We start from the raw sequence: 72,089 nt of genomic DNA on the forward strand, positions 1-72,089 counted from the left end.
GATCTAATGCTCGAGTGGGCCAAAAATGTGAGAATTGAACGTACACAATTGAAATATTTGTGGGACAATAGAAGTTTTAAATCATGCATGTTTTCAGTTATCCCAGTAGGAATGACGTTTTGAACGGTATGGATGGTATGTAAACGTCACTGACACCCCTAAGGAGGTTTCAACGGCCGGAATTTCCCTAACTACCTTTTCCTTTAGTACGGCCCACTTGAGTCTTGGATCTAGCTCACTTTTACTTTGTTTCCTAAAATGAGCTCAAAGAATGGATGGGTGGGGTGGATTCTTTACAAACATCACGGTGGGCTCCACCTAGGTTTCAAAATAGTAACTTTTAGCGAAAGGCTTTCACAGGAAATCTGCGTCCCGGATTTACCATGTTATTCTCCATCATAGAGGGTTTGTTGTTTGCTTGCGTTTTTCGTTAACCTTCGGAGGACGGTTCTGATTAGCAATAATGATATGCACCATGGATGGCCGTTGTTGAGAATAAAGCTGAATATGCAATTATATCCATCAATTTTTATTTTTATTTTTTTAATAGCGGTAGATAATAATTTTTATTGTCACCGTTCATTTTAAGGATATATTTCGTATGGCCAAGATGGCCTCCCTTCTTTGTGATTTTTAGCTGAGAGTCATCAAAAAGTTATTCAGTTGATTTAACCCACGACCTATTCACCTACTGCCTGGATCCGCTCCTTACCCTCAATGCCTCGATCCATTCCATTGATGGCATTTCTTGGCAGGACTGCAGTGTCACGGACAAGTTAAAACTTAGCTCTTGAAGAGTGTGATGATATTTTATTCTACAACATCCTATTGTGCACAGCTTGTGAAAAAAAAAGAAAGCTCATGAAACACCCAAACTCTATGAACCCTGCTGTGTTGTGCGTGTAACATCCACTTCGTCCATCAGGTCCAAATACTCATTTTCACCGTACATATTGAAACTTAGTCCAATCCAATGATTGAGTTTAAAGCATGTAAAATCACACCTAAAACCTCTCGATTCAAGTGGTGAGGCTTGCCTAAGTTTTGGATCAGTCTAGATTTTGGTGTGTCTGTTAATCAAAGTGAGACATATCGATATACAACATGTTGGGACTCACACACAAGGGTGCAGTTGGCATTTCCCATTGTTCCCTACCGTCTGACCTACCTAAGTTGTGGATTTTGCTAACTTCTAGCCATGGGGCTTAACAATTAAGGTGTACTTGATGGATAGAGGGAATGTGATACATGTTGGGAGACTGCAGAAGAACACAAAGATGAATATAGGAGAGTAATCCAATAGCACCAAGAAAGCACAATGTAAACACTCCAAATTTAACCTGGAAAAACCCTTTCGGGAAAAAACAACGGCACAAAGCGACAGATGAATACTATGAAAGCAAAAATTACAAAGAGAAATGGCTTACCCAATTCGAACAACCTCGAATCTCATCCTTTCTATATACCCTTTGAGCCCCTTGGACGAATTTGAAAATCCCTAGGAATTATTTTTCTAATCCCATTTACACCCATATATATATATATATATAGCCTTGGGAAGAATCCCAAATGACAAAGGAAGCTGGAAGAAGCCTTGGGAAGAATCCCAAACGACAAAGGAAGCTGGGAAAGGAAGAATCCCAAATGACAAAGGAAGCTGGGAAGAAGCCTTGGGAAGAATCCCAAACGACAAAGGAAGCTGGGAAGAATCCCAAACGGAAAAGGAAACATAAAACTTGATTAAAGACATCAAATACAACAATCTCCACCAAGTCTTCAATCATCAAACTTGTAGCTTCTTGTCCTCTTCTCTTATTTCTGCCTTGCAACATATCTCCACCATTACTTCTCGTGCACACTCCATCCTCCTTTTATGCCTTCACTAAGTCCAGAGAAGTCGCATAGAACTTCAACTTATCTGGAAAAATCACCTTAGTGAGCATGTTTGCCGAATGCACGCTAGTGTGAATCTTCTTCAAAGTAACGCCTCCTTCCTCAAGCACCCTTCGGATAAAATGGTGAAGAACATCAACGTGTTTAGTACGTGAATGATAAATAGTATTTTTAGCCAAATTGATAGTGCTCTCGCTGTCACAATTAATTGGTACGGCTTCCTGTTAAAGCCTCAACGATATATCATGCCTCTCATCCAAACACATTCTTTGAATGCTTCCGTCACTGCCATATACTCTGTTTCGGTCGTGGAAAGAGCCATCACGGACTGAAACTTAGACATCCAACTAATTGCTCTACCTGATAATATAAACGTGTAATTTGAAGTTGACTTTCTAGAATCCACATTGCCTGCATAGTCTGAATCCACATACCCTACTACCTTTGCCACTGTCTTCTTAAAAGATAAGATGTAGTCTTTTATACCTCGAATGTATCGAAGTAGCCATTTCACCGCTTTCCAATTTTGTTTGATGGGGTTTGACATGTATCTTCTCATAACACCGACTGCTTATGAAATATCAGATCTCGTACAGACCATAACATACATTAAACTGCCAACAACATTCAAATAAGGCACACAAGACATATCCTATTTTTTCTCATTTGATTTATGACATTGTTCCGAGGAAAACTTAAGTGAGCCACGTGGGGAACGCTCAACGACTTTGCTTGTCTATCCCATACTTGATCAACACATTCTCAATGTATTCTGCTTGTGATAATCAAAGCCTACCCTCTTCCTGTCTTTATGAATATCTATGCCAAGAACCCTCTTTGTAGCCCCCAGATCTTTCATCTCGAATATCCTTGATAACTAAGTCTTCAGTACATCGATATAAGACATATTATGACTAGTGATCAATATGTCATCAATATGCAATACTAGAATGATGAACTTGCTATCATTGAGTGTCTGGTAGTAGACATAGTGATCGTATTCACTCCCAGTAAATTTCTAACTCAACATGAAAGAATCAATTTTTTTTATACCACTTCCTAAGCAACTGTTTAAAGTCGTACAACGATCTCATTAACCTACAAATATTATTTTTTTGCCCCTTGAACTTCGTAGCCCTCTGGTTGCTTCATGTGAATATGCTCTTTCAAATCCTTGTATAAGAATGCAATCTCGACATCCATCTATTCCAGCTCGAGATCGTATTGGGCAACCAGTGCCAACATGAATCTGATATTTATACACTTGCTTTACAGCAGGCGCAAATATCTCTATGAAGTCGATGCATGAAGTCAATGCCTTCTCTCTAAGCGTGACCTTTCACTATCAACCTTATTTTGTATCTATCCATTTCTTCTTGAAGATCCACTTACATCCAATCGCTTTTCGGCCCACTGGAAGCTCCACCACCTCCCATGTGTTGTTCTTATACAAAGAGTCCATCTCATCATTTATTGCCGCCCTTCTACTTTTCTACATCAGGCTCATTAAGAGCCTCCTAAATAGTAGACGGGTCCCCCTTATCTATAATAAGGGCATATGTGATATTAGAGTCGTCGCTGTATCTTATCGGTAGTCTGTGAGCTCACAACAAATTTCTCCTAAGTAGCTGCTCCACGTCTTCATGTACCTTTATCTCCGTATCTATCTCAACCTGAGTATCATGTAACACCCCGTACTTTTCAGTACTCGAGCGTTACTATGAAGATCTAAATTAGTTTATACGTGTGTGGGAACACACATGACTTACATTACACATCATCATCTAGTGGCCCACGATCTATACATATTGATCATCTAGTGCAATCTTCATTCATATATTAAGTCATCTAACCATTAGGAGTGGAATTCACCCATAAATCAAGCTTTCCATTTGATTGATCCTTGAGATGGACCACCACGTAATTACAAAAACTTACTTTAGGATATTAGTTTCTTTTATAGTTAAAATCCAACCGTCCATCTTAAAATTAGAAGCCCAAATTATGAGATACACCGTTTATTGGGTCTACAACTTATTGTGGGATGATTTGACACTCAATTACGTGTCATGGACACTAAATTGTGAAAGCCACGGTTAAAGTCTATCCATATAACTTGTGGACATCAGAGAGTGGATAGGAAATCGATCTGACCGTTAAATTGACAGTTATGGTCAGTTAAATTCCTTCCAGTAATCATAAGACTCTAAGATAGAGATTTGAGTCAAATCCAACCATTGGATTGTTCGGGATTAAGGGCTAATGGTCAGAATGTTAGCTGAATGGTCCTTTCAAGTACTAAAGCGACTCTTTATCGGGGTACCATACTCGGTTTAACAATTCGCCCCTCGATGTTACAATTGGGGCCTTAGATCGCCAAATCCACTAAGGAATTCCATATAGGCAGGGCTAGAAATCATAAGAATCACTAATGATCATATGAAGAATTAATCTGACCATCGGATTGATAGAAAACCAACATTGACCACATTTTGCTCAGTGCGACCCACCTAAGCTTTGGATTTTCCGCATCTCCGGTCGGATGACCCAGATGGGCCCACAAAGAATCATGAACAGAGTGGATTTCGATAAAACATCACGGTGGGCCCCACACAAGTGCACATGTGCACAACCCCTGTATAACCATGGTACACCGAACCCGGTTAAAATGGGTTTGACTAGGATTTCCAAAAGAAGGAAGATACCTTCTTCCTTTTTGACTCCCGCGCTCAGCGCGTTTTGAACGGGCAAGCGACCGTTCATCTGTTCAAGTTGTGGCCCACCTCCACTATCCAGATGGATGATCTGAACTGTCCATCATATGAGGGAGGTTGGTCAGACCAGACCCATGGTGATTTCACATGAGGGAACTCACAAACATGAGCACACTTCCTAGCACAACAGAGGGGTGTGCAATCGTTTTATTTTCGAAAATAGAAAAATCTGTTGTGCTTTCTATTTGTCAGGCTGGCAATCTGTGTAAGCTCCCCTCCCTGCACCTCAACCATTCATACAAGAGAAATCCTAGCCACCCACTTAGCTACATGGTTTAGGGCTTCCAAACAAAACAATGGCCGGTTTTGGTTGTGCCAATGGTTTGCAAATACCCCCATCAACAGAAACCCTAGCATCTAGTCAATCCCGGCCGTCCATTCCTATCTCTTTCTTTCATAAGTAAACCTTAGAAACCGTGTTCGAGCACACCTCCACCTTTCTTGCGACTGTAGGAGAAAACCCATCCGCCAGCCTCCACCTTCGAACCCACCATGAAAACCTCAATGGAGCTTTATTTTCCTTCTCCCTCAAGCTTCATGGGATACATTCAGGTCATCCAGAAGCTCCATCTTGAAGGAACAAGCACCGGGTCAACATTTGCCATTAATGCCCGAGATATCTTCCTCGTTTGGAGATGAGCCACACCACATCGAGTCTGTTGAATCTAGGCTCGTCCGGCCATGCAGGGATTAGAAAAGAGAGAATGAGAATGATGAAGAAAAAGACGGTGGGAGAGGGAGTGAGTGCAAGTGCTACTTGTGCTGCACTCGCTGCCAAGTCGAGCGAGCCCGACTCACTGAGGCCTAAGTCGGGATGAGATTTGGTCTAGCATCCTTGCTAGATGGATCAGAGAAAGGAGAAGAGGTAAAGGGAGAGGAAGTCAGAGAAGGCAGCGAGAGAGAGAGAGAGAGAGAGAGAGAGAGAGAGAGAGAGAGAGGAGAAATCAGAGTGGAAGAGAGGGTTGTCGAGTTTTAATCGGGTTGTTCAACCCAGTGTGGTTGTTGCCACTTCTAGGTCTGGAACAAGCCTGGTTCGAGCCTGACGTGTTGCTGAACATTCAAGCAAGAGAGGTCACAAGAAGTAGAAGGAAGAAAAAAAGAAAGAAATAAAGGGCAGAAGAAGAAGATGAAAGAGAGTTGATGGATGTCGTGTTGAGTTGAGTCAACTCGGATGGCGAGCTGAGTTGAGTCAACTTGGACGCGGGCCCTGCTTGGGTCTATGATTGAGTGGCTCTAGTTTAGCGACCTTGTTGAAATGAGTAAGAAAGAGAAGACAAGTAACATGAAGAAAGAGGGAGAAGAAGGAAGAAATAAAAGTAAGGAGGGTGAGTTGTTACGTGCCACATCAACTCAACTGCACTAAGTTGCGGGTTGGGTTTGGTAAGTCTATGCATCTTGGCTGAGTTTGGGCCCTCTCTGGCATTTAAACGAAAGAAAGGAAGGTAGAAGAATAGAGGAAGGGTGGGAGTCACCGAGTTGACTTGGTTGAATCAGATCATTGTTCTTACCCATCCTCCTGAGTAAACTTGCTCCGCACTGAGTTAGACCACATCAAACCTTCGTTGAGGTATAACTCTTTACCCTCTTGTCTGGGAATTTAGATTTGATTATTTAATTAGAGGTTATAATTATGAAGCTTGTATTTATTAAAGACCTAATCTTAGGTTGGATTATAGGTCAAAATCCATTTGATAACATACGTTGATCCTAACCGTAGATAGTTGTAAAACTTTGATTTAACCGTACGATGTACACTTCATGGTAGGAATTGAATCTAAGGGTATGCACACCTCCTAAGGGCACTAGTAGGTGATTAGATTCATAAGGTGATGAATCTTTCCCCTTGAGCTTTCCTCTTCCTCATTAGTTTAAGTAATAGTTCATTTTATAATTGATATCTCTAATTCATGATAACTTGTGTTAGATATTGAATCTGATTATCAATCATATGCTCAACACTTAGCTTGTATAAATATCCATATGTTGTACTTGTGTATCCTTCATGTTTATGGATCGTTTATGAATTGCTTGTAGAACTTGAACTGCTACATCTATCAGTGAAAAACCCCACTTATATATGTGCATCCAGACTTGGGATGTAACTTGACTAACTGTGATTGTAATGGACCCTCACTTAGTGGCTACTTCAATTAATGGATTAAATGAAACATTGATGTGGGCTTACCATCCATGAATTATTGCGCCTACAGGGCTTTTTCATTGCATATTTGTCCTAGGAGGCTTGATGGATTATTTTGTGTGACATGCAATGGCAAGTCCCACTTGATAGATTGCGATTGGCCATTGGTTGAGGAGGATGCCATTAAACATCCTAATGATGGAGTCTCATGGGTCGGGGATGGTGGAATGGGACATTATGCCCGAGCTGTTGGCCTATGCTGAGTGATGAGCCCCCCATAGTGACCTTTGAGCTTTTCTAAATTGTTTGCTTGCAAATTGGAATAATAATTACTGGTATTAATCATGCATTCATGGCACTTGCATTTTAAATAGACTGACTATTTGAAAGGTCTATTCTCTTACTAGGGATGAGTCGACTGTTTGAAAGGCCCATCCCCATGCTTGAATGAGCTGACCGTTTGAAAGGCCCATTCTTGCTTAAGTGAGCTGACTGTTCGAAAGGCCCATTCTTGCTTAAGTGAGATGACTGTTTGAAAGGCCCACTATCTTACTTGAGTGGGTCGACTGTTTGAAAGACCCATTCCCCTACAATTTGAATGAGCAGACTGTTTGAAAGGCTCATTCTCTTGTTTAATGGACCGACTGTTTGAAAGGTGCATTCTCTTATTAAAAAGGGGGTTAACTGTTTGAAAGACTCATCCTCTTGCTTGAGTGAGTTAACTGTTTGAAAGGCCCACTATCTTACTTGAGCGGGTTGACAGTTTGAAAGACCCATTCCTGTGCAAGTTGAATGAGTCGACTGTTTGAAAGACGCATTCTCTAGCTTGAATGGACCAACTGTTTGAAAGGTCCATTCCCCTATTTGGGATGAGCTGACTATTTGAAAGGCCCATCCCCAGGCATGAATGAGCTGACTGTTTGAAAGGCTCATTCATGTGTAAGTAAGCCGACTGTTTGAAAGGCCCACTACTTTGTAAGTTGAATGAGCTGACTGTTTGAAAGGCCCATTCTCTTGCATGAATGGACTGACTGTTTGAAACGTCCATTCACTTGACTAACTAGATGTGCATCCCTAGTTGATGTACATTTACGCATTCATGCACATAAATAAGATCGCATCATGAAATGTTTTGTATGTCTTGTTGTTTAAAAACTATGCTTAACTAATGCGGTAGTGTGTAATCTGGAGGGGAATTCACACTGAGCTGGCCACTCATTCGTCGAATATATAACCGTACAGGTATTGCAAGTGGTTTAAATGATATTCATGTTTGGGTTGATGAAGAGCATGGTACAATTATCAAGGATGCATGGTTGTAATTACTAAGAGAAGTCGCGCGATGTTGCAGCTTGAGTTTATATGCATTTAATATATTCTTATGTGTTGAATCTTGTAATTCTTATATTTGTTAACATCGAGACATTTGTTTGTATGAGTCATTGTGGGCAGCCACTCTTATAATTTGAATGTATATACAATTTTCTTTATACTTAATTTGTTCACATTCCGCTTAAATGCTCACTTTGAAAAAGAAAAAAAAATGCACGTGGAATTTGGCTGTCTTTAAAGGTTAACATTCACGTTTTGAAAAACGAGTCATATACTCGGGTTTCAAAAACCCAGGGTGTTACATATCACTTGTGTCAATCTGAACGTCCATGACCAACCTTTCCGATTCTTGTTGCTCCTCTTGATCATTCTTGTAGAATAGGGAGCCTTCATCGAATTTGACATCCCTACTAATAACGAATTTCCGTGTGACTTAGTCATACAGCCTGTATCCCTTCACACCATCACCATAGCTAATAAAGATGTACTTTTTGGCTCTATGGTCTAGCTTATCTCTCTCAACTGATAGTACATGAGAGTAAGCTTTACAACAAAAAATACATAAATTTGAATAGTTCACTTTATGGCCACTCCATACTTCCTCTAAAATTTTACATTCAATAGTCGTATAAAGAGACCGATTCACCACATAACAAATCGTGTTAACGGCTTCAGTCCATAGGTGCCCAACCCAGCATTACTAATCATACATCATCCTCTCTCCAAGAGAGTCCGATTCATCCGCTTAGCTATACCGTTTTGCTCAGGTGTGTGGCACACTGTGTTGTGCTTAATGATTCATTCTTACTCATAAAATTGATTAAATTCACCTAAAGTAAACTCATCGCCATTATCTGTCCTTAATACATGTACCTTTCGCCTTGACTGTTTTCCCACCATGGCCTTCCATTACTTGAAATTGGTGAAAACCTCGGATTTATGTTTCATGAAATAAATCTAAACTTTTTGGAAGTAGTCGTCTATGAATGTGACAAACCATGATGACCCTCCAGTGGAAATCACTTGTAATGCCCCGAAAATCAGCACCCGAGTACATATACTCCGGTCCCGAGTTCCCAGGAGTTAACAAAATGTATATATTTGCTCATTTAGATTCAAATTCATTTCATGCATAGATAATTAGAGTTGTGCAATTCAACTTAGCGGAACCAAAGCGAGGTAAAGATAACAAAATATTTAAAAATATAGGGCTAAGAGTCAAAAATACAATTCCAATAGTGATGATCACCCAAAATGGAGATTATACAAGCCACAACAAACATGTGACAAAATTTACACATAAAGCACATAACTAAAATAAAAGTAAGGTCTTCCATCTTCGCCCGACACTCCTAAGGTATCATGACAAAAGTGTAAGCCGACCAAAGTCTACCTACTAGGGGCCTCGGTAGAACCTGCATTAACAATAATGCCTGGTTGGTGTTTTAAAATACCATCCTAGGTGGGAGTGAGTTAACTCAGTGGTTCCATTAGTTCTAAGTTTCATATGTTATCGACTCAATCAGCACAGTTAATGATAAATAAGACATCAAACATTTCTTAAATACTCTTGTTAAATGTATGAATGCGATTATGAAATGATGCATGCACCTCACAATCTAACACTCCCTCACAAGTGACTTCAACACCTATTTCGTAAATGCCAACACTCCCTCATCACGTGACTCCAAAGCCAAATCACCATATCCTATCTAATACAATCGATTAATGTGTTTATTAGCCAAGTAATTATTAAGTTACATTCATCCAGCATATTGGTGAAGCTAGGATACCGACGTTATATTACGAGTCCTTATCCGGATCACATGGCTCGTTATCGCACGTAGCGGTTCCTTACCATTGTCTTTTGATCCAACTTTAGGTATCACCCATTTATCTCACTAATCAATAATTATAAAGGTACAACATGACACTTAAATGCGTGAGGATCAACCCAGCATGAGTCATCACCCAAACACTGAGTATGATCACTCAGTTCCGAGGTGCAGGATTGCTACAAAGGAAATGACTCCTCACCTAATTCCATTCACGCCCAAGTCATTCAAACGGTACTCTAGCACGGAAACATCGGCCGAGTAATTTGATGGGGGTTGTTTGAACAATGATCTATCACCTCCATTAGTATTCACTGGTCACTATGGGGAGGCTCGTCACCCAAGCATAGGCTGACAACTCGGACACGGTGTCCCATACTATCATGCCAGAATCATGAGTCTTAGTGGGATTGTATCGCACTAACAGTTATGAATGGACTCATCTATTGGGAATGGGGTATCTTAGATTCAATTTGATCGTGTTTACATTGTGAACATACACGATCAGTCGGCTAGTGGACTAATTCGATTGATCTGGGAGAACTCTGGCGTAACCAGTTTTGGGCGCAAACATCCTGTGTAGTCCAGCTACTGTCAGTCGTCTATGTTTAACCCGGGTTGATCGAATGAGCTTAGGGTGGCCGGCCTAACTCGGGCCACCCCTTGGTTTGGACAATTTATCGACTGACCCAACATTGTAAGTAACCTAAACATCACTATAAACTTAGGAATTCGTCATGCCGTCAATATAGATTCAACGACACAACCACATATATATTTTATCAAACATGAGAGCATACATAGAACGCTCATGTAATCACCTAGGCATTTTATCAAACATGTGAGTCTCTATGGAATAATACATTTACTAGAGCATTTAATCAAATATTATTAATAAATCAATACATCCAATCAAGCATTCAACTAAACATGTGAGTATCATTAAAATAACGCATTTGATCACTTGGATATTTTACCAAACATGTGAGCATTCATAAACAACCAATGACACATATTGCAATCAAACTCAAAATATAGACATGTTAGCTATTTACGAATCATTCACTATAAGACATCATTAACTAAGACCCTCAAGAGTCCATAAAAAGCAATATAGGAATAATAGTCCACATCTTTAAGAATGAATCTTCGATTTTGAGCTCCTAGGGTTATGGATTTGGGGCAAATCACAAATTCATATATAAACATAAAGAACTATGTGAGATTCATGCAATTCATCCTATAAAAAAAACCTAGGTTGGGAAGTAAGATTTGTTTCTTATCTCTAATTGCGAGTGGGGCGGATTTGACAAAGGAAAACGATCGAGGCTAGGGCTTTGATTGGAGGAAATCGATGAGGGGAAGCACTAAAACCTCCCCACTCATACTCTTACTCTTCTTCTCTTCTTCTCTTCTTCTTTCTCTTTCTCCATTTTTCTCTTTTTGAACTTTGCATGGGAGAAGAGGTTGCCCAAATAAAGGCTTTATATAGTGCCAGAAGTGATGTAAATGACCCTTTATTCATTATATTAACCCTAAAAGGAGGTTGTTTTTAACTAATGGGACCCGATGGAAGGCATATGTGTCAATCTAAGCCATGGAATAGGTGTCCAATACTGCGATCTTTGTTTAGACACAATTATACGATGATTGGGTGTACCGATCAACTGCGAAGGCCTTAACTTAGATTAACGGTCACCGATGATCAACCGGGGCCGTGGCAATATGGATATGTGTGGAGAAATATATTTAGTTAGTATCCTGAATTTGGCCATGAACTGACGGTCTGATTATTACAACTTTGCGAAAGAGTAATGGACTTATTTCACTTAAGTTTCAAATTTTCATATAAGGTATTTGCACAACTCAAACACTCACCTTACGGGTCCAAGTTGAATAATTCAAGATGCGATCTCGACTCGATATCCCACGATGGATGTCAAGCCCACTAAGACGAACATGTTTCTATAACATCGGGTTTAGTGGCCCACTAATGAGCGGTCTAGAACTTGTTTGGATGATCAGGGCATTTCTGGAATGAATTAAGTATCAGGATTTCTTGTGCACAATGATTAGGTTTTTGGATTAGGTAAGTTCATAGTGTGACCTATTCATAACTAGTGAAAATGGTGATTTGATCATAATCACCTTAAACCATTGGTTCTTATACTAAAAGAGTAACTAAATTGATTTGGTTTGTTAATTAAGATATGAACCCTAGTTGTCTTGGCTTTTGATAGGTCTTTATTTAGTTACGGTTGTCTTTATTAGTCAATGGTAGGTCAGCTAGATTTGGGCCCTAGATAAACAAATTATAAGGCTAAACTCAATGTTTAAGTGATTTGGTGAATTCTTTGGCTTTCTACGGTTGATTAATCGGAGTCGTGTGGTTCTTTACTGGTACCACCTGCATGTAGGATTTCCTTGAGCATCAAGGGTTAGTAAGTGACAATGTAGGTTAATTATAATGAAAATTTTCAAGGGTTTTTGAAAATCCAAAATGTTAAAAATTTGAGATGTTACGCCACGGTGACGACCCCCATACATAAGAATGCATATATTCAAGCACACCCTTACATACATGTTTTCCAGATTTAAAAGATAACATATATTGTTTACCATAATACAATACTCGCATATATTTAAATCAAGACTTTTAAAACTAGAAATTAAACAACGTTCGGAAAGTACCTTCATGCCTCGCTCACTCTTGTGGCCTATACGTACATGCCACATACGTGCAGACGTGAAATTTGCTATAGCCATTGCAACTCCACTTATTGAAGTGCTCCCGATCGGTCTGTAAAGATTTCCGTGCCTCTGTGCTCTCGTAACTATAAGCGTTCCTTTTGAAACCTTAAGGACCCCATTAAAACCGATGAACTTGCACCCTATTGCTTCAAGTGCAACGAGAGAAATCAAATTCTTTTTCATGTCAGGAACGTACCTCACCTTAGTCAAGGTATGCTCCATTCCATCAAACATCTTGATACGGACAGTGCCCATAGCTATAACGTTATAAGCATTGTCATTACCTATAAATACCTGTCCACCATCGCACTCTCTGTAACTGGCGAACCAACTCTATTGAAGAGTCATGTGATATGAAGCTACTGTGTCAAGAATCCACTCATCTCTAAGTGTCTGATTATAGACACTGACAATACATCACCTTCGCTTATCTCTTGATCAGACATGATAGTATTGGCCTCCTTGGAAGAAGACTCTGTATTCTCTCTCTTTTTTTTTCTTTTTTTTTTTTGCTTTAGGATTTGTACAATCCTTCTTTATGTGCGCTGACATCCCATAATTTCAACACTTTAACTTTCTCCTGCCCTTGCCCTTGGATTTGGATCTTAAGCTAGAGGATCTTATGTCCCGCTCAAAATTTTTCCTTACCGTAAACAAAGCATCATTAGAGGCCCCCATTCTACCGTTCTTCTTTCTTATTGCTAAAGGTGGGCATAGAGCCGAGTCGAGTCGAGGTGGGCCAAGCTCGGCTCGGCTTGTCCATGATGTACTCGAGTTTGAGTTCGAGCTCGAGCTCAACATTGAAGCTTGACTTGTTTGCCAAAGCTTTCGAGTCGAGCTAGTGGTTTGAGTCGAGTCGAGCTCGAGCTTGTTGGGTGAGAAAGTAATGGATTCTATTCTTGATCCTCCTCCATTGATGAAAAATTCAAAATTTTAGGAGAATCAAAATAAAACCTGATAAAAAAACCAAACAAAGCTTCGAATTGGATGAGGAAACCTGTAAGAACTGATTTGTTCTTGATCTTCTTCCACCACCAAAAATCCAAGTACTAAAAAAGAAACAGATTAGAACACAGATTAGAAATCCAAGTAAAGAGCTCTAGCCAATCAGATCGTTGGATTTCCTTAAAGCTCTTACAAATCTAAGAAGGACTCATCTCGAATTTCTTGGGTTTCTCGCCCAAGAAGTAGATCTCAAGAGATTGGAATCATACTATTATGGAGTTGAAATGAAAATTGGCGGTAGTGGTCTGGGCGGGCGTGCAGCTAGTAGCGGGTAGAGAAAGAGAAGAAAGGGAAAGGGAAAGGGAAAGGGGGTGCGTGCGGACGACGGGTAGAGACTCTAGGGTTTTTTTTTTTAAAAATTTATTTTTTAAAGTTAAAACTTAAAACTTATATATATATTATAATATATATAATATATAATATTTAATATATTTATTAATCGAGCTGAGTTGAGTTGAAATGCCCCCTGGTCGAACTCGGTTCGAACTCAACTCGAGCTTCAAATAATTAGCTTGACTTGGCCCGAATCGGCCATTTAAGCTGAGTCAATTCGAGCTGACTCGAGCCGAGTTGAGCGAATTTTTCGAACTGGCTCGACTCGTGAACAACCATACTCATTGCCATTCTTTGAAAGACTGATATAACGGTATCAACACTAAGGGTCGTGTTATTGGTGCACAAGATGTCTTTAAAAGACTTATACGATGCACGGAGAGAATTCAACAAGATACATGCCTGATTACCTCCACATCTAGCAATTTACAGATTATCTTGTTAAAATTGCTAATGTGGGCTTCAACATCTCCTCCTTCTGCCATCTTGAAGTTGAACAGATGCATCTTCAAGTGTAAGCGATTTTCAAGGGACTCCTTAGCATAGATGTTCTTTAACTTTGCTTACAAACTTGCTGCAGTTTTCTCCCTGAATACATTATAGAGAACCTCATCAGTTAAACACAATTGGATTGAAGATTTCGCTTTCTTATCCAGTTTCTTCCAATAATAATAATCCATAGTTTCGGGTCACTTCTCAAGGACTTCATCCAATCCTTGCTGAATCAACAGGCTAGTCATCTTGATCTTCCATAATTCAAAATTATTTTTCTCGAAGTATTTCTCAACATCAAATTTAGGATTGGCAGCCATTAACACAAACTTTTAGATTCAAGCCTGTGTCCTAACGATAGCTCTGATGCCACTTGTTGGGAGACCGTAGAAGCACACAAAGATGAATCTAGGAGAGTAATCCAATCGCACCAAGAAAGCACAATACAAGTACTCTGAATTTAACATGGAAAAATCTTTTTGAGAAAAAAATCACGGCACAAAGTGATGGATGAACACTATGAAAGCAAAAATTACAAAGAGAAAGAACTTACCTGATTCGAACAACCTCGAATCTCACCCTTGCTACACCCTTTGAGCCCCTTGGATGAATTTGAAAAACCTTAGGAATTATTTTTTTAAATCTTATTTACACCCATATATATATATATATATATATATATATATATATATATATATATATATATATATATATATATATATAACCTTGGGAAGAATCTCAAACGGAAAAGGAAACTGGGAAGAATCCCAAACAGAAAAGGAAACATAAAACTTAATTAAAGACATCAAATACAACAATACACACAAGATGGTAAGCCAGTTGAGTTCAATGTCGCGTACTAATCATTGACCTGGGGACTAAGTTGGACTTGGCTAAATCCATGCTTTCACTCGTACGCTAAAGATGTTTTGTATATGACTTTAGAAAATCTTATAACAAGGTAGAAGTGTGTGAAAAGTGGTATAAAATAGGAAGAGGGTCAAGATAATTGTATAAAATTCAAAAGTTGTGTTAGAGATTTAGAGTTGCGAAGATATCTGTTAAAGTTTCCAGAGAACTTTTGTGGAGTCTTGTAAAGAAAAGTGTAAAATATTTTGGGATTGTTCTAGAGAATTCTTAATTATTGTACGTATACTCATAGATGACTATCACGTGGCATGGTATTAACCTTACATGCCTGGGTTTTAATAGCTTTTTAAATCTATATAATGGTAAAGACCCTTGCTTTTAACAAAGTGAAAAAGAATTCTAAGTTTGAGAGCTCCGTTGAAATACGAGTTATTCCTCCATGCGTTTGTATCTCTTTTGCATTCCAGTAAGTTAGCGTACTTAATACGTGGCCTGTGCACATTGGGAATGCTTACTCACAATAGGACTGATAGCCATAGAGCTGTACACGAGTCGTACCAAGTCGAGCTTGGCACATCTTGGCTCGGCTTGGCCAGTAGCTAACTCTAGTTTGAACTCGGCTTGACTCGGTCCTTGAGCCTAATTGGCCGGTTCGGTTCAGTCAGCAGCTCTGGTCAATTCAAGCTTATGCGACATTTTCTCCAACACATAAAGTGTAATTTTAATTTCCCACAAAACACAAAAAGAGTAATAGTACTTTACATGTATTTTATCAAACACTTGGATAGCAACATTAAAATCAAGATACGAGGGTAGTCTAATATAAAGTGTGTGTGTGTGTCTGTTTTTTTTTTTTTTTTTTCATTCCTTCCTTGCCACCGGCCAATCCCGCAGAGAATATATGCACCCAAAACACTATTTCGTTGAGTCATTTCATCAAACACTTGGCAAGCAGCATCAATATCAAAATAATCGAGTCATCGAGCTACTTCCATCGTGTCGATTCGATTTGAGGTTTGATCAAAGTCAATTTGAGCTCGGGCAGACTCAAAGTCAGCTTGAAATTTTTTTGAGCTCCAAAAATTAGGTCAACTCGGTCCGAATCCAATTTCAAGTCGAGCTTTTCTGAGTCAAGCTTTAGGGAATGCTGACTCACTCATGGCTTCAAGAGAGAAGCAAGGCATGCCAAAATGGCTAATGCTTGCAAGATTGAGCACTTAAAAGAAAATAGAAAAATTGGGATAAAAAACTTATAGAATTTAACCTAGGCGTGACATGAGTCACTCAGCTTGAAATCGAATTTGTTCTCCTTGAAGGATTTCCCAAGTGCATTAGATTTCTAGAGCAATCGACCGTCAAGATGCAATAATCAATTAGAGCTAAAGACATAGCCCTCCATGGGACCGAATTCACATATTTACGAATGGGGATCAAGTTCTTAGATAAAGCTTTTCTTATATACAAGAAAAGTTTTTTAGAGAAATCTAACGCGGTCTAAACTCACACCACAGAATCAACTAGCACAAATTTTAAATAACCGAAGGAAACCAAAATATTTGAAATTTTTTTAAAAAAGTAAAATACAGCAGAAAGCACTCAAACACTCCAGTAATGACATTGAGCTCTAGGAAACCTGATGTCAAGGGCAAAGCAAGGCATGCTAGAAATGGCTAATGCTTGCAAGATCGAGCACATTCCTCGGGTAGTCCCTCCTTGTGAGGTTATTATTACTAGACCAAAGATAAGCACATTTCTCGGGTGCAGAAGTGATCCGGACCATCGGACCTTAGATCGGGCGTATCTCGCAATCCGGAATGAGTTATCTGACGTAAAATATATGATTTTGGGGTAGAACAAGCTACTTTAGCCAACCAACCCCACTACACCGGGTTGCGCAGCCCGGAATTGTGAAAAACCCCTTGATCGATGGTCATTTCCCTGTTTTAATTTCGTTTTTACTATAAATATTAAGTTTTAGTTTGATTATAACTCTTCATCCGTCGGGCTTTAGGAGTTGCGCCTACGTGAAAAGAGCATAGAATAATTAGGGGAACGGTTTGGTGAAGCCAAATAGGACACTTACTATTTTGGCCGAAAACCTTGCGCACTAGTAGACATCACGACCGTCTATAAATAGTAAGTTTACTATTTATAGTAAGTCGCGGATTCTAGGAGTTTGAGTTGTAGTTTGATTATGATTTCTTTCTCATTGCTTGATACCCTTATTTAAAGGGTTGTGAACTCGTTTTTAATCATTAATCAATCAATTTCGAATTTATTAGAATTTATTTCTATTTTCTGCTTTCTTTCCTCGTGGATTCGAGAAGTCTCTGTGAGGAGTCTAGAGAAGTTCCGTGGATTCGGAATAGTTATCCTCTTGAGGAAGACGGTGCTCGACCTCACGTCCTCCCCTACGTCAGTTTGGTATCAAAGCGAGGTTTCTCCTCGGATTGATGGCTTCTAACGACGGGTCGGGCAACAATCCCATGGGCGGTGCTCTAGGGAATTTACCTTTAACGGCGGTAACTTTTGAAGTAGCGCAACGAGAGAATCAGCAAGCCATGCAAGAGCTGCAGGCTTCCATCGACCGCATAACGGATCTCTTGGCGGAAAACCTAAGGTAACTTCGTGTTCTTGGTGGTAATCCTCCACCGCTAATTGCTGAAACTCGTAATCGCCTTGATCGCAGGATAGTACCGGCAGTGCATTCAAGGGTCATTCCTGAGGAAGCGGGCTCCAGTGAGGAGAAAATCGATGATATAATCTTCCAACACCCCGGACAAGGCGGCGATCGAGTAGATCGAACGGATCGAGAATTCAAGATGCGGGTTGATATTCCTAGCTTCAATGGTCAACTACGCATGCGGATTTTCTCGATTGGCTTTCTGAAGTTGAGCAATTTTTTAACTATATGGAAGTCCCTCAAGCAAAGAAGGTCAAGCTTGTGGCCTACAAGTTGAAAGGAGGAGCTTGACTTAGGGAACAATCGCAACTCGTGCGAACCAGTGACATCGAAAGTACCAATCCGCACTGGCGGATGAAGCGGCTACTACGTGCCCGATTCTTCCCTAGCGATTATGATCGGTATTATTTCAACAATACCAAAATTGTCGCAAGGGTAGCGATCGGTAAGAGAATACGCAGAAGAATTTTACTGCCTGGCCGTAACGATTTGGTCGAGACCGAATTGCAGCAAGTTGCCCGATTTAACGGTGGATTACGATGACTATCCAGGATCGGGTCCAGATGCACTCCGTTGGACGATGAATGATGCGATTAAGTTGGCTACTCGGGCGGCTTGAATGTCCTAACACACGGACCTATCCTACTGCAAGGATTCCTGTGGCAAGTCTGCCCCAGGGAACTGCACAGCCTAAGGGGAAGGAGCCCGTAGGAGCACGCACTCAACCTCCCACATTTGAGAATCGAGATCAGGGAAGTGGGCAAGCTAGACCCCAAAGGGGCGTATCGACTACTGCTTGTCCAAGTAGAATCCCGAACCCCTATGCTCGGCCAAGGCCCGATAATTACTATCGTTGTGGCCAACCAGGCCACCTATCAAATACTTGTCCCCAGCGAAAAGTGGCAAACCTCGCCATCAATGATGGTAGTGCTGATAACGCTTATGAAGATCCAGATATTGAAGAACCGGAGCATACCTCCGAGGACGAGGCAGATGATTCAGGTTGGATTCAGCAAGATCACGGCGAGTCGCTCGTCGTGAGGCGACTATTATATGCGCCAAGGAAAAAATGCATCTATAGCGGCATAACATCTTCTGAACTAGGTGTACAGTGAATCAAAAGGTTTGTGACGTAATCATTAATAGTGGGAGCAGAAAGAACATTGTCTCCAAAGTCATGGTGAAAAAATTACAATTGAAAATGGAGCGTCATCCCTCCTCATATACAATCGGTTGGATAAAAAAGGTCATCGAAACAAAGATAACTGAACAGTGCACCATATCTTTTTTAATTAGCAAATATTATAAGGATGAAGTAGTATGCAATGTAGTTGACATGTAAGCATGTCGCATACTACTCAGTCGACCCGGACAATCTGACTATGACGCCACTTATAAAGGACAAGATAACATATATATCTTTGTCAAGGACGGTCGGAAGACCATATTGGCCCCTATAGATCCGGAGGGACCACCCGAGACTTCTAAAGTAGATGGTCGTTTTCTCTAACCATACGGGACTTCGTGGAAGAATCAAAGGAAACGGGACAACTTACATATTAATTGTAAAAGGGGAAGAACTCGAACCTACCAACATCCCTGAACGACTAAAGCCCTGCTACATGAATTCAAAAAATGCCCGATGACCTTCCCGATGGGTTACCCTCATGCGGGATATCCAACATCATATCGACTTTGTTCCTGGGTTTATCCAATCGTCCCCATTATCGAATGAGCCCGAATGAGTGCGAAATTCTACAAGGACAAGTAGAGGAGTTGATCCGTAAGGGTCTTATTCGAGAGAGCATGAGTCCATGTGCTGTACCAGCTCTATTAACTCCAAAGAAAGATGGGAGTTGGCGCATGTGTGTCGACAGCCGAGCCATCAATAAAATCACCATAAAATACAGGTTTCCTATACCACGGTTGGAGAATATGCTGGACATGCTAGAGGGTGCAAAAATATTCTCTAAATTGGACCTAAGGAGCGGCTACCATCAGATTCGAATACGGTCGGGTGATGAGTGGAAAACAACCTTTAAGACCAAGGAAGGATTATACGAATGGATGGTCATGCCCTTCGGGCTTTCGAATGCGCCTAGCACATTTATGAGATTGATGAACCAAGTTCTGAAACCTTTCATTGAGCGGTTCGTTGTGGTTTACTTCGATGATATTTTGATATACAGTCAAGACGAAACCACCCATATGGAACACCTCAAGAAGGTCCTTCAAGTGCTCACTAAAAATAAACTGTACCTCAATTTAAAAAAGTGCAGCTTCATGACTGATAACCTATTGTTTCTGGGTTTTGTCGTCACATCCACGGGCATTCGGGTGGATGAGGAAAAGGTGAAGGCAATCAGAGAATGGCCGGTTCCTACAAATATTCACGAAGTGCGAAGTTTTCATGGACTGACGACATTCTATCAGGTTCGTGAAAATTTTCAGTACTATTGTGTCACCAATCACAGATTACATGAAGAAAGGGTAGTTTTAGTGAACTGACGAAGCCGACAAGAGCTTGCCACAATCAAGCGCATATTATCCACGACCCCGGTTCTTGTACTTCCCAACTTTGACAAACTATTTAAAGTCAAATGTGATGCCTCATATGTCGAAATTGGGGGAGTTTTGTCTCAATAAGATAGGCCGGTAGCCTTCTATAGTGAGAAACTTAGTGATGCACACAAGAAGTGGTTTACATATGAGATTAAGTTATACGCGGTGGTCTAAGTACTGCGACATTGGCGACATTATTTGATTCAAAGGGAATTCATACTTTACACGGACCATCAAGCTCTCAAATTCATTAATAGTCAAGCTAACATTAACCGTGTGCATGCTAGATGGATCTCGTTTTTGCAGAAATTCACATTCGTACTAAAACATAAGTCAGGGCAACAAAACAAAGTAGTTGATGCATTGAGTCGCCGTGCAACTTTGTTAATCACTATGAGCAATGAGGTTGTCGGGTTCGAGCGCCTCAAAGACATATATGCCGATGACGACGACTTCAAGAACGCATGGGTTAGATGCCAAGAAGGTCACCCCGGTGACTTACATATGCAAGACGGGTTCCTTTTCAAGGGAAATCAGCTGTGCATCCCAAACAGTTCGCTAAGGGAACAGATAATCCAAGAGCTACATGGAGGTGGCCTCAGTGGACACCTTGGGCGAGACAAGACACGAGCTCTTGTGGAAGAACGGTATTACTTGCCGCAATTGGTACGTGATGTGGGAAAGGCAGTCCAACGTTGTTATATTTGTCAGACCTCTAAGGGGCAATCTCATAATACAGGCCTTTACACTCCGTTACCCATGCCTGACGGCCCTTGGGAGGATTTATCTATGGACTTTGTGCTTGGTCTCCCACGAACACAATGCGGCATGAATTCGGTGTTCGTAGTAGTAGATCGTTTCTCCAAGATAGCATACTTTATTCTTTGCAAGAAGACTCTCGATGCAACACACGTGACGAATCTATTCTTTAGAGAAATTGTGCGGCTACATGGGGTTTCCAAGACTATTACTTCTAACCGTGACACGAAGTTTATAAGCTACTTTTGGTGGACTTTGTGGACTCGATTCGATACATGATTTCAGTTCAGCAGCGCCTACCACCCCATAAACTGATGGTCAAACTGAGGTTGTGAATCGCACGTTGGAAAACCTCCTTTGATGTATTTCAGGAGAAAAACTGAAGCAGTGAGATTTGACTTTGTCTCAAGTGAAGTTTGCATTTAACAACATGGTGAACCGCTCGACAGAGAAATCCCTGTTCCAGGTTATTTACGGACGAGTACCTCGCCACACACTTAACTTGGTCCCTCTGCCCAAGCTCCCAGGCATGAGCATTACAACAGAACATATGGTAGACAGGATCATGGGCATTCATGCAGAGTTACAAACCAAGTTACATACCTCGAACGAAAAATACAAGGAGCAAGCCGACAAGCATCGGCGACAAAAGTGTTCAAGGTTGGTGACCAAATAATGGTTCATCTACACAAAGAAAGATTTTCGATTAAAGAATAAGAAGATTGGACCGGTAATAATCATCCGAAAGATCAATAACAACGCTTATGTTGTTGATCTTTCGAGATGACATGACAATCTCACGGACTTTCAACGCCGCGACTTGACCGAGTATCATGAATCAGCGTAAGATGAGAACTCGAGGACGAGTTTTTTGAAGTGGAGGGGACTGATGTAGAGGCGGTCGGACGCTTTCATGGCCAAGATGGATCGAGGAAGGCCTCGATGACACAAGTGATCCGGACCATCGGACCTTAGATCGGGCGTATCTCGCAATCCGAATGAGTTAGTGACGTAAAATATATGATTTTGGGGTAGACGAGCTACTTTAGCCAACCAACCCGCTTAGCTGGGAGCCCGTAATTGTGAAAAACCCCTTGATTGACGGTCGTTTCCCTGTTTTAATTTCGTTTTACTATAAATAATAAGTTTTAGTTTGATTATAACTCTTCATCCGTCGGGCTTTAGGAGTTGCGCCCAACGTGAAAAGAGCTTAGAATAATTAGAAGGCTTTGGTGAAGCCAAATAGGACACTTACTATTTTTGGCCGAAAACCTTGCGCACTAGTAGACATCACGACCGTATATATAAATAGTAAGTTTACTATTTATAGTAAGTCGTGGATTCTAGGAGTTTGAGTTGTAGTTTGATTATGATTTCTTTCCCATTGCTTGATACCCTTATTTAAAGGGTTGTCAGAACTCGTTTTTAATGATTCATCAATCAATTTCAAATTTATTAGAATTTATTTCTATTTTCTTGCTTTCTTTCCTCTTGGATTCGAGAAGTCTTTGTGAGGAGTCGAGAGAAATTCCGTGGATTCGGAATAGTTATCCTCTCGAGGAAGATGGTGTTCAGCCTCACGTCCTCCCTGCGTCGGGTAGTCCCTCCTTGTGAGGTTATTATTACTAGACCAAAGATAAGCACATTTCTCGGGTGGTCCCTCCTTGTGAGGTTATTATTACTAGACAAAAGATAAGCACATTCCTCGGGCAGTCGTTACTGGCCATTCAACTTTTTCGTACATGCACAGTGTGGCCTCTTGTTGGATGCTAAATCTATTAACAGTGGCCATACATAACCCAGTGCTGGTTACTAGATAAGGAGAGTGTCTAAAGAAACAGTATATGCACCAAAGCCATGGCAGCCCTCTCCATGCCATCACCATCAGTATTATCGTTCCTCTTCCTGCTGCTTCTGCTTCTGCTTCCATGTAATCAAGGCTTCAACATCAAAGAAGCAACAGTCCATGACATCCAGGTGGCATTCCAGCAGAAGAAGCTCAGCTCCAGGCAACTCGTCCTCTTCTACCTCGATCAGATTCAGATCCTTAACCCCATTCTCCGTGCTGTCATTGAGATAAACCCAGATGCGCTCCACCAGGCTGACGTGGCAGATCTGGAAAGGAGGGAGGGGAAGTGCTCCAAGGGCCTGCTGCACGGCATCCCCATCCTACTCAAGGACAACATTGCCACAGCCGATCGACTCAACACCACCGCAGGTTCACTGGCCTTGCTCGGTTCGGTCGTTCCTCGAGACGCGGGTGTGGTGAAGAGGCTGAGGAAGGCTGGTGCTGTCATCCTGGGGAAGGCCAGCCTCAGCGAGTGGTCTGGTTTTCGTTCTGAATTTGCACCCCGTGGATGGAATGCCAGAAGTGGTCAAGGAAATGTGAGTTTCCTCCTGTCTTTCTTCTTGCCTTTAAAAAAAAAAAAAAAAATACTCTCCGAACTAATGATTTTTGGCATACTGGGAGAGCGGATTAGTTGTTACCCCTGGTAACATCTTAGTGGGTGTTACCCTTATCGTGATGACGTGTTGTATATCGGCGCCATCCATCTGTTTCTCCATCCCATGTTAGGATGTGCAGAAAAATCATGCAGATCCAAATTTCAGGTGCACTAGACCACCGGAAACAGTGGTGATTGAGTGCCACACCATTAAAATTTTCAAAGGGCCATCGTAAGGTTTCCTTAATGTTTATTTTACATCCAACCTGTTGATAATGTCAAAAAGACCTGGATAAAGGTGAAATATAAAGATCGATTGCTAAAAAAAACTTTTGTGGCCCACGAAAATCTTTTAATGGTCATTCATATTTGTACTGGTGTGCTCATCTTCTTAAAGTTTGGGATAAATGAGATGGAAAAACATAAACAACAGAGATAAAAAATAAAATAAAATACATTATTGTGGGCTTACACGGTTAAGTTAACACACCGTGGTTTTCATTGTAAACGTGCCTACGTGGCATGCTTGTGTCAACATCTATTTACGTGCCATGGCCTGTTGATCAGGACGCGGATCAGCTACTGAACCCGACATTAGCGAGTGGCTACTGAAGTGACGTCACCATATTTTTTGGGCCCCCCATAATGCATGTGTTGTATCCACACCATCCATCCATTTGGAGAGATCATTTTAGGGCATTATACAAATAATGAGGCAAGTCCAAAGTTCAAGGGGACCCACCACCGAAATCAGTGGGGATAGTCACGTCCACCATTGAAAACTTCCTAGGGCTTACGGTGATGTTTATTTGAGATCCAACTTATTTATAAGTTAACATAGACATGGAATAAGGGAAAACATAAATATAAGCTTGATCGAAAACTTCCGTGGCCCAAAGAAGTTTATAATGGTAGGCGTTCAATCCCCACTTTTTTCTATGGCGGGTCCACTTGAGCTTTGGATCTGCCTCATTTTTTGGATCATGCCCTAAAATGATCTCTCCAAATGTGTGGACGGTGTGGATATAACACATACTTCATGGTGGAGCTCACATAATGTGGTGACGTCACTTCAGTAGCGAGACTCACTACTGTCAAGTTCAGTAGCTAATCTGCATCCCGTTGATCAAGTCATTAGGTCAAATAATTATGTAGAGCAAGAGCTTTAGTTAATTTTGATTTTCGAAGTGCCAGTTGTTAGAGAGGAGCAATACCATTTTCTCTTTTCCTTTGGAACTTTTATTACCAGTTATCTTGAAATTTCATATTAAGGACCAACATAAATGGGTCATGTAGGTTAACCCACAGCCGGCCGGTTGCAACCCATCTTTCTTTTTTATTTTCTTACATGAACCTGTGGCAGCTAATGATGCGCTGGCCCGATTTTCTTCGGGTAAAGGAAACCCAGATTTAGACGAATGTGCCAACACTTAAATCTGCTTAGGAAGAAAAATTCTACATGTGGGACATGGTTGTTATTAGGGCTGAAAGTTGGGCGGGTTCAACCGGACGGACTCATGACTGACCTGACCTTGGGTTGGGCTCATGCAGGATGTTTCGGGTTTGGTCTTAGGATTGGGCTATACAAACACCGACCTGATAAAACTTGGGCTGGGCTCAGGTTGAGGCCTTGGGTTGCCCGACCCAACCCGAACTTGATCGATATATAAGTTACTTATAAATTATAATTGAGTGTGGATTGTCTGTGTTGAAGGCACTGGAAATTCCAGTGCCGTCAAGTCTCATTGGTGCATGTCATTTCCAATGACTCAAGCTAACAAGATATGCTAGATTTCTCTCCTGAATAGATTGCGTGCTACACAATACGACTTCACGTTTAAAGGAGTAGTTGTCCTATATTTTAGATTTTTTGTTTAGAAAAAATGAAGTTCTTTATGATAAATAACTATGAATATAATTAATAAAATCATAGATATAAAAAATAAGATTTGTATTGAAATATAATAGATAAATGTAATAACAAAAATATTAGCTTGTATTCACCCGATCGAGCCTGCTTGGGTTGGGCTTGGGTTGAGAATTCCCAACCTGAGGTTGGGTTGGGTTAGGGATGAGGTTTAGGAACCTTGGGTTGGGCTAGGTTTGAGCACCAACCCGCCCCACTTTTAGCCCTAATTGTTATGCCAAATACTGACCTTGATAGACCTTGCAGTAGATGTGAAACACCAATGAAATCCTCAATAATGGAAGATCCAAACCCTACAATCATTTCTTGACAGTCTATCTATCTAGGATGCAGATGAAGGGTTATGATATTTTATTCTTCGAACTCTTCCTGTGTAATCCATCCATGGCTGGTCACACTATTTCATCACTTCATCAATCTGGACCACAGAATCATTGATCCCTAATATCTATTTCAATAAACTACTCTTTTGCAAAGTTTGTCTGTTGATGCAATTTTCTGGTAGACCTCCCTTGATTGACCCTCCTGGACCTACACAAGTGAAAAGGAAGAACAAAGGGGATCCTGGCTAATGCAGGGGACCCTTTGATGCTTAAGTCAGGACTCTGGGTCTTTGGATGGGGACGATCTATTGGAAAAGAGTCACCAGCCTCTATTTATAGGAATAGAATATGAGTGTTGTGAGGAGCCTTTCCTGATAATTTGGAGGGGATTCCACTCAGATCCGGGATGTATATAGAGATTTTACCTCAATCCCGAAGCTTTTGGATTTGATCTTATCTTTCGAAGATCTTGGGAGAGATCTTTGGGCCGTTGGAGATATTATCGGACTGCTTGATCCGTGGATAAACTGCAATGGGCAACTAATCCACTGATTTATAGCCGAGCTATTATCGAGCTATAGCTGAGTCATTATCGAGCTATAGCCGAGCTATGTTGCTGATTAAGTGTCATATTTTGGGATCATCTATTGCCGATCTATGGGCTTGGTCGGCAATTGGCCATATGAGTGAGTTTACAGTTGCACTCTTTGAGGGTCCTTACAGTTGTGTCGACCTCCTTGAAGGTCAACCTGTTCTTGGAAGTATAAGCCTTTATTGGCTCAGATTTCGAGAGCCCGTGTTGTTTTGTAGAGTTGGTTCATTCCATAAGTCGACCTATCCGACTTAACTATTTTTACACCCAACAGTAAGCCCCCCTTACTCTTTAAGCTAGTCACGAAGGGGTTTGAGGAGTAAGTCAGATCCGGTTGTAGGTCGGACTTAGGTCGGGTCATAATGTCATTAATGCCAGCAGTGGCAGTCAGCACGGTGCGCGAGGCATGTCAGTAATGGACACAACATGTCGTTTCGGGGTTCAAGATCACGTGGTGCGTCAGGCCGCCGTTTTGGTGACAGTTGAATGAGAGCACGACATGTGGCTCTGTACTCGACAGTGGGGTCGAGCAGCATGTGGGGTCACGCCACGTGTTCGTAGGGGGGAAGTTGAGGGGACGTTGTGCAACCCTAATTAATGGTCGTGCTTAATCGATACCACGTGGCTTCCCTATATAAGGGAAGCCCTAGCGCTCGGTCGTCCTCATTTGCATTTTCCATTTTCTTCCAGTCGTCTCTGCCCAAACGCTTCAAAGGGGTTTCAGCGCCTGCGGTCATCGACATTCTGGACGGACTTATCGCTCTAGTGAGCTTCTGATCATCTGTTTTCCCTCTCCTTATTTCTTTGTCCTTTCAACGACTGCAATGTTGGATTCCGTTAGTTCATGGGAGGGGGTTTTCGGCAATGACAGTAGGTCTGGTAACTTCGAGTTATGTCGAATCCACCATTGTCATTGAGGATGGTGGAGAATGTTGATTTCTTGGCATCCCGAGCCACCGAACCGTCTCCGGCAGAAAGGCCACTGGATGTGGAGCTTAATTCCGTTGTCGGGGATGACCCTGAAGGGTTTGACGAGGACGGGATGGGGGGTCTGGTGCCTTCCTCTCTCATTGCCGAGGATCAAGATCGGATAAGGCTCGGGTACCACATACCTGAGTTGGTGATGATGCGGCTTCCCTTGCGGGATGAACTCTCGAACCAACCTCCAGAGGGATCGGTCGCCATTTTCCATGTCGCTCTTCAGTGCGGCCTGTGACTTCCTCAGCAGCGAGTGGTGAGGAGACTACTTGCTCGGCTGAACTTGGCCGATGATCCCTAATGGTTGGAGGGCGTTGATTGGCTTCGTTGTCTTATGGGCCGAGTTAGAACAGCCCGAGCTAACGGTGGAGGAATTCCTCCACTTGTACCAAGTTAAGCCGAACCATAGTCAGCCGTCTGACATTATTTTTCTGCCTGGCGAAGAACTGGGGGGAGCCTTATTACCGACCCACCGATGTCCAATAAGAACTAGAGGGATAGATGGTTCTGGGCGTCCGGGTGTTAGGAGGCAGCCGATCTGCCTTTAGATCAGCATCAGGTCCCTATCGCATTCTTTGACCTAGGCATACATTTCTCAGATAGCCATGTTTAGCCCTTTTGAATTGGTCGGCTTTCGATCGTGTTGTGGATGATGATGTGTGTGTGTGTGTGTGTTTTTTTTTTGGGTGCAGTCGTCCCCAAGCAAGTTCCTTTGGCCGACGGCGGAGCGCTTACTCGGATCAAGGCGGCGAGAGCGCTCCCTTGGGAGAAAAGGTCTTGGAGAGTTCTGCTTCAACTCGAGCTAATCCTTCAATCAGGCTTGGACTTCGCTCTTACCGGTGAGCCACTGGATAAGACCTAATTCCGAGCTATTGTACTTGGGTATCTCTTTTGTAGAGTCCGCCGACGTTTCTTTTTTGCTTGTTGAATGCAGAGATGCCTGAAGCTCGTCTCATGCTCCGGCCTCCTTCCAAACTCCGCACCCCTCCTGCCAGGGATGAGACGGCGGTGTCGAAGAAGAAGAAGGTCAAGGTCTTCTCTATCGTAATAGAGGTAGAAGGAGAGGGTATGGAGGTGGAAGCCTCCTTTGGAGCTGCTAGAGCGGCAGGGACAGTCGTCCCGGAAGAGGTTACTCCTGTTGAAGTACAAGGGGCCACCGAGCTTCCTGCTGAGGCTCGATCTTCGGATGCTGAGGGGGTAGCTCACCCACGGAGTCTCCGCCAGATCGTCGAGAAGATCCTCCCTTGGGCGGACCGCCATACGTTGGAGGCAGAGTTCAACAATCTGTTTGACTCCCTTGTAGACTCAGCTCTGGCCCACGTGGTGACGAGCCTTCTTGGGGTAAGATACCCTTCAAATCTGTGTTCTCTCCCCCCCTCTCTCTCGCTTGTGCCTAACTTCTTTTCTTTACTTTTGTTGTAGTTCGCTCCGTCTGTGCTACAGGCGCACTTTGAGTTTGCTCGGATGTTTGAGCTAGTGGATGGGGCTGACCAAAAGGTGGCCTAGTTGAAGGCTCAGGTTGAGGCCGCAGAGGCCGAGCTAAGGGCTATGAGGGTGGCCCTTGATGTGGCTGCTGCGGAGAAAGCCGAGGTGGCGGTGAAGCTGGAAGAGGCTCGGGCTTGGTACGTGGATTGCTGAGGTAAGCTCATGGAGACCTTGGGCAAGCTTGAGGAGCTTAAGGCCGGGACAAAGGCTGCTCTCACGCTGGCTCGGAAGGATGCGGTGGAGGAGTTCAAAGCCTCCCAATCGTATTCGGATGACAGAGATTACCTCTTTCGCCAGGGTTAAGACGAGTGCGTCAAGGCCATGAAGGATTCTTTCCCCGAGATAGATTTGTCCGGCCTTGACGAGACCTAGTCGGGCTTTGATGGGTCGGGCAATCGGGCGATGAGGTGGCTCCCGAGCAGCCCCTCGAGGCCAAGGTTTGAGGATTGGTTTTTGCAAAGCACTATTTCCTTCATCTTGCAATGCCTTTCCTTTTTTCGGCTTCAAGCACTTCGAGCGCCATCTTCCTTTTCCTTTTTCAGCTTCAAGCACTTCAAGCACGCCAAGCATTATCTGCCTCTGCCTTCTCCAGCTTCATTCATTTGTGGACTGATGTACAACTCTTTTTTTTTTTTTTTAATCGTAATCGATATAATACCGATGTAATACCGATGTAATCATGCCTCATTAATGAAACACTTCTTACTTAGAAGACTTCTCTTTGAATTTTGAATTCCCAAGTTATGTGGGTATTCGTTTACATTGCTTGAGTAGGTCGAACTGAACCTAGATTATAAATTAGGTATCATTCAAACGTTGAGTAGGTCAGATCATGGTCACATATAGATCAGAACTTAGTTAGATCTAGGTCGGGTAGTATGCCGGGGCTCTTATTACTTTTGTTTCAAAGTTGAGTGATGCATAGTAAATGTCGTACTGACCAACTTAAGGGTAATAGATCTTCAGATGCTCGGCATTCCACAGGTGCGGGAGGAGCTGGCTAGTAGGGTCCTCTAGTTGATATGAACCAGGCCATTGGTGCTCGATATCACATAAGGCCCTTCCCAGTTTGAGCCTAAGGTCCCTAATCCTATCTCCTTGGTGTTTTGGAACGTTTTTCAGAGAACTAAATCTTTGACTCAAAACCTTTTGACCTTGACCCGAGTATTATAGAAGCGTGACACTTGCTGTTGACGGACAGTAGTCCGAACCCCAGCTTGTTCCCTTTGTTCTTCGAGAAGGTCGAGGCTGAGGGCCATAAGCTGGGTATTAGTTTGTTCATCGAATGAGTCCGTCCCAGCTGTAGTAGTCCGATCTCCACGGGAGTGATGCCTCTGCTCCATATGCTAAAGAGAAAGGGGTCTCCTCGGTAGCTGTTTGGGCGGTAGTTCGGTATGCTTAGAAGACTTTGAGGAGTTCCTTAGCCCATGCTCCTTTAGCGTTCTCAAGCTTGGTTCGAAGGTGATGCTTGATGATCTTGTTAACCGCTTTGACTTGTCCATTTGCTTGCGGATGTCGTGTTGATGAGTAGACATTGCGAATTCCATGGTTATTGCACATCTCCTGATATTGCTTGTTATCGAATTGCTTACCGTTATCAAAGACAATGGTCCGAGGAATCCCGAACCTGCATATGATATTCTTCCAAACAAAGTCCCTGATCCTTTGCTCAGTTATCTTTGCTAGTGGTTCGGCTCCTACCCACTTTGTAAAGTAGTCGACAGCTACCACATCGAACTTGGTTTGACCTTTACCGATGGGGAGTGGACCAATGATGTCGATCCCCCACTGGGCAAATGCCCATGGTCCAGCCATAGGGGTGAGCTCTTCAGGCGGTTTCCGAGGTATATTCACAAATCGTTGGCACTTGTCACATTTTCAAATGAGCTTTCGTGCGTCGTGTTGGATGGTCAGCCAGTAATAACCCTGTCAAATAACCTTGTGTGCTAATGCTCATCCTCCAGAGTGGTTCCTGCAGATTCCCTCATCAATCTCCCTCAGGACATACTCTTCTTCTTCCGGTTGGATGCATCTGAAGTATGGAAGGTAGAATCCTTTCTTGTAGAGTATGTCATTGAGTATGGTGTATCGGGCAATCTTAATCTTCAACCATCGTGCTTCCGTTCGATCTTCAGGTAACTCGCCATTTTCGAGATATTTAGTGATCGGATCCATCCATGTAGTTTTTGAGCCAGTTGGGATAATGGCTGTGAGGTCGGCTTCATTGATGCTCGATTTGGCCAGGAATTCAATTGGAATGGATCTTGAGATTTCATCTTCATTTGCCGTAGCGAGCTTTGCTAACGTGTCAACCTTTGAATTTTTGGTTCGTGGAATTAGGCGCATTTTAGAAAGCTGATGATAAACTCTTTGGCCTTTCGAAGGTATGCTTTTATACGTTCTTTTTTGGCCTGGTACGCGTCAGCTATTTAGTTGACGACCAAATGTGAATTGCTGAAGACTTTGAGATGCGGAGCTCCCATGTTTGGTGCCAACTTGAGTCTGACGAGCAAGGCCTTGTATTCTGCTGTATTGTTGGAGGCCCGGAATCCAAATCTTAAGGCATATTACATACATGTAGAATCCGAGGTCTCTAAGACTATCCCTGCCCCTCTTGTCTTAGAATTGGAGGAGCCATCGACGTAAAGCGTTCACGAGCATGGGTCGGGAGAAGGGGACCCTCCGATGCTTTAGTTAGGACTCTGGGTCTTTGGAAGGGGATGATCTCTTGGAAAAGAGTCACCAGTCAGGGATTGAGATGAATGTAAGTACCTTTAAGAGGTTAAGGGTACTTTTTATTTTTAGGAATAGAATATGAGTGTCATGAGGAGCCTTTCTTGATAATTCAGAGGGGAATCCACTCAGATCCAGGATGTATATAGAGATTTTACTTCAGTCCCGAAGCTTTTGGGATTTGATCTTATCTTTTGAAGATCTTGGGAGAGATCTTCGGGCCGTTGGAGATATTATCGGACTGTTTGATCTGTGGATAAACTATAATGGGCAACTACTTCACCGATTTATAGCCGAGCTATTATCGAGCTATAGCTGAGTCATTACCGAGCTATAGCCAAGCTATGTTGCTGATTAAGGGTCGTATTTTGGAATCATCTATAGCCGACCTATGGGCTTGGTCGGCAATTGGCCATATGAGTGAGTTTACAGTTGCACTCTTTGAGGGTCCTTACGGCTGTGTCGACCTCCTTGAAGGTCAGCCTATTCTTGGACGTAGAAGCCCTTCTTGGCTCAGATTTCGAGGGCCCGTGCTATTTTGTAGAGTTGGTCCATTCCATAGGTCGACCTATCCGACTTAACTATTTTTACACCCAACGTTGTCTATTGCATCCCGCCACGGATGGGCAGTGCGCGAAGCTATATCTGAACATGGTCTGTTGCCGTATTTCTCTTCTCAATGGTCTGTTTGTTTGTTGTAGAAGATTTTTTGGGATGGTCTATTTATCCGTTGAATGTGGACTGTTGCTGTATTTCTGTTGTTGAGGGTCTGTTTGTAGGCTAATGATTAAGAGATTAGGATATTCTAGCCTGAATACCTTTTGGGACAGTCTACACGGTAACGGTTGGTGTGGATCATTAAACCATTGGCATCGATCGTCAAAAAATGAAACTACACCATGCAGCCGTACAAAGCCTCTGGTCGAGGACCGGTATCCTCTGCAAAATTGGTTTTATACAGCGCATAAAACACCGAGGCTTGTGCAGTATATGTAAAATCAACTCTGTCCATCAGGTTCATCCTCAACTCTAGGACCTGGAACAAAAAAAATTAGAGAGTTCTGTAACTGAAGTGGACCACTTCATATGAAACAATAGCGATGAGATGCCAACCATGGGTGAGACTGCTCCAGTGCTCCAGGGCACTGTAGTTATAGTGCTCCTACTTGCATTGGGACACTTAGCCCAATCCCTTGATCTAGGCTATACATTAGGTCCAACACAGATTTTTATGGGCTGCAATGCAATGTCGTATCTAAGCTCATCTTAATTAGCCTTTAATCTGGACAATCCATATCATTTACACAAAGTAGCTCTAATCAACATTTTGATCTCTATTTATTGGAACCCATCATGCATTGCTTATGATTCTAAAGAGTCACTTTTGTCAAGCAATCCTAACCATCCCATCTATGGCTTGTCAGAGGATGGCTACAAAAATATTCACAAATCAGGGTGGATTGGATCATACTATAAGTGTGGTTTTTGCATGGTAGCCTGCAAAGTGTGTTCTGGACTTAATATACAGTGTAGGTGGATCGATTGGACGGTCCAATGACAGATGCAGCTGGGAGCACTATAACGTACAAGTGCTCTAGAGCACTGGAGAATTTCTCTATAAAGAGGAATAATTTCAATTAAATAAAATAGAGAATACAAGTACTCTAATATTTCCAACAACTCACAATAACTAGTCTTCAGTGGTCCAGCTGATCACATATAGAGAAATAGTTTCAACTAAATAAAATAGAGAATAAATCTACTCTAATATTTCTAACTTACAGTCCAGAAATCTTCACTTGGATCCATCTGATCATGTAACAAAAAAGCATTGTCGCCAGGAAGATACGGTTCAAGAAGTGGACCTTTGATTTGGTGGGCAACTGTGGATGGTTCATGAGCTAAAACAACTAGTTAGTGAGCTACATTGACCATCCAATCGTCATCTATTTTGCCCACTGAATCACAAATGTTGCTTACTTTTTTGAGTTGTTCATAAGTTTTTGAGGCCTTTGTATGGCTACCATTATCCAATCAGCTTGCCTTTTGGGCTTGCCTCATCCACATTTTTTTTACCTGAAATTTTGTTGATATAAAACTGGATATACACCATTCGGATGGGAACCAGAAAAAGACCAGGCCACATCTATCATATATCTCATATACAGCACAAAAAGAAACAGCTTGAAACAAGACTGCTCCAAAAGAATGACAAAGCCCTGGCTAATCAAGTGCCTGATAAGTATACGCACATCCTACACACGAATGTTTTGGTCCTCACATAATGGAAGGTACATCACAGTTACATTCCTCTTGACTTTTGCGGTGATTTAATGCACGTCCCTTCTTATTTCCTCTCTTCAGTTAGACAAGTCTAGTCGTATCATTTTCACCAATGCAACCCTTTCCGCATTATAACAATTAGTAGTAAGGATGATACTCTATTGTGTGAGTGCAGAATCCATACGTGTTGTCGGCCAGTCCTTGTGGATCAAGCAGTGGATCAGCCATTGCAGTGGCTGCAAATCTGGTGACAGTGTCATTAGGCTCGGAGACAGCTGGTTCGATCATCTGCCCTTCCAGCTACAATTCAGTGGTAGGCATAAAACCCACTGTCGGCCTCACCAGTCGAAGTGGAGTCATCCCAATTTCTCCAAGGCAGGATACAATAGGGTAAGAGATGGTCACCAAGACCTGAATACCATTCAAAATTGTCTCCTCTGCATATGTAGAATAAGGTTGTTCTACAACAGTTGCATGTGGGGCCTAATATGGTGTGTGCATGACATCCAACCCATCCAACAGGATCATTCAAATGTGAAAGTCGGATTCCCCAAGAATCAGTTCAATCCAAGCATTACATAAGACACCATGTGAATTTGGAGGTTTTTGGGTTGTTCACCGTTTTCTATGGTGCGGCCTTTCTTGTTGGGTATCCAATCGTCATTGTGGGAATCGCCTGGTGCATGGTTTAGATGGCATCCATACATCACAGTGGGCCCAAACCAGGCAGTTGAATAATATTATTTTACATACTGTTCATTATACTTTCTTCTTGCTGACTCATGCAAGGCTATATACTTAACCCACGGTGCAGAATAATCATTGGCTAAATGTTATCGCATCTTCAGTTGTGATCTTTTGACCACTCCTTTTTCTTCTCTGTGGTTCGCTAAAATACATTTAGAGGTATTACACATTACACGAGGAAATTTTTGGACTTAAACTATTGGTTAGGGTATTTATTCAGTCACCCATACTGTTTTCAGGATTATCCTCGTCGTGGATACAAGATAACCAAGAAAACTCCCTTATTGAAATATTTCAGCCCTTTGCTTATTCAATGGTAAAGGAGACTTTCCATATGGAAAGTAAAAAGAGTCAAATGAAAAAGGATTGGAATATTCTAATATATGATTTTCAATTTTTGGCTATACCCTATCCAAGGTTCTTCCCATCATAAAAGTAGTTTGTATCGTTGAAGGATGACCGCGGATCCAAAAGCTGAAGTTCTGAAATTTCATATAGCAACATGTAAAGAGTATTCTATCAAATTTCTTGTTCTATTCTATTATGGTACGTAGAAAAAAGTGGTGTATTTGGGTACTCCTCTTTTAAATAATTTTTTTAATTTGGATGAGAACTTGGGAATAAATGGCAGCCCTTTAGTATTTGAATGGTTTGCCAAAAAAATTAACAAGGGTTCTTTTGGAGTGCACTCGTTCATTGTAGATTCGGCATATATACGTAAATTACATGAGCATAACCATTGGATTTTACTCATTCTAGACCCCTGACCATGTTCTATTTAACACATCCACTGGAGGGAATACAATCAGTTGGGTAGGATCATCAGATCAGTGTATTTTTGGAACCATGTCCCATGTGTGGTTGGTGCACTATTCAAGCAGCCTCCCTTGATGGAATTGCATCACATGTGCATGGTGGATATACGCATGTGTTTGGGCCACCATTCATGTTAAATGTACTACAGTTCTTCATGTTCTTGACAGAAATTTAAGATCAGCTTCTTTCATGTGGCAGTCCCATCTGTAGGACAGTATCGGACGCAGTTTACGTTTTGGACGCTATTGTTGGGTTCGACCCAAGAGATGCTGCAACTGAGAAAGCATCCAAGCTTATTCCGCACGGTGGCTACACTCAGTTTCTTAAGGCAGATGGGCTCAAAGGAAAGAGACTAGGAATTGTGAGGAAACCATTCTTTGAATTGCTTTCAGAACCTGCGATCAAGCAAACTTTCGAGGAACATCTTAGTACACTAAGGTATAAAAGTAAAAACTATCACTTGCTTTTGCACTTGTTTGAGATACTTATTTTGGGAAATTACAACAAGGTCCTTATTTGGACTTTTGCTCTATATAATAGTCACTCTAATTAACAAAATATTCACAATGAAAAAGAACTAGTTATTAAAAGATTTAGAGGTATTAGCTTTTCTCTTTGGTTTACTAAAAATGCGTCATTTATAATCAACATCTGATATAGACACATCTTCAGGAATCATTTAAAAAAATGTGGATTGCAGATCTCATTATAACATACATGTCCAAATAATGAGATTTTGGTACTCTTTGAAACCTCTTTTAATTCCTGATGTGATGGCATGAAAGATCAAACAAAACACAACACAATCACCATTCAAATCATGGTCAAAACATTCATTTGATGGCCCAGCGTAATCTGGACAACAACATACTATTCACTTATCAGGGTCATATCTTAAAATATGAGTTTGTGCTAAAGAAATCTTACCACCTTTTGGTAGATCTTTTTTAATTACTATATGATCGACCAAAGTCTAAATACAATCTAAACTGTGGGAGATATCGCAGCTCCAAAATTATTGCTCCTCCAACATATATAGTTGTAATCGAGTACATTCTACTCCCCACATATAGGCAATCCTTGACACGTAGCTTCAAGCAAGTTCCACTAGACGGCAGAAAGGGCAAGGATATTTTATTGGCCCACCAGAGGATCCCATAATAAAAATACTATGGCCTGGTCATCCAATGGATTTGTGGGCCACATATCTTCATAGATCATCCATATTCTTATGAGAATTCATTAATTTAAAGTTCGATTTCCAATCGAAGGTCAATCCAAACTGTCATGTCTACAAGGGTGCTGCCAAAGAGTTCACATGAGGCCATCACTCAGGGAACCAAGTGTTTATTTTGTTGTCAAGTGTGGTGATTGGATAGCCTGATGTGTAGATTGGGTTAATTTCTACACTGGGTGATCTTCATAGTAGGACTAAGCTTTTCAGACCAGATGAATGTTATGCACATGTGATAGGTTAGATTGTAACTTAGTAATCCAATCAGATGCATACGAACACTTCTTTCTATATATTTATGCCAATATATGAAAGTATATCTCTAGATATAAAAGCTTTCAAATGCATATAAGCACTTCCATTCTTGTCTCCCACAGTCCATAAAGGGTGGGTGGGTAATACATTTTAAAAATGACTTTTGAAATTTTAATTTTTAAATGGAGGTGGATACCAACCAACCAACCATGTTTACACGTTATTTGATGGTAGGCACAAGATTATTGGTGAGTCTTATGCAGATTGAAGTTGTGGCCATTTCTCATAGAAACTTGTATTAGCGGTTGTTTTTATTGTAGGGAGAAATGAATTCATTGTGCTACATTATCCATATGCTATGCTATACTTTTTTCATGTTTGGATACAATGGATACAATAGAACTGCAAATAAAAGAATGTAGTTTTCCCTTAATTCGATGTACTAGCATGTTTGGATAACAAAGAAAAGAGGGAATTCCTGAAGGCAATCATTGGACTTTTCCATAGTTAGGATTTATTTATTTATTTTGCAAATGAAATGAGATGACCATTATCTAATGAAAATAAAATTTCTACATGCTTTCCAAACAGTATAAAGCTAATTTTCAATAGTATTCATGCAAATAATATTGAATGCTTTAGTTTTCATTTTCCCTCCGATTTCTACTTGTAATTCAAATATGATGCATGACCAAGGATATCTATAGTTCACTTGGGTTTTTAATGAAGTTGGTGCATGGATAAAAGAGAAGATATTACCGTCTTTTTCTCAAAAATAGTCTTTGAATCCACAAGAGGAGTGAAACCTCTAAAAATGAGAAATATAATTGATAGTATTGACTAAAGTCTACAATGTATATGATGGCCTCATATAAGCAAAGAAACCCCATACCCTAATTTGACTTGAAACATGACACTTTTCCAAAATATTAAAAAGATGTATAATCCTGCCAAAACTCGTAAACAATTGAATGTCTACAACAAGGACTCTAGACCATAGTTAGACTTTGAAGACCCTAAGAAAAATGGTACTTACTAAAAAGACTAAGTTTTAACTTTTTTCTTTTTAAAATCTCTTCCATTGGTATATTATACATGCATGATCTAGTTGTAAAGCTATGGCCGCTAAAAGTTATAGTGCACATTTAAGCCGTTTCTACCCAATTGAACTCGTTCATCCTAAATTTGTTCAATCTTGGCCCTCCAATTAATTTGTCCTTCACCTGTCTTACATCAATTTTCTAGTTTAGAAATGAGCTTCTATAGCAATCAGAATTGTTAACTATGAGACCTCGCTATGGATTGCTAATGTGAAAAAGATCAAATACTGTGTGGATAGAATCTTCAAACCTTGACATTTAAGGTACATGGGCTGTTGTCCATCACATGCATTGAGGTTGCCCAACAGGCAAAAACCATTCGCAATGACAATTAAAGAAAACTAACCCTCCATATATTTTGTTTCATTGAAGGCGAAGAGGTGCAATCTTGGTGGACAATTTGGAGATAGCAAACGTGAGTGAAATAGTTAGTACGAATTGGACACGAATTGCATTATTGATGGAGTTCAAGGAATCAATAAATACATACCTTTCGGAGCTTGTCCATTCTCCTGTTAGATCTCTGGTGGATCTGATTGCCTTCAACAATAAATACTCGGCACAGGTATTCATTTACTTAAAATCATATACTTGATTACCAATATTATTTCATGGAAAGGGAAAGATTTTTTGTTTCATTTCTAAAGAAATGATCAAATTGATATGTTGGAAGTAACTAAAGAACATGCTATATTCAGTTGAATTAACTAAAGAACATGTTCTATTTAGTTGCCTTTAATTACTTTCGAGAGATTAATTTGATCATTATAAATATAACTTGCTCAATTTGATCAATTTGGTCACCCCCTCCACTTTTGGTGTAATTTTGTTGATCTATATACTCCTTGGTGAAACTTTTCCACCTCCTGAAAAAAATGGCATACTCGGCTCAACGGCAATTCAAAATTTTAGTTTAGTGTGTTTTTGGTTGCACTGAATTTCATGAAATTGTGCACTAAACTACACTTGATTAATCTTGAAATTATTTGATATTTGTATGACTGCATGCACTCTTAATTTTCATAAGTATATTTTATGAACAAGAGTTTGAAAATGGTGGTGACTCATTCCCTTCTAGTGGTCTCAACCATAACTTATAACTTTCTAAAATTCAAAAGCTTGATAGCAATTCATCTGTCTTCATGTTGGAATATCAAAGATCCTAGGTCAAACCACATAAGTTCAATCAAAAGGATAGCAACATTAGCACAATGCTAAATCAAAAAACAAAATAATGGTTAGCATGCCTACAAAATGAAAAACTACAAGATATTCACTCTTTCAATACATCTTTCCAATAATTTTTCCTACTTTTCATAGAAGGAAAGGAAGTACAAATATTTGTACACCTGCACTTGCCCCTTTTAGAAAAATCTTTAAACTTAATGACACTTTGATGGGGACATCATGCGCACGCCCCCTACCCTACGCATATATTCAAGGAGGAGGCAGGCCCCACTTTCGATCTGGATCGACGACGACATCTTTGGAAGGCCTCGCTGTTAGGGGTTGCGCTATGGGGCTTTGGAGTGGACTCGATCATCACATAGATTCTACCATCAGATCTCATGATCGTGGCCCACTACTTTAGATGATCTAAGATTTTTAGTTTTGATTACTTTTGTTATTAGAAACTTCATGAACGGTTTTGATTGCTTAATATTTATTTGCTTTAAGTTTTGATATTAATGTGCGCACATGGCACAAGGGTAAAATTGTCTTTTGGGGTTTAAGGTTTTCTTATAAATAAAGCAGCCCCATGTAGGTATTGGTATGAAGTTTATGGATAAAATTCTTGCGTTTTCTTCCTCTCTATCTCTTTGGGTTGAAAAATCAAATTGGGTGTGAAACCCTTCCTTTCTCGAAGGGTTAACTACCATGGTGTGAAGCCATGCCCATTCCAAATCACCCCTACATCCATAATTTTTTACATCCTTTCCATCTTCAGATTCACCCTCTCTCGGACTGAAGTTCTCTTCTATAGCAGGACACAAGCAGGTTTCAGATTCTGGCCCATCTGAGGGGCTGAAATTTTGGCGGAGTATTACGCACAAACCGTGCATCGGATCGACACGAAATTTAGCATGGAGGCAATCCTACCCTGACCGATCCTAGCCTAGAAGTCAGTTTCTGACTTTGTGGGCCTCACACACGTGCGGACGGTTGGACATGCATGTGCGCCCAAGGCCATCTGCTATCCAGTGCATGTGACTCATCTCAGGTTCTATTTTCATTCTCTTTGGACTTAAATCAAACCCCTTAATCCAGATCCCTAACCCTAAGAGTTCAAATCCTAATTATTCCCAATTTTCGAACCCCAGATTTTCCCCCAAGTTGAAACTTGGTGAATCTCTTGAATTCGGGAACAATCCTTTGCAAAAATGGATGACTCTAACAATCCTTTGGGTTTGTTTGGTTTATAATTTTAATTTGATTTAGCCCTAAAATTGTATAGGCTTGGACCCCTATAGATTTCCTTTTTTTAAAATATTTGATCGTATGTAGGATGTGAAATTTTGTGATTATTTAAAATTGGTATAATCTAAAGATTGAGCTCTTGCATGTCATATTTAATTTCATGTTCTGCATCAAATTTGGTATCAGAGCACAAGGTTTTCATAGGGGAATACAATGCATGATTAGGGATTAGTTTACACACACACACACACACACACACACACACACACACACACCACACATTCATTTAGGGTTGTTTAGATGTCCATAATTCATGATATAAGCTGTTGAAATTTTTGTTATTAGAAAGTTAGCAGTTCACATTGTCGAATTTTCTGTTATCCATTTATTTTGATAGCTATATTGCTGGATTTTTGTAGAGTTGTGTTATTTCTTTCATATAGCATCCTATAGGATCATCTAATGTCATTAAGGTGCATATAGTGGATTCTAGGCGCATATAGTTGCATCTTAGGACCCCTTGAGTTGTGTAGTGCATGCCCATGTGTACTGGACGCAGCTTTAGTTTGCATCCTATCATGAACGCTGAGCAACTTACCGAGTCTCTTAGGAGAATAACCCAAAAGTTGAACGCTATGGATGCAAGCATCAAAGCATCTTTGCAACAGGTTAATAATCGCTTGGACCAATTAGATGCACGCGTCTATCAAGTTGAAACCTCTACCCAAGTAAACACCACCATTAGTGAAGATACCCAATCTCTGGCAGGTGGTTAGGAGGATAGACAAGGGAATTAGAGTGGTCAAGAAAATAGTCATGTGTGCGCATGCGTGCACCCACTTCGTGAGGGGCATTGTGATCATTATAACCCAGATGCGCAACTCCTCAAGGGAGTTAGGGTAGAGGCCCCTACGTTTAATGGCCAATTGGACCCTAAGGCTTTTTTAGATTGGTTGGCAGATATGGACCACTATTCTGAGTGGTATGACATGTTAGATGCTTGCCGAATTCAATTTACAAAGATGTCAGGGGTTTAGTCATTTTGCTCACCAGTATGGCATGAAAGAGGGCACCAAGGTGTTCCTTATTGATGAACAAGTAGAAATAGTGCCCCCAGAAAGAGACGGTGAGGAGGAAGAATACGAGCCAGTGGAGATCCCTAGTGATGAGGAAGATGGAGCGTAAGAGACTGCGACACTTGCGGTTGTTCGTTACGCCTTTGCACAAGCAAAGAATACCGACAATTGACGCCGCAACATAATCTTCTATACTTACGCAAAATGTGGTGATCAGAGTTGCAAGATGATCGTGGATAGTGGTAGTTGTGCCAATGTGGCATCCACTGGCATTGTGAGCCGTTTGGGCTTAAAGCTTGAAGCCCATCCCCAACCCTATAGTGTCTTGGGTTAATGAGACTTTCATTCCAATCTCACACCGTTGTCTTGTTCCTATTAAGTTTGGATCATATAAAGACACTTTGGTATGATGTTGTTCTCATGGATGTTGGCCATATCATTTTGGGTGGGCCTTGACTCTATAATAGGGATGTCACCATATTTAGTCGTTCGAATGTGTGTACATTCTGGTTTGAGGGCAAGAAAGTCAAGCTAAATCCACTTCCACCCAAGAACACGACTGGAAAGGAATCCACCACAAAGAGTAGTGAGTGGCTCGAAGGAAATGAAGGAATCGAAGTCTAAGTTTAAGCCTCTCCATATTCTAAATGCCAAATATTTTGAGCGAGAGACTGAGTTGGACTCGATGGTGTACACTCTTGTAGCTAGGGAGAGTGCACTAGAGGCTAGTGTAGAGTTACCCACTGAGACCATTACGGTAGTGGATAAGTTTCGTGATGTCTTTCCTGATGATCTACTGGATAAGCTTCCCTCTATGAGGGATATACAACACGCCATTGATTTAGTCCATGGGGTGACTTTACTAAACCTTCCTCATTACAGAATGAACCCAAAGGAACATGCAGAGTTGAAGAGGTAGGTTGACGAGCTCTTAGAAAAAGGGTTTTATTCAATAGAGCATGAGCCCGTGTGTTATGCCCGCCCTTATTACACCTAAGAAGGATGACACATGGAGGATATGTGTTAATAGTAGGGACATTAACAAAATCACAATTAAGTATCGGTTTCCTATACCGCGTCTTGATGACATGTTGGATATGATGGCCAATGTTATTATCTTCTCAAAAATTGACCTCAAAAGTGGTTATCACTAAATCCATATATGCCCTGATGACGAGTGGAAAACGGCTTTCAAGACGAAGGATGGGCTATACGAGTGGCTGGTTATACCTTTTGGGCTGACTAATGCCCCAAGTACCTTCATGCGTGTGATGACCCAATTGTTGAGGCCCTTCATGGGGAAGTTCCTGGTTGTCTACTATGATGATATCCGGATTTATAGCATGACCAAGGAACAACACCTCAACCATTTGAGGCAAGTTCGTGGGATCCTTAGAGCCGAAAAATTATATGCCAACCTAAAGAAGTGTGCGTTTACGTCTAGTAGTGTTATTTTCTTAGGTTTTATTATGCCATCTGAGGGAGTGTCGGCGGATCTCGAGAAAGTCAAGGCCATCATTAATTGGCCTGAACCGTGCTTTATTCATGTGTTGCGCAACTTTCACAGCTTGGCCACCTTCTGTATACGGTTCATTTGAGGCTTCAGTTCCATTATGGCTCCCATCACGTATCGTATAAAAAATGAGAGTTTCAATGGACGAAGGCATCCTTGAAGGTCTTTAAGGAGATAAAGGTCAAGATGACCGAAGCTCCAGTCACGCGACTTCTGGATTTTTAAAAAATTTTTAAGTCGTATGCGATGCGTCAGGAATCGGCATAGGAGTACTTAGTCAGAAAGGGCACCTCATCGCCTTTTTTAGTCAGAAACTGAATGAGGTGAAACAAAAATACTCCAACTATGACAAACAATTTTATGCGGCAGTGCAATCGTTGTGCCATTGGCATCATTATCTATTGCCGTAAGAATTCGTCTTATTCTTAGATCACGAGGCCTTGAGATATTTGAACTCTCAGAAGAAATTAAACCCTAGGCATGCCAAGTGGGTCTAGTTCCTTCAAGAATACACTTTTGTGCTTAAGCACAAGGCTGGTGTAGAGAATAAGTCTGTCGACGTGTTGAGTCGTCGAGTCGCGTTACTCAATTCCATGAGTGTCGAAGTCACATAGCTCGAGCATGACAGAGAGGATTATTCTGAGTGCCTAAATTTTGGAGTTGTGCACACATCGTTGTTAGAGAGTCCGTCGGGAGCTAGCAGTGGGTATTTGATATTGGATGGATATCTGGGAGTTACATTTAGGAGGGGTCGCGGGTCATTTTGGTCGAGACAAGACCATTGCCCTAGTGGAGGATAGATTTTATTGGCCAAACCTTAAGCGAGATATGACTAAAATTATAGGGCAATGTCGTACTTGTCAATTAGTAAAACAGAAAAAGCAGAATATGGCGCTATACACACCTTTGCTAGTTCCATTCGTCCCTTGGCAGTACATCAGTATGGACTTCGTGCTTAGGCTCTTTATGACTATTCGGAAACAAGATTCCATATTTGTTGTCCTGAACTATTTTTCTAAAATGGCCCACTTCATCCCATGTTCGAAGACCTCGGACGCATCTCATGTTGCCAAGTTGTTCTTTAGTGAGGTTGTCAAGCTTGATGGGTTACCCAAAATCATAGTGTCTGACCGTGATGTGCGGTTCATGAGTTATTTTTGAAAGACGCTATGGCATATGATGAGTATTAGACTCCAATTTTCTTCTACCTACCACCCTCAGACTGATGGTTAAACTGAGGTGGTTAACAGGAGCCTAGGAAATTTACTCAGGTGTTTAGTGGGGGAGCACACCAGGATGTGGGATATTACACTACCTATCGCCGAGTTTGCATTTAATAGTTCTGTCAATAGATCCACAGGTTTTAAGTCCTTTTGAAGTCATTACTGGTTATAAAACCTAGGAAGCCTATTGATCTTGTCCCAATGTCTCTGTCCCATAGGTCATCAGAGTCTGCAGAGTCCTTGGCACATCATATTCATTCATTGCATCAAGAAATAGGGCGAAAGATCAATACTGGTAATGAACAATACAAATTTTCTGCAGACCAACATAAACTATTCAATGAATTCAATGTAGGGGACTGTGATGGTCCGCATTAGGCCAGAGTGGTATCCTCAAGGAGCCATTCAAAAATTATACGCGCGTAGCGCTGAACCATTCAAAATTATAAAATGAAACGGTCCCAATGCGTATATGGTATATCTTCCACCTTCCAGGGAAATTAGTTCCACATTTAATATAGAGAATCTAGTTGCATTTCAGAGGACCACTGATATATTATTCGGCCTTTCACCTAACCATCCTGATTCCCTAGACCTTTCCCTTAATCCATGGCTCCTTCCCGACCGATCTTTCTAGCCTCTACCTCCCATACCAACCATTCCCACACTCAGAGAGGAGATAGAGGATATTCTAGACCATCAGATAGTATTGATGTTGGATGGCGGCTTTTAAAAGTTCCTTGTCAAGTGGAAGTCACGCCCAGTTTCAGACAGTACGTGGCTCACTGAGGAGGAGCTTCAGAGACTTGATCCAGACATCTTGGAGTAGTTCAGGAGCTTCGTTTCACCGGTGGCAAAACCTTTGCAGCCGGGGAGAGTTGATGGGGATATCATGTGCACGCCCCCCACCTTACGCACATATTCGAGGAGGAGTTGAGCCCCACTTTTGATCTAGATCGACGACGACATCTTTGGAGGGCCTCACAGTTAGGGGCTGCACTATGGGGCTTTGGGGTGGACCCGATCATCACATAGATTCTACCATCGGATCTCATGATCCTGGCCCACTACGTTAGATGATCTAGGATTTTTAGTTTCGATTACTTTTGTTATTAGAAATTTCATGAACGGTTTTGATTGCTTAGTATTTATTTGCTTTAAGTTTTGGTATTAATGCATGCACATGGTGCAAGGGTAAAATTATCTTTTGGGGTTTAAGGTTTTCTTATAAATAAAGCAGCCCCATGTAGGTATTGGTATGAAGTTTATGAATAAAATTCATACATTTTCTTCCTCTTTATCTCTTTGGGTTGAAGAATCAAATTGGGTGCGAAACCCTCCCTTCCTCGAAGGGCTAACTATTGTGGTGTAAAGCTATACCTATTCCAAATCACCTTCGCATCTTTACACCCCACATCTATCATCTTCTACATCATTTTCATCTTCAGATTCACCCTCTCTTGTACCTAAGTTCTCTTCTACAGCGAGGCACAAGCAGATTTCAGATTCTCGCCCGTCTGAGGGGCTGACATTTCGGCAGAGTACTACGCACAAACCGTGCATTGGATCAACACGAAATTTGGCATGGAGGCAGTCCTACCTTGGTCGATCCTAGCCTAGAAGTCAATTTCTGACTTTGTGGGCCCCACACACGTGTGGACGGTTGGACACGCACATGCACCGAGGGCCATCTACCGTCCAGCGCATGTGACTCATCTCAGGTTTTTTTTCGTCTATTTTCATTCTCTTTAGACTTAAATCAAACCCCTTAATCTAGATCCCTAACATTAAGAGTCCTAAATCCTAATTATTCCCAATTTTCAATCCCTAGATTTTCCGCCAAATTGGAACTTGGTGAATCTCTTGAATTGGGGAACAATCTTTATAAGAATGGATGACTCTACTAATCTTTTGGGTTTGGTTTATAATTTTAAGTTGATCCAGCCCTAAAATTGTGTAGGCTTGGACCCCCATAGATTTTCTTTTTTTTAAAAAATTTATGTATTTATTTATTTAAATATTTGATTGTATGTAAGGATGTGGAATTTTGTGATTGTTTAAAATTGATATTATCTAAAGCTTCAGCTCATGCATATCATATTTAATTTCATGTTCTGCATCACACTTGTTCCAACCAGTGTTTCAAAATATCGGTTTCATATTACATATCACATCATTTGGATATGGATATGTATCAGATATTGCATGGGATATATTGCTTGTATTGGGTAATATTGTATCAAACGTTTTGGGAAACATGGGGTAGCATTAGAAAAATGGTTGAATTTTTCAATGAAACTTCAGGGATTGTGAGAAAAGGCCTTCATACGCATTTTTAAATCATAACATCTTAAAAAAGAAGTGCAGATAATAAGTTTCCTTTGTATAGGGTCCTAAGGTATATACTGTTTGATTGAACTAATACATTTATATTTAAATTGAATGCATAACATTTACAAATGTATAAAGACCTGTATGAAAACACAATCAATTTATTCAAAAGCAAAAGAAATAGAAATTAAGAAATATACTTATTAATGATGTGACTGGCTGTGGCTTAGACCCACATAGAGTTACGCGGTGGCTTGTAATAATCATCTTTATCTCGATGCTGTTGGGAATAATACTGCTGCTCCAAAAATCAATAGTACTGTGTCCAGGTCATAGTAAAATGATACCAATTACGATACTTTCTGAGATAACATTAGTACTCATCTTGGAACACCCGTACCCTAATTAACCCTTTGTATGTTTTGTTTTCGGTGTTAGCATACTTGGAATGGATTGGATTGGCGAGCACCGATCAAATACCATGTTTTTATACCACAACGAATTGAGCCTATACCCTGGCGACCGGTCAGGCATTGGGATTCCAACGTCACATGACATGCCTCGTTGCGATATCTGGTTTGGAAGATGCTATCGTTGGCACAATTAGAGGCGAGCCACACAACATACGTGAGGCGCGAACATCACTCACGTAAATCTTGAGGAATCTTGTTAATCAATCACCCATCACCTTTTTTTCTCCATTAATCCATCACCCATCATGCTAATTATCTTAATAACCCTACTTAAGTGCCACCTAACCTCAATAGTTTCTCCTTTTACCCCTTACTTTTCTCCCTTTCCACATGTAAGAGAGCCTCCAAAGTCAACACCTACCCTCCCACCTAGCTAACCCATTATTTCTCTTCTCTTTTTCTTTCCTTCCTACCCCTCTCCCTTTCTAATCCTCCTTATCCCAAAATCTCAACAACTTCAAAAATCTATACGTATGAGTCTGTCCCATTTCTCTAGCTAGGGTTTGAGGGAGGGAGGGAGAGAGAGAGAGAGAGAGAGAGAGAGAGAGAGAGAGAGAGAGAGAGAGGAAAAGATTATAAAGAAAAGAGGAGAGATTAGGAGAAGGTGAGAGATTAGAAGAAATAAAAGAGAGATTGAGAGGGCTTAAAGAGTGTTGTGTGGGAAATAGAGAATATTAGGGGAGAAGGCTAGTTTAGAAGGCCTCGATCATGATCCGAGCCGTTTGATCATCCATCTGACCCGATCCGACCGTTCATTTTCATTGTGAGTGCAAGGGTGGAGTTTTTCCTCATTTTCTCTTTGTTTCTTTCATTTTAGTGGGTCTACAAGGGTGGGACCTACTTTGTGCATGTATAGTTGTGTAGAAGATCCCCCAGTGATGTGCCCACCTGATGGCCAGATTTCCCTTCTTTTTCTTTCCTTTTACCTTTCCTTTTTTGGTTTTTGTGTATTGTTACCACACGTTGTCACAACGTGGACCACCATGTGTGGCCCACTATGATATTTATTATCCATCTAATATGTTGATAAGATCACATAGATTTGGATGATGGAAAAATACATATTTTAGCTTGATTCAAAGGCCAAATCCCACTACTTTGGTTTTTCTCCTGAAATGCATCGAAGGAGGTTTCCCGACGTGCGATTCACAACCTTGGTCTGGCCATCAGTCCGTGGGTGGTAAGCACTGCTGAACTGAAGTCGTGTATCGAATTGAGTCCACAAAGTCCACTAAAAGTGGCTAATGAACTTCGTGTCACAATCAGAGATAATGGTTTGGGTGACCCTGTGTAGCCTCATAACCTTTCTAAAGAATAGATTCGCCTCGTGTTGCATCAGGGTCTTCTTGCCTAGGATAAAGTGTGTCATCTTGGAGAACGATCTACCACTACGAACATCGAATCCATGCCGCATTCTGTTTGTGAGAGACCAACCACGAAGTCCATAGATAAATACTCCTAAGGGCCATTAGGCATGGGTAACGGGGTGTAGAGTCCCGTATTCTGAGATTGCCCTTAGAGATCTGACAAACATGACAACGTTGTACTGCTTTTTCCACATCATGTACCAATTGGGGCCAGTAATATCGCTCCTTCAGAAGAGCTCGCGTCTTGTCTCGCCTAAGGTGTCCAGCAAGGCCACCTCCTTGTATCTCCTGAATAATCTGCTCCCTCAAAGAACTTTGGGGAATGCACTATCAATTTCCTTTGAAGAGGAAACTGTCCTGCATATGTAGGTCATTAGGATAACCTTCTTGGCACTTTGTCCAAGAATCTTTAAATCCTCGTCCTCGGCATACAGCTTCTTGAGACAGTTAAAGCCGACCACCTCATTGCCCATTGTAATAAGTAGTGTGCACGACAGCTAAGTGCATCAGCCATCTTGTTCTGCTGCCCTGATTTGTGCTTCAGAACGAACGTGAATTCTTGCAAAAATGCAACCCATCTAGCATACACACGATTCACGTTAGTCTGGCTATTAATAAACTTTAATGCTTGATGGTAGTGTACAGAACAAGCTCTCTTTGAATAAGATAATGCTGCCAATGTCGCAATGCCTGAACAACTACGTACAACTGAAGCTCATACGTCGACCACTTCTTTTGGGCTTCGCTAAGTTTCTCACTGTAGAAGGCTACCGAGTTGCCTTCCTATGATAATACTCCTCCAATTTCGATATATGAAGCATCACACTCAACCTCAAACAACTTATTGAAATTAGGAAGAACCAAGACTAGTGTTGTGGACAACTAATGCTTGATCCTGTGAAAGCACTTGTCAGTCTCATTGGTCCACTAAAATGGTCCCTTTCTCATGCAATCAGTAATAGGTGCAACTATCGTACTAAAATTTTGCACAAATCAACGATAGAAGGTCGCAAACCTGTGGAAACTCCTCACTTTATGAATGTTTGTCGGGATCGACCATTCCCTAATGGCTCGCACATTTTCATCATCCACACGGATGCCTGTGAACGTTACAACAAATCCTGTGAACAACTAGCTGTCCATTAAAAAGCTACACTTCTTCAAGTTGAGGTACAACTTGTTAAATTGTAGGACTTGCAACACCTGCTTGAGATGTTCCCTGTGCTCTATCTCATCTTGGCTATATATTAGAATGTCATCAAAATATACTACCACAAATCGGCCAGTGACTGATTTTAGCACTTGATTCATTAAACACATAAAAGTGCTTGGTGCGTTCGATAGACCGAAGGGCATAACTAGTCACTCATATAAGCCTTCCTTGTTCTTGAATGCCATTTTCCACTCATCATCGGGTTAGATATGAATCTGATGGTACCTGCTCCTCAGGTCTAGCTTAGAGAATACCTTGGCCCCTTTTAGCATATCGAGCATGTCGTCTAATGGCAGTATTGGGAACCGATATTTGATGGTAATTTTGTTGATTGTCCAGCTGTCAACACATGTGCCAGCTCCCATCTTTTTTTTTTGTTAACAATGCTAGCACAGCACATGAGCTCATGCTCTAACTCAAAAGACCCTTACGAATCAATTCCTTCACTGCCTTTAAAGTATCTCACACTCCTTGGGACCCATCTGATAATGGGGGCGATTGGGCAGGCTAACCTAATGCAAGGGCATTTCACACCGGGCTCGGGTGGGGTAGCCTATGGGATGTGGGGACACACTCGGGGTGGGCGGCCCGTGTGAGGCAGGCCCCACCCGTGAGAGGCGGGTGGCTCGTGTGAGGTGGTACCCATGTGATTTGTGACCCACTAGAGGGGTTCAGCCGAGGTCCTAACCCATGAGATGTGGGACTTGGGCTATGAGATGAAGGAATTGATTCGCCATGCTTTAACAGTTCGAGCTTTTAGAGCAACTGGTTAATTGTCCTGCATCATAGCCCAGAGACGAGGTCCATGTGATGTTGGATGTCCCTCATGAGGGGCAATCATTTAAGTAAATCTTCAGGCCAAACTTCTTTAAATTCGTTTAGAAATAGTCTTAAATTTTGAGGAATATTTGAGAATTCTGATTCCTCGCCCTTCACTACTATGACGTATACTTCGCCAGTTTTCTTAGATTCCTCCATAAAATCCTAATGGTCAAGGGGAAACTCCCCTCCATTTTAGAGGTATAAGGGTGATTCTCTAGTGTCATAGGGGCAATGATTATTTTTCAACTATCATTGACGAATATGTAAACATTGTCTTATCCTCGATGGGTTGCATTAAAGGTCCGTCTGTCAGGATCGACCAAGTAACATATGGCATGCTTCCATGTCGACCACGTCACAAAGTATTTGATCCTTATAAGTTTTTCCAATTGAAAATGAGACTGCATTGTTCAGTTACTTTCATCTTGTTTACCTTTTTTATCCAACCAATTGAGTACGGGGATGGATGTTATTTCATTGGTGGCTGCAACTTGTTTACCATCACTCTTGAGACGATGTTCTTACTACTGCCATTGTTTATGATTATATCATAGACTTTGTTGTTGACGGTGCACCACGTACGAAATATATTATGTCGCTGTGGATATAATTCCTTCCGTGGGGTGTACAATAATCGCTTCACAACTAGAGATTCTCCACGATCTTCTCCTTTCCATTTATCGCCATATACCTCTTCCTTAGTGGGTTGTTCATGTTCATCAAAGCTAGGGTCTTCTTCTGTGGCCACACCTTCAGTGCCCCTTTTGTTTATGGTCAAGTGTGCTGAGGGAAGTTAAGGACAAGTGTTTGATAAATGTCCCGGTTGGCCACATCGGTAACAATTGTTCCACCTTGGCCGAATGTAAGGATTTGAAATCCTATTCGGGCCCGCTGTTATTGGTGCTACACATTGAGGCCTAAATGAGCTGCTCCCCGTATCATGGTTTGCAGTTGCAGGAGGTTGATGACGTTCTCTTACTGGTTCTTTTACTCGTGCCAGCACTGGATCCTATATGGGACCCGTCATGGGGGGTTGAGTTAAAGGATAAGGCCGAGCATGAACTCTTGCAAGTCACGTTTCTGTCCTACCTGCCAATTGAACTGCTTCATCCATGGTCCCGACCGGGTGCATCTGAACTTAGTCCTAAATCGTCGATCGTAACCCACCTATAAATCGTGCTACCTTCTGTGATTCGGTTTTTGATAGATCATTGTGTTACCAACCGCCGAAATTCTTTGATGTAGTCGATGACGATTCGATTCCCCTGTCGGCAGTTTTGGTATTGCTGGAATAATATTTGCTCGTAATCATTAGGAAGGAATCGAGATCAAAGAAGGCGTCTCATCCGTGGCCATGATGAGATGGATGCCTTATTTTTTCAGGCTCATGAGAGTTGTAATTGCTTCAAGCATGCAGAAGCACTATATTTTAAATTAAATGCTACTAATTTCACCTTTTTATGCTCTGACATGTTCATGTAATCAAAATATCTTTCTACTTCAGCTAGTTAGTCGAGAAAATCTTCCATGTGTAATAAACCATTAAAACTATGAAGTTCGGCCTTACATTAATAGTCTCTCTCAGCACGATCTAGATGATCACCTCCATGGATTGGTCGTCGGGTAAAGCCTTCATTAAGGTGCTCATCATTAAAGCTCGAATCACCTGGTGTAACCTTATGATTTACGACTAGTAGTGCTCTTAAAAAATTGAGGTTATGCTATACAGCAACCACAGGCGGTGGAGCATCGCCTAGGGCTCGGAGTGGAAGTAACGTATTTGCCAGACGGTCAAGGGTTGCATGGCCAATTGACTCTCCTGGTGGAAAGCTTCCATTCTTTCTAAAAGATAACGAATCCCTGGATCATCGTTTATAGGATTTTGGTTCATACCTTCGTTGTTTGCCATCGACTTAAGGGGAATCCTCACTCTGATACCAATTGATGCAGGGATGAACGTGATGAGGTCGATCACCGTCTTCCTCGAGGATAAGTACTCTGAATCCACGAAGCTTCTCTGGACTCCTCACAAAGACTTCTCGAATCCATGAGGAAAAGGAAAGAAAAATAGAAATAAATTCTATAAAATTCATAATTTGATTGATGAATGAAATAAACTAGTTCACGACCCTTTAAATATGGATACTAAGCAATGGGAGAAATTTCAGAATCAAACTACAACTAAAACTCCTAGAGTTCGCAACTTACTATAAATAGTAAACTTACTATTTATAGATGGTCGTGATGTCTATTAGTGTGCAAGGTTTTTGGCCAAAAATAGTGTCCTATTTGGCTTCATCACGTTGTTCTCTTAATTATTCTAAGCACTTTTCACGTTGGGCGCAACTCCTAAAGCCCAACAGAGGAAGAGTTATAATCAAACTAAAACTTATTATTTATAGTAAAAATGGAATTAAAATAGGGAAACAACCGTCGATCTGATGGTATTTCACAAATCCAGCTTGTGTAACCCATCATAACAGGGTTGGATGGCTAAAGTAGCTCTTCCTACCCCAAAATCATATATTTTACATTCGATAACTCATTTCGGATGGCGAGATATGCCTGATTTAGGGTCTGACAGTCCGGATCACTTTTGTCATCGACCGGGCCTTTTCTGATCCATCTTGGCCATGAAATTGTCCATGACCTCCTCTAGAACAAAAGATCCTTGGGCATGTTTGATAGACGGAGTGGATGGTATAGATGTGAATCCCACGTGATTATAAATAAAAAATATATTAAAAAATTAAAAATAAATGCATACTAGCCACTGACATTAGCCGCATACACGTCACTCGACACTGTTGGTGCTAGCGCCAGCGATTGGCGCTATGGTAAAAAGGGTGTGACGAGGTGGCCCATGCTGGTCCCACCATGATGTATATGTTTCATCCACACCGTCCATCCATATCTTCATATCATTTTAGGCCTATGTTCTAAGAATAAGACATATCCAGATCTCTGGTGGACCACACCACAAAAACAGTAGGAACAATGATGTCCACCATTGAAACCTTCCAGAGCCCCACCAAGATCATTTATTTTCCATCTAACCTGTTCATGAAGTCGCACAGACATGGCTGAAGGTAAACCACAAATATCGGCTTTGTTTCAAAGCCTTTTGAGGCCACAGTTAACCACGCTGGGAGACGGCATGCCTTCGTACGTTGTCTACTAGGTGATCCACTTTGTGGGACCACCGTGATGTATGTATTCTATCTAGTTGTCCATTCTATCGACCAAATCATTTTAGGTTACAGGCCGAAAAATGAGTCAGATACGACTCTTAGATGGGCCGCACTAGAAGAAATAGTGGGAAATGATGCTAACAGTTGGAACCTTTCTTAGGCCCACTATAATCTGTATTTCCCTTAAATGCTGATAAAAACATCATAAAGGGGGGAAGCACAACTTTTCCTTAACTCATAGGGGGTAGTGAGTCTTTTCCTTGTGGTCGAGTTTGTGGCGTGGTTGCACCTTCATTAGAGATGGTGAAATTAGTGTATTTCCTTTAAAATTCACCTAGGGAAAGTCACTTAATCCTCAGAGCTCAAAACACAATGAGAATGAAGAAATGAAATGCTAAGTGTCTGAAAGAGAAATCCCATGGGATATTTATAGACTTCCTTGGGGCCCTAATGATGATGCAGCACATGCATTGGATAAGGGTCATGCTATGCTTGTACAAGTGGCAATAGTGAGGTTTTGGTCGGTCCACATGCTAAGGGAAGGTGTAGACTTAGCCGCAGGGCGCACTAATGGAACTTCAAGCCACACATTCAATACTTAAGTCCGTGCCTTCATACCCCTCTTTCCTAACTTTCTCTTGTGCATTCAGGCTGCGCTTCCACTAGTCTGGGTCGTGCCTTCTCTTTACTTAGAATAATTTTAGACTTCTTTATTTTATTTTATTTTTATAACTCCAACACCATTCTATGCATCAACAAAAAAACATTTTTTACACAAATCAATCTTTTCAAAATTGTAGATACGCACATGAGGCTACAACAAAATCAAAACACCTTCCACAAAGATTTTCGCTTGCGATTAGGAACTTATTATATGACAAGAAAGAATTCAATAGCCTTTATAAGAAGGGTTTAAAAGCATATATTGAATAATGAGGGAGGGAACTTGGCATACTTTGAAGAAGAAGATTTCTTGTGTTGAAGAAGATGAACTATTGAACCCTAGAGTATAATGGCTTCCCTAAGCTCAATGTGCTAAGTGCTTAGCCCTTTAGATGATGATGGAAGTCTCCATTTAAAACCCAAAGTTCTGTGGAGGGAGAACAATAATTCTTAGGAATAGGACCTTATAGGGCCAGTTATAGAGATCCATTCATTAGGTAAATAAATCATAGCCTCAATTTCGTTACAAAAAGTGACATTACTACGTCATGTATTAAAGAAGTATTCACACACGAGCTCCACCCATTTATCTATGCCTATGTTTATTCCTCCACTCAATAATCATTGTTCCATTAGGTGAGCCCAAGTCTCAAGGTGATCTCCACCTTAGTCAACTTCAAGATTTATCATTGTATTTGTAATTGAGCATGAACTGAAAAGATGACATCATGACATGAATCAATAGGTCAATTGCAAATGTTTATTCTTTGATAGTGAAACCTTAAGTAAACAACAAGATAATTTTTTTCCTTTCAAGAGTGTTTTAAAAACATCGTTTCAGCACAAAAGATGGCATAATGGCATGGATCACTAGGGCAATTGCTAACGATGTCCTTCCATAGTGAAAACAATCATCACTAGGTGACTACTCTAGTGGATCTTAGTCGAGAAAATGAGGTCATACATAGTTTTCCTTTCAGATAACCCAATGCTGCTTAGACATTACCACTCATTGGGGATTAATCGGAATGCATCGAAGTCACCCAAGGAAAGAAATTAGATGTCCATGCACTAATTTATATGATTATATATATCGCTCAACTGCCATTCGTATGTACTGTCGACGAACTTATATATGTTGTGGATATGATTCATACGCAGCCACAGAAACCCCGGGGCCCAAGTATTTGATATTTGATGGGCCATGAAAAATAAAACAGCTTTCCTCCTTGATATCTTTTCTATATAATAGATCGGGGTGAAAAATATGTCATATGGGATATATGACTCATTATATATATATATAAAATTTTGCTTATGTGCGTATATATATATATATATATATATATGTATATATATATATATATATATTGAGAGAGAGAGAGAGATAGAAGAGAGAAGTGAACATACTTTGTGCATCCACTCACGTGCTTGCTAAACTTTTTCTCATGTAAGAACCATCAGTAATTGCTTGTGACATAACTATTTAGAAATCATCTAATTACCATGACAACCTTGATGTATTGACAAAGCATATCAATAATTATGAACTCATTTGTACTGTCAAGGAACTACAAGATCAAGCTTCTTAATGTCATTAACCAAATAAATGCACTTGCATGCTACAATGTCATTGGAGACTCATTGAAAGCAATCAACCAGTTTGATAATCACATAATTCTTATGATGAAGATCCATTGGAATGGAACCATGGTGCACTTCCAATCATAGACGGTATAGTTTTACATTGCTATGAGCAATGTGATTGGCTTTTAAGGACACAAAAGCTAATAAATCCCATTTGCCCTAAATTCACTCACCTACAACATGCATACTCATGTTCTCCTAGTAACCACCTATATTTATCTTACAAGATTAACCTGCCTAATCGCATTACTTTTTCTCCATTGCTTGTCTAGTTTAGCTTACCTGGTTAATGGCTCAAATATCTGACATGTGTGTTATCTAGTTGTATATTTGACACATGTTCGGCCCCAACACATTAAAGATCCCTTATTGTATCATGACCCTTATTTGATTCATTTGCATGTGGGGCAACAAGATATGGTCTAGGCGGTTGATATGATGGGCCCCATATAAATAAAAGGCATATAAACTCTCCTAATGAATGATTCTAAACTTATGACTGGTGGGCTAGAAAGCAAATGGTTTATAAATCATCATCATCATTTAAGATTTATACCAACTAATTAGGGTTAGTTACATGAATCATGTTCTAGCATTTTGATCTATCAAGAGGCATAACTTCAGTTAGATAGTAGGTTATCAAGTCTAAATGGTTCATAAATAAATATAATAATAGTTCACATGTAAGAAAACAAATGCCTAGAGGAAAAAACCAACTAAGACTGTCAGAATCTAAGAGATCTAAGGACAACTCTCACAATAGTGGAATTATGAGATGTGTAATATATGAAATACTGAAAACAACAATTCTATGGACAACCTTGCAATTCCCTCTAAGTTTAATTTATCATATTCTTATTCACATTCAATAGATATTAGGGGTGTCAATGGGCTAGGCTTGAGCCTGAAAATTCTGAATTTTGAATAAGGTCGGCTCGATTGCTGGCCCAAAATAGTTTAAAATCCAGGCCGAGACCTATCCCAGGCATGCCCCATTGACAACTCTATTAGTGATGGTCCCCATAGGACTTTGGTTGAAATTACAAATGTGTTTATGTATGTATTCATTAGTTATTTATTCACAAGTTAATTTATAAATGTGTTTTCAAATAACAAAAATACCTTTTATGTAGGAAAATGTTAAGGAATATGGTCAGACCTTCTTTCTACAAGCTCAGAGGACAAATGGACTAAACAAAAACATCATAAAGGCCATAAAGAGACTGTCGAAAGATGGATTTGAGAGGATGATGAAGGACAATAACTTGGATGCAATGGTGACACCTGACTGGGTTGCTTCAAGGGTCCTTGCAATAGGTGAGTGTCCAGGAATAAGCATTCCAGCAGGATATAAAATGGATGGGATGCCTGTTGGGATTTGCTTCGGAGGATTAAGGGGGTCTGAACCCAAGCTTATCGAAATCGCATATGCTTTTGAACAAGCGACCAAGATTCGTAAGCCACCTTCATTCAAGCCATGACATGGTTGCGAGAACCAATCTAGTATAACCTGTGTGGATATGGGGTGGATCTCATTCATGTGAAATAGTTTCCTATGTTACTAGTAGGCAAGTGCCTATATGGCTAGTCATACTAATGTTTTCCTTATAAGTTTGTGTGCTCTAAAACTTGTCCTTCATTCAAGCTATAGTAACATGGTGGAAATTAAAGAAGCAAAATAAATTTCAATAAATCTTTACTATATATAAGGTGACGAGCAGACAAATGATTTTTCCCATACTCTCAGTTATCGGAAGGTTGTAAACTTTGAGAGTTGAAAGGACATTGGATTGTGGACAATATTTTGAAGTTTGAGGAGGCTATTTATAGAATTCCAAAAAACTGGTGCATATCAACTTAGCTGGGATTTTACTCACTTCCCATCATTTAGTGGTAAGGATTTCAGCCATAAATGGATTTTTTTTTTCCATTTCTTTCATTGCGAATAGCCCATAATTAGCTCGAGGGTGGTGTGGATCCCACCTTTGATGTGGACCATCCATCAAAGTAGGGCCTGCTTGATGTGAATCGCCCATCATATGGGACCACACTTTGATGCAGGCTATCCATCATGTGAGACTCACCTTTGATGTGACCGCGCATTATGTGGGCCCACCTTTGATGTGGACCATTCATCATGTGAGGCCCACCTTCAATATGGGTCATTCATCATGTGGGCCTACCTCGAAGAGATTGTAAAGAGGAGAAGAGGGTATGATGGGAATTACTTGAAAAGTTTAAGGACAAACTTGTCCAAAAATTAGTCCAAAATGTCTACCCCTTTAAGCTAAATAACCTATGTTTCAAAAAGTAACTTCTCCCTAACTAATAAAATTGGAGCTTATTTGCAACTTTCTAAACAAATAAGCATTATGATTAGATTTTTACCAAATAGGCTAAAAGTTTTTTGTTTAGAAATAAGCCAATAAGCTCTTATTTGTAGAGATGCCAAACACCCCCTAACTGTGAGAGAGAGAGAGAGAGAGAGAGAGAGAGAGAGAGAGAATAAATGATAATGAAATGAATGTGGAGAGAAATGTAATTTAGAATGTCGATTAGAAATTAGAAAACGAATGAAGATGATATAGAAATGTAGAATATTAGAATATGTAACTATGTAAGAGAGAAATGTAGATTGTAGAATGAGAGTGCTTGAATGTTGAATGAGAATCTTCCTTGAAAGTGCCTGAAGCTTGAATCTTGATCTTCCAAGAGAGAGGGAAACTTCCCTTCTTGAATGATCTTCTTGCTTTAATATTGTAGAGTAGGAACTAGGAACTTGGAAGTAGGAACTATGTGAGGAGAGAGAGAGAGAGAGAGAGAGAGAGAGAGAGAGAGAGAGAGTAATTACACATGGAAGTAAAAAATGTAAGAGAAGAAGAGTAAGAGCGTTTTTGGGTGAGAATGTTGCAAATGGAGGAGGTTTGGATACTATTTTATAAGCAAAAAGTCATTTTTTTTTACAAAAACAAAAAAAAGAAAGAAAAAAAAGAAAAAAAAGAAAGATTTAATGAGCCAACAGTCAGATTTCTGACCGCTGGCTGATATGCAATCGCATACATCACATATTATCTCTTTTTTAGCATATGTGATTGCATATGCCATCATGGCATATGCGAAATGCATATGAGTATGCATATATGTGATTGTATTTAACAACATTGTGAATTGAAGAAAATTAGGGAGCTTTCGTGATACTCTTTCTCCATTAATGTTGCATCTTAATTTCCCAATACTCCAGCCTACAATAGCTAGTCGAAGAGAAATCTTTTCTTCTTCTTCTTCTTCTTCTTTTGTGATAAGCAACCACGTGTATTAGAATCAGATCCTTAAAAAAAAAAGTATTTTAGAATGAGCAAAAGAATATAAAATAGCACTGCATCATGGAAGAGCTCCATTAAAAATGCACCTTCGCATGCTTCACATTAATGACGGATTATTATGTTCCGTACATAGATACCCATCAATGATCATAGATACTATGAAAAATATGGTTTGATGATAGGAAGGTTCCATTAAAATATCATTAATCACTTGTAAACTTTCATGTAAATAAGTGCGGTAGCAGCCATTAACAGCTTCAACAAATTATAAATGGATATCCAAGAGTGATAGTGGATCCAACTAATCACCTTCGGTTTGATAGAACTGAATATCTCCAAGTTAAAAAATAAACAAAGTAGGACCATATAAAGACAACAATGATGTATGTGTTAGATAGCTCACATACCTTGTATAACTAGTATACCTTGTATAGTTTATTTCCATACGTAGAGGATTCAAAGTTTATTGTTTTTCTTGTATAGATGGTTATAATCTCTATATATTCAACCCCATTGGGTTGTCTCAAATATGGAAAACCTTTTGGCTTCACAGTTTACATGGTATCAGAGCCCTACTGATCCAAATTCGCCCACCCCATCGTTACCAGCACCACCACCTGTCAGATCCGACCATCCCTGCGTCCGGTCATCATCCTTGCTGCATCCGGTCACCCCCTGCTCGATTTTTCAATATTCCAGATCTAGATCCAGTGCTCCTGCTGAATTTTCCAATATTCCTGCTGCGTCCGGCCCCATCCCTGCTGCGTCCGGCCACCCCCTGCTCGATTTTCCAATATTTCAGATCCAGATCCAGCGCTCCTGCTCAATTTTCCTACTCCAGATCTAGATCCAACACCCCTGCTCGATTTTCCTGCTCCAGATCCAGCACCCCTGCTCGATTTTCCTGCTCCAGATCAAGATCCAGCACCCTTACTTGATTTTTCAATTTTTCAGATCTAGATCCAGCGCCCTTGCTCAATTTTCCAGATCCAGATCCAGCGCCCCTACTCGATTTTTCAGATCCAGATCAAGATCCAGTGCCCCTGTTGCCTCTGTTGCTGATTGCTTTCAATATCTCTTTTCCAGATCTAGAGCTCCTATTGCTGTTGCTATTCCACCTTGGGTATCTCCTGCTGTACGGTACTTCTACGACCTTCTTTTACTGCAACTCCTTGCGTGCTTTACATTACTTCAGATCAATGGACAAGAACTTGTCACGTACAGAGGCCCCACGTTGTAGTTTGATGGTACCAACTATTCTCTATGGGCCATCCATTTTCAGAACTTCCTCAAGGATCGTGGTTTGTGGAGACTAATTGATGGATTTGTTACTATCCCCACTTCCACAGATGTCGACAAATTAGCTGATTGGGAAATGAACAATGGACGGATTATTACCTGGATTCTCGATTCTTTCAATCGGTCCATTGCTGTTGGCCTCACACCTCATCGCATTGCTAAGGTAATGTGGGAACATCTTTAGACAATTTATCAACAGAGTAATGCGGCCCGGTTATACCGCCTGGAACAGGATCTCATTAACCTTACTCGGGGTGATGACAGTATTCAATCATTTTACTCCAAAATTGTCACAATTTGGATTGAGATGACTATGATGGATCCAACATTTCCTTATGACTTTAAGATATTCCAAACAATGCGCGAGAGTGCGCAAGTTCGACAGTTTCTTATGAAGTTACGTCTAAAATTTGAGCATTATCGGGCTGCTCTCTTGAACCGTAGCCTTACTCCTTCATTCAATTCGGTTATTAATGATTTATTGGCTGAGGAACAGCGACTGAAAGTCCTCTCTCTTCCTTCCTCAACTCCGGGATCATCTGATATGGTGCTTGCTGTGTCCACCACTACACCAACACGTGGTTCTACTCCTTTGACTTGTCGCGGCTGCAACAAGGTGGGTCATGTTGTCACTTAATATAAAGAATGGTGCGCTTATTGTCGACGGACTGGTCATGGTATTCAGGATTGTCGTACACATGCCTATGCATCTTCTTTCGGCCGTGGATGTGGTGGTTGTGGTCGTGGCCGTGGTCGTGCTCTTTCTGCTATTGCTGCCACTATTTCTTCCGAGCCGTATATTAGTGATTCTACATCTACTGTTTCTGCTGAAAGTCTTTCATCTCCGTTGACTCCTGCGATGCTCCAGCAAATCGTTCAGGCCCTTTCTGCGGCTGGTATGTCAGGTATATCCCCATCTTCTACATGGTTCTTTGATTCAGGTGCTTCCAATCATATGATCGGTGATGTATCCCATCTTCGTGACATTCATCTCTACACCGACAATCAGGTTATTTCTACTACGGATGACACTAGATTACCTATTCAGTCTGTTGGAACATTAACTTTCTCTCCTTTTGCTCAATCACCAGTTCACCCTTCGTGATGTGTTTCATGTCCCTAACCTCTCCTCCAATTTAATTCCAGTTGGTTAATTCACATCCAATAACTGCTTAGTCATATTTCTTCCCAATTGTTGTTTTGTGCAGGATTTGGTAACAAAGAAGGTACTTAGGAGCGGTAGGCAGCATGATTGTCTGTACTTGCTGGATTTTGATCTATCTGTCACTCCGACTCGATGTTTCTTTTCTCCATCTTCATCAGATATTTGTTTGGCAAATAAATTGTGAAAACTGTGGCACTTTCGCCTGGGTCATCCACATTCCAATCGGTTACTTCAGTTAATTTTCTCTAGCATGTTAGGAAATATTTCTCTCAATAAAAATGATTTGGATTATTCTTGTTCTTCTTGTTGTCTTTCAAAAAGTAAGTGTATTCTCTTTTCTCTAAGTACTACAAAATCATCTTCTATGTTTGAACTTGTGCATACGGATGTCTAGAGTCCTTTAGCAATTATGTCTCTCTCTGGATTATGATCCTATGTTATATTCATTAGTGATTTCACACATTACACTTGGATTTACTTTCTGCAATCGAAGTCATAGGTTTTTGAAAAATTTAAGTTATTTCACTCTATGGTGGAGACTCAATTTCGGGTTCTAGTTCAAACTCTCCGCTTTGACTCAGGGGGGAATATCTCTCAACTGATTTTCATACATTTCTTCAAGGGCATGGGATTATTCATCAGACCACCTGTTCTGATACTCCACAACAGAATGGGGTGGCTGAACGAAAAAATGGTCATATTGTTGAAACTGCCAACACCCTGATGACAGCTATGAGTGTTCCTCGTTCTTTCTGGGCGGAAGCAATGTTACATTCCGTCTACTTGATTAACCAGATGCCAACCAAAGTTCTGAAGAGTAAATCTCCTTACTTTGTTCTCACTGGCTTACCTCCTGCATATTTCACATTTCGTGTTTTTGGTTGTATCTGTTATGTTCACCTGGCTTCACATGAATGTAACAAACTATCTCCAAAATCGGTCAAATGTATGTACTTGGGATTTGGGAAAACTCAGAAGGATTTTCGATGTTATGATTCGGTTTCTCGTTGTGTTCGGGTTTCACGACATGTTGTTTTTCTTGAACACATTGCTTTCATTCATCTCTTCCTCCTCCACACACTCCAAACTCTCCTGGTCTAACCGCCTTTCCAGAAATTCCGTTTGCCTCAAGTACTCTCCCTCGTCTGTTGCAGGTTTACTCACGTCGACCACGTACAGATCCACCACCTATTACTCAACCCAAACCTACTGTACCTGTTGCAAATCCCGAACGTACCTCGATATGTCACTCTGCTCGAGAACATCGAGCGCCTAATCGCTTGATATACTCTATGTCTTCCATGAATGCTACTCTGGATACTGTTTCTATTCCTACTTCATACTCTTAGGAAGCCACTCATGATTGTTTGAAGAAGGCTATGGCAGAAGAACTTGCGGCATTGGATGATAATCATACATGGGACATTGTCACTCGAGCTGCTGACCAACAGCTAATTGGTAGCAAATGAATTTATTCTGTCAAGCTCAAGTCCAATGGATCATTGGATCGATACAAGGCTCGACTTGTCGCTCAGGGATACAAAAAGGAATACGGAATTGATTATGATGAGACTTTCGCTCCTGTGGCCAAGATGAAAACTGTTCGTACTCTTCTGACTATATCTTCTGTTCGCTCATGGCCACTCACTCAGATGGATGTAAAAAATACATTTCTTCATGGAGACCTCCTAGAAACCGTATATTTAAAACCTCCTCCTGACTCTTTAATCCCTGACAATAAGGTATATCGCCTAAAGAAAGCCCTGTAGAGCCTCAAACAGGCACCTCGGGCATGGTTCTAACGCTTTCACGATGTATGAACATAACTAGCATACCTTATGCCAATCATTTTCAGTAAGGAACTAACCTCACTATCATGACCATGAAATTTTTGAATCACACATCCAGTTAATAATGTTAGACAGGCTTATATGCCTTGTATACCTTGTATACCTTGTATAGTTTGTTTCCATAGGTAGACGATTCTGATTTTATTATTTTCCTTGTATAGATGACTGTAATCTCTATATATTCAACCCCTTTGGGTTGTCTCAAATACAGAAAATCTTTCAACTCCTCTTTGTTTTCAGATACATCCCAATAGAAGATCTGTCTATCACCACCATGAGCATAACTTCGAATTGTCCCTTCGAACAAATAAACATGTTAGTCATTAGACCTAAATTTTCATAACGAGCATTCATTCAATGTCCTAGGAGTATTTTGTATACATGTGCATACTTAGTATTACTTGTTTCTAAATTTCTAGACATAATGTTCTGATTTCTCTAGTCATTTCTTTTCTTCTTCTTTTTCCTCATTTGTGGCAATTATTTCAATTTCTGTCAGTACACAGGAAAAAGAGGGATTTATACATGGGTCAAAGAAGTGTGAACTAAATGCCATTTATATGAAGACATGGTCCAATTCTACTGACAAATCATTACAGGCACTTCCACATTTTTTTAAAAAAAATTACAAGTAACACTGATTTATTTAGGTTGTTTGGATTAGGGCCTGTTTGTTTAGACCTTTAGAGAGAAAACCATGGTCAACCACGAAAAAAAAATGAATTCCTTTTATGTGATGGTTTCCTTTGTCTGAGAAACCAAAAGAACAAGAGGAAATCGATTTCCTTTTCCAAAGATTCCTCAACCATTTCCTCAAAAACATGTTAAATCTATTTCCTTAGCTTGATTAGATTTACCAATTCAGATTGGATGGCAACATAAAAAAAAAGAAGGGAAAACAAAAGCATTTCCAAGCAAATTCGTGGTGCAAAAGAATCCAGGAATGGGGAATCCATTTCACCCGTGTTGAGATCACATTTCCATGTTTTGGGATTCCCTACTTGCTTTCCATTTCTAGGTTTTGTTTTCACCCTATATAAATAAACAGGCCCTTAGTGGAAAATGTGAGAAAGGAAATAGGGCTCTCAAGAAACTCTCTTTCCCACATCTCTGATGGTCAAAACTAATAGGAAATTGAGGGAAGTGCATTTCCATCACGCCAAATTTTCTTACAAAATATCTAAATTCTTTTCCCACCCTCCCCTTCTCAATGTTTCTTGTCACTTGCTATATATTTCTAAGATGTATATATGCAATACATGTGTTGCCATGAAAGTTGGACACCCATCTTGAAAGATGTATATTTGCAATGCATGAAACCATCATGATGTTGCGCAGCACGCCAACAATGCAGTGTACCGAGATCCAATCTCTGGTCTCACTCACAAACGATAAATAAGAAGAAATATAAATTAGAAAAGAATTAAAGCATTCAAAACAAACCACAAGACAAGATATACGTGAAAAAATCCCAACAAGGGTAAAAAACCACGGATGCAAACTTCCATTATGAAGAAAAAATGAAGATTACAAGGCAATATACTAACCTCTCCCTTGGAAGTAGAGAAAACCCTTTGCTCACACCTTAGAAATAACTCTCATACTACCTAGAAAAGCCCTAGGAACCTCTATTTATAGTTTAGGCAACTCCCCTTTCGTACTCCTGCAAAAACCAACTCCAAAATCCTCAGTCCGCATCAAATTCGAAAATGAATCTGCGTAACCTCAATTGGTCGAGCAGACTGCTCGACTGGTCGAGCGGACCCTCGCCTGGTTGAGCATGGGCCTCGACCGGTTGAGCACCTCGTAACCTAAAACTTGATGCTCGCTGGACTTTGAGTCGAGCAGTCCTCGACTGGTCGAGTGGCCCCCAGATGTGGCTCCACATCTTAATAATCTTCCACTTAGAGACACATCATTATAAACCTTTATTTTCTACATCTGGAGTGCACCACCTCCTCGTCTTCAAGACTGAAGACCAATCAAAGCTGAATAGAGCTTTAACTTCTCCTGTGTAATAGCCTTGGTCAACATATTTGTAGGATTCTCACTTGTATGAATCTTCTCCAGAGCAATCGATCCATCTTCCAGTAACGAACGTATGAAGTATTATCTGATGGCAATATGGTTGGTCCTTGAATGAAAGGCTGAATTCTTAGCCAAGGGTATTGCACTTTGACTGTCATTGTACAACTTGTAATCTGCTTGCTTCTTACCCAACTCTTTCATGAAACCTTACATCCACACCATCTCCTTGCATGCTTCTATAGCTGCAACATATTCTGCTTCCGTTGTATTGATATATACTATCTTCTGTAAATGAGAAACCCAATTGACTGCAACACTACCCAGAGTAAAGACATAACCTGTATTGCTTCTTTTGCTATCGATGTCTTCTGCCAAATCTGAATCCACGTAGCCTTGTAGCTTGATTTCTGATCCACCATAGTACAGCCCTACATCCTTAGTACATACCAGGTATCGAAGAATCCACTTCACAACTTCCCAATGTTCCTTCCCGGAGTTGTTCATGAACCTGCTAACAACTCCCACTGCTAGAGCAATGATTGGCCTCGTGCTCACCATAACATACATAAGACTCCCAATAACTGACGCGTATGAGACTTTAGCCATGTAGTCCCGTTCCTCCTGCGTCTTTGCACCTTTCTCCTTAGATAGCTTGAAGTGGTTGGCTAATGGAGTGTTAACCGGCTTAGCACCTCCCATATTGAATTGATCAAGTACCTTGGCTATGTACTCTGCTTGTGACAAAACTAATTTCTTATTTTCCCTGTCACGCTTTATCCTCATGCCTAGGATTTTTTTTGTAGCTCCTAAAACCTTCATGGAAAATTCTCTAGACAGTTGTCTTTTAAGATCTGAGATGTCCTTCATGCTTGAACAGGCCACAAGCATATCATCAACGTACAGAAGAATGATGATGTATGACGTATCAAACTTCTTCCAATAACAACAGTAGTCAGCATGACATCTCCGAAAATCATTTCCCAACATGAAACTGTCGAACTTCTTGTACCACTGCCTTGGGGCCTACTTCAGGCCATATAAACTCTTCTTCAGTCTGCACACCTTGTTCTCCTTTCCTGGTGCCACGTATACTGTTGGTTGATGCATATATATCTCTTCTTCAAGGTCCCCATGAAAAAAGGCTGTCTTAATATCTAGTTGCTCTAGATGTAAGTCCTCTGTAGCCACTATACTCAAGACCATGCGAATAGTAGATATTTTCACCACAGGTGAAAATATTTCAGTGAAATCGATACCTGCCTTTTGTTGAAACCCTTTCACAACCAATCTAGCCTTGTACCGTTTTGAACCATCGTGCTCCTCCTTCAGTCTGTAAACCCACTTGTTATGAAGAGCTTTCTTACCCTTGGGTAGAGTGACTAGCTCCCATGTACGATTAGACTCAAGAGAGTTCATCTCATCATCCATGACCTGCTCTCACTTAATCCATGTATCTGACTGTAATGCCTCTTCAAAACACTCTAGTTCACCATTATCTATCAGCAGTAGATAATGTAAGGAGGGTGAGTATCAGACCGTGGGTCTCCTCTCCCGAGTATACCTCCTCACAACCGGTGTCTGTGGCTTTGCCTCATAATGCTCCTGTGCATGATCATCCTGTGGCACTGTAACACTTGTATCCAATAACTTTTTCAACTCTACGAATTCTTTCTCATCGGCCTTATTTTGCTGCACACTATTTTTATGCATTACTTTTTCATTGAAGACTACATCTTTGCTTCTTATGATTTTCTTATTTCATTTCCTAGTGTGGTACACCACCTAATCCGGACGCGGTTTCTGTCACGCCCCAAACCCGAAAATTGGATTCACAGAAATCCCGATCGCCGAATCCGGTGCCGATAGCCTCCGTAGTACTCCATTCTCGGCTCCTAGTGCCTAAATACCAGGTTTCAATCCTGGGATCCTACATGGAGAATTTTCCAACGTACATTTATCTCGTAAGAAGCATAACCACAAGTTTACCTAAATCACAAAGGCAACATCATCATCACATATCCACTAATATAAACATTTGAATACAGTGCTGAAAGGGAAATACATATATCGAAATCAAAGCTCCAGAAGACCGCTACACACTCTATGCTCAATGCTGCTGCAATGTTACACCACCTGCACACATTTATCGTGCATAAGCTTAGAGAAAGCTTATAAGGTGGTGAAAGTGTGTGCATAAGATAAGTGCCAAGTATTCAATGCAATACAATATCGAAAATATTGGCAAGATCATGAATCATATGATAATAGAGTAAGTGAAAATACTGATAACTCCATGAGTCATATAATATCAGAGTACGCAATACTGATTAGCTATGCAAATGAGGAGTCATAGAGAGCCAAATATCAGATGCCGAGGGTACAATGCAATATGTAAATCCTGCTAAGTCCATCTAGGTCATATAAGTACAGAAAACATAACAACCCAAAATGCCATATGCCTACGGATGCAATATGCGATGCGAATGAAATGACGAAGCTGGAGTGTGAGGTCGGGATGACAGTACGTACTATCACAGGCTACGAGGGTCCATCACAAGGGACTTCTATCCAAACCAGTCCCATACCTAAATTTGGATAGTCAGACTCAATGTGATAAACTCCTGATCTCAGGTTAGTCACATGCCCAACCGAAATCCTGGCCATGCAAAGGTACACGTAACAAATAGTTGCGCACCACCAGCCCAAGTGGATAGTGAATAAATGAATGAATGAGTATGCAATTCTTGCTCAATAAGTCCACATATCAGTACAGTTCTTCTCTGGGATCATCACCGAGGTCTAGTATACTCCACACTGACTGTCGCCTCCTTAGTCGCACAGCCTAGTGAGCGGAATAGACCACACTATCCGCTTGATCAGTAGTCTGCCAATACCTACCCGGCTCGTCAATAGCGGACCCATTTGTGAGCTGGTCAAACTCAACCTAGCTTATAGCCCCCTCACTTGGGCGGATAAGGCTACACCTCCTCCCAACCGACCACGACATAGTAGGAGACGCGACCTACTGGTATTCGGCACTCGGGCGCTCATGTTCCACACGGTTTAGATGTTGGGGCGTCTCCTGGCCTCGAAGGTTTAGGGACTTTCACCCACGGACATCCAAAGTGCCCAGATGCTCAAATCAAACATTTTCGGTGTCCCATCTGGCCATCCATGACATGCCTGTGGAGACCACAGCCTTGATGTCGCTAGGGCATACAACGATTATGTTACACATATGCGAGATGCATGAGTCACACCATACAGTCATGCAACAATCCTGCGCGTACCACGCGCTCATGTGGGTAACTCCTATCAATGAGTCCCATGAATAGTCTGCCCAATGGCACATGTTATGATCAGTTACTACTCATATCAAGCATACATATGATCGTATGGGCATAAATCATGGAGTTACACTAAGCATGTTATAAGGTGATGAACTATCCTTACAACGAAGATGGGCCTAGATGGCCTACACACAACAAGTAGGGGCCTATCAATGGGCCCTAAGGAGAGTTGTAATGCAGACATTTAACCAACATTATTCTTATAATGTGGATGTCAAACCATCATTACTCCCAAGGCACGACTTTCCATACAAATCATTACACAAACCATGGTAGAATCACACATTGCAATGGGTCTTATGTACATCCCACTGGGCCTCAACCCATGGGCTTAAATATATCAAATGGGCCGCATCACATGGGCCTCATATATGTCAATGGGTCTTATGTACATCCCACTGGGCCTCAACCCATGGGCTTAAATATATCAAATGGGCCGCATCACATGGGCCTCATATATGTCAAGGTGGGCCTCAACGGATGGGCCTCATACATTACATCAAGGTGGGCCTCAACAATGGGCCTCATATATCACATCGGGCCTAATCAAATGGGCCGAATCAGTGGGCTGAATCAAATGGACTAAGTCAAATGGGCCAAGTTCAAATAGGCCAAACCTAACTCATCTATTTTTTTAAAAATCAATATATATATATATATATATGTATATGTATAAAAAAATGAATCATATCAAAAGATCAACTGCACCATACCATATATAACCATAGAGATAATGATTTCCACCGTTAAATTTTAGTGGGCCCCATCATAGGGTTTATTTCCCATCCAGTCTATTCATAAGGTTACAAAGACCTGAATTTAAAGGAAAAATAAATATCATATTGGTCCAAACCCTGTAGCCCAAGGGTTTTAATGGTGGACGTTCAAATCCACTGTTTTCTACAATGTGGTCCACTTGATCTTAGATCTATCTTATTTTTAGCCTCAAGCCTTAAGACGAGCTTGCCAAAGGATTGGATGGTTTGGATGCAACATACGCATCATGGCAGGTCCCATAGGGATGGACGACATAGATAAATCACATACCTTATGGTGGGGTCCACATGTGTGGCCCACCAGATGGAAGGATGGTTGGATACAACATATACATCACAACAAGGCCCACTGTCTAGCTACCTGGACGGTGGAATAAATGCATATATCATGGTACGGCCCACCGCCCAGCTATCGGACGGTGCGGACTAAACATATACTTCAAGGTGCGGTCCCACGTGGGGCCCACCATAACGTTTATTTTCCACCTAATTTGTTGATAAGGTCACGCAGACCCGGCTGAAGAGGAAAACAAATTTCATAATGATCCAAAACTTCTCTGATCCAAGAAGGGTTTCATAGCTGATTTTTGGGGGCCCAGTGTCCCAAAAGGGGACCTACCAAATGCACGGCGATGATGATCAACCGTAGCGTCCAGCTATTGCAACAACAGCAGCAACGCCAGCTACTTTGATTTTTTATTATTTTTTTGAAAATAGTAATTTCATGGTTTTTCTGATGTGGGGTCCGCATCAGGAGAATCCGACCCGGCAGTTGGGTTCTATGGCTCAAGACAGCCTAAATGAACCTAATATTCGATGTGTTTTGGTGTATAAAAATATCAAAGTGGGTTTTAATAGTAAAAACTACTGTTTTCCACGCTATGGCTTGACAGAAAATCGGATTGGCTTCATATATCGGCTCAACGCCTAAAATGAGCTTGGGAATGGAATGGACGGCGTGGATTTGATTCATATATCAAAGTAGGGCCTACATGAACAGCCCACCCAAGGCTTAGAATTAAGCTGATATTTTTGTTTTCATTGCTGGACATTTTGTTTTCATCCCTGGATGCTGGACGGTTTGTATACACACATATATAAGGTGGGTCCCACCTACTGATGTGCTAAGGAGGGGTGGGCCACCAAATGGCCAGATGGTCTGAATACGACATACATCAAGGTGGGGTCCATTCGGGCGGCCACACAGCTACATCATCACACAAAAATAAAAGAGAGGGAGAGAGAGAGAGAGAGAGAAATAGACACGTGTGATGGAGGGACCCCGACACCATGGGCCCTTCGTTCCATGCTTTCAATCGTACATCAAGTGGGTCCTAACCCACCAAATCAAAAATCAATGGTAGAGATTACTTCTCCACCAAAATGGAAGGTCTAGATGATCCTTATCAAACTAGAAAGTAAACATCATGATGGGGTCTATGGAGATTGGCCCCATCATGGGATGATCATGAGAATCATAGTGGGCCATCGACCACATCTAGGGTTCAAAGTAAGATCCATACCATCAATCAGTAGGCCCCACTAGGCCCATCATCAAAAGAATATAATCTAAGCCTATAAAAGCACCCACCATTCGATCTTCTTGGTCCGATGGAACACCGATCTCCTTGTGTCTCACTTTGATGGAAGGTGATGAGAAATGAAGGGATAGGATGATGGATCTTGGGATGGGAAGTGGGCTACATACATCACACTTTCTCTCATTGGAAATGCTTGGACGTCCACCATTTTTTGTTGCTTGGAAATTGTGAAGAGAAAGAGAGAGAGAATGGGTGGTTGTAAGAGAGAGTTGATGGGTGTGATTGATAGATGTGAGGTGATAGTTATACTTGACATGTATGGGTGTGTAAGAGAGAGAGGGAGAGAGTTGACTTTGGGGTTACTCTTGTACTTAACATGAGGTGATTGATTGATTGATGGGACATGTTGTAGAGATTCTCTTGGGATTGCAAATGCGTGGTGTTTTCCTCGAACTAAACGCGGGCCTATATCTC

At 41.0% G+C, this 72,089-nt stretch overlaps 1 protein-coding gene across 1 annotated transcript; it reads left to right on the forward strand.

Moving 5' to 3' along the window:
• The first annotated feature begins 23,184 nt into the window (after nucleotides 1–23,184).
• On the forward strand, nucleotides 23,185–58,083 carry LOC131237290 (probable amidase At4g34880). Its single transcript, XM_058234989.1, has 5 exons — nucleotides 23,185–23,814; nucleotides 34,370–34,584; nucleotides 35,956–36,195; nucleotides 38,719–38,911; nucleotides 57,417–58,083. The coding sequence occupies exons 1-5, from the start codon at nucleotides 23,287–23,289 to the stop codon at nucleotides 57,762–57,764; spliced, it is 1,524 nt and encodes a 507-aa protein (XP_058090972.1). The 5' UTR covers nucleotides 23,185–23,286; the 3' UTR covers nucleotides 57,765–58,083.
• The last annotated feature ends 14,006 nt before the right edge of the window (nucleotides 58,084–72,089 follow it).

This window comes from Magnolia sinica, chromosome 2 (genome assembly GCF_029962835.1).
Source record: "Magnolia sinica isolate HGM2019 chromosome 2, MsV1, whole genome shotgun sequence".
Classification (NCBI taxonomy): Eukaryota; Viridiplantae; Streptophyta; class Magnoliopsida; order Magnoliales; family Magnoliaceae; genus Magnolia; species Magnolia sinica.

Bases quoted from the DNA above. Each gene is read 5' to 3' on its own strand.
- LOC131237290 (XM_058234989.1), top strand. From the start codon at position 23,287: ATGGCAGCCCTCTCCATGCCATCACCATCAGTATTATCGTTCCTCTTC. The intron at 23,815-34,369 runs GTGAGTTTCCTC...GTGTGAGTGCAG, and splicing joins CCAGAAGTGGTCAAGGAAAT to AATCCATACGTGTTGTCGGC. The intron at 36,196-38,718 runs GTATAAAAGTAA...GTTTCATTGAAG, and splicing joins GAACATCTTAGTACACTAAG to GCGAAGAGGTGCAATCTTGG.